The 60,000-nt window shown below is 45.4% G+C and overlaps 3 protein-coding genes across 3 annotated transcripts; all 3 read right to left on the bottom strand.

The window, feature by feature from the left end:
- Nucleotides 1-240: 240 nt before the first annotated feature.
- cUnh11orf96 (chromosome Un C11orf96 homolog) lies at nt 241-1,839 on the bottom strand. Its single transcript, XM_084451134.1, has one exon. The coding sequence runs from the start codon at nt 1,421-1,423 to the stop codon at nt 1,043-1,045; it is 381 nt and encodes a 126-aa protein (XP_084307260.1). The 5' UTR covers nt 1,424-1,839; the 3' UTR covers nt 241-1,042.
- Nucleotides 1,840-14,536: 12,697 nt separating this feature from the next.
- On the bottom strand, nt 14,537-24,279 carry alkbh3 (alkB homolog 3, alpha-ketoglutarate dependent dioxygenase). Its single transcript, XM_084450862.1, has 10 exons — nt 24,204-24,279; nt 23,573-23,741; nt 23,300-23,409; nt 23,111-23,145; nt 22,855-22,902; nt 22,477-22,580; nt 19,983-20,071; nt 19,336-19,545; nt 18,659-18,757; nt 14,537-15,787 (listed from the first exon to the last, which is right to left on the bottom strand). The coding sequence occupies exons 2-10, from the start codon at nt 23,646-23,648 to the stop codon at nt 15,701-15,703; spliced, it is 858 nt and encodes a 285-aa protein (XP_084306988.1). The 5' UTR covers nt 23,649-23,741; nt 24,204-24,279; the 3' UTR covers nt 14,537-15,700.
- A 1,500-nt stretch (nt 24,280-25,779) lies between these two features.
- hsd17b12a (hydroxysteroid (17-beta) dehydrogenase 12a) lies at nt 25,780-43,259 on the bottom strand (the record flags this gene model as incomplete). The annotated part of the gene is made up of 11 exons (XM_084451466.1): nt 25,780-25,917; nt 26,300-26,449; nt 26,598-26,663; nt 27,790-27,871; nt 28,563-28,597; nt 29,166-29,210; nt 29,311-29,375; nt 29,900-30,007; nt 32,148-32,223; nt 33,086-33,132; nt 43,082-43,259. The coding sequence occupies 11 exons, from the start codon at nt 43,257-43,259 to the stop codon at nt 25,780-25,782; spliced, it is 990 nt and encodes a 329-aa protein (XP_084307592.1).
- Nucleotides 43,260-60,000: the final 16,741 nt, after the last annotated feature.

Raw genomic sequence — 60,000 nt, 5'->3', positions numbered from 1 at the left:
AGTGCTTACACATGGGCCCAAACCAGAGGTCAGGGGTCAGAAAAACACTGATGGAAGCATGTGCAGGTAGATGATCTGATGATGCGTGAATATATCAGCGTGAATATATACCCCTCTGAGCTCCTTCACTCAGTTGGCAGCAATATGTCGCCTCATTAATATGTATGAGATATGAATTGATCGAAGAGAAACAGGTGAATATATTGTCAAATATTTATTAAAGTACATATGAAACAACAACAAAAATATGTAAAACAAAGGTATAAATGCTTGTTTTCTCTGAAATCAAGAAGGTGACTTTAGAAGTCAAAAGAATCAACAAAAGATGATGTATATATTATAAACAAAAGAAGAGAATACAATCTTGTAATATCTGGAAGGATATTTTGTTCCTATCCTCAAGATGAGGCTAGTGGAGTGGAGTTTTCACAAGCTGTAGAGTACAGACAGACGCAGAAGTGAGACTTCGGATTAAGCTTTGCTTGCGCTTTCTACTGTAGGCTACTTCAAGACCAGCTGGGTCACTTTCAATATAATACATTGTTCTGTCAGTGTATTCAGAGTTTTGTAAGTCACAATCATATCAACGCTTTTGTCAACATTGAGCAGCCACTTAACAAAATCACATAGAAGCGGAATACAGTTCTTTAACAAGCACAATGTGGAAAAAGTAACATCTATCATTTCCATCCCGTTGAAGGACACGTTCGTTTTTTCAAAACTACTTCAAGTTAACCCTCCAGTTCTAAAGTCCTCCACAGTAGAAAAGGAATATATGAAGATTCAAAGTGGTGTATTTAACACTGCGTCATGTGTTACATTTAGCCCCTCTACGTCTGCTTTAGCAACATAACCAGCCAGGGTTAACATTACTGGTAACATTTCTTACCAAAAATATATCAAATGCTTAATAGAGCAGCATAAATGTATATATTTTTAAAGACATTGGCAGCTACACACACTGGAGCATTTGGCCAACAGTCCAGTCCAGTTCATTAGGCCTCAGTGTGAAGTAGAGTGCTTCTCATTGGTCCTCCGTACCTCACTGGGTGGAGTCAGAGTCACTGGAGTCCAGGCTGGCCTGTGTGGGCGTGGTGGCGGCGCCGTGGCGTGCGGCGGCGGGGCAGTGGAGCGCCTGCGTGCTCCGTCTCAGGTTCTCCAGGGACTGCAGGAAGGACCGGCGCGCCCTCTCCTCCTCCATCGGGGACGCCCCCTCCTCCTCCACCTCGGCGATCTCGGCGAAGGTGACCGGCTGGGTCTTGAAGCGGGCCTCGCGGGGCCTCCGGGCCCGGCTCTTGCCCCGGGCGGGGCCCTTGGGGACGGGCAGCTGCTGGGGGAATTCTTCCATGGCGGAGGACAGCAGGTGGGCCGGCAGGACGTGGAAGGCGGACGTCTCCAGGGGCATCTGCCGCACGGCGGCCATGGGGGCGGAGGTGGCGCGGCGGCGGTGGTTTGAAAACGGGGCGCAAACGGCGGTTTGAAACCACGTGTGAAGTCTGGCCTCAGGCGTCAAACCAAAAGCAAAAAAACAGCTGAATTGTCCTTCTGGTACTTACTTCGCAGTTCTTTCTCTCACTGTCTTTCTCAAGTGCCTCCTCTTCAATCAGAGGCTCTGTCTCACTGACGAGAGCGAAAGAAAGTTTCAAGCGGTAAGACTCCAAACACTTTTAAATCCTCCACAGTCCAGACCAGGGATTTGCTCTGAAGAGCAGCGGCCAGGAATCCAGGTCTGTCCTTCAATCCTCAAATCCTCATGAATGTGAAAGAGCCTGAGAGTGAAGTTAGATCTTTCTCTCTTTCTCTCTCTCTCTCTCTCTCTCTCTCTGCTCCAAGCTGTTGTATCTGTTTCGGTCTGCGAGGGCTACTGCCACAGACAGCTCTGGCGCACGTTTATATAGCACCTCACTACCCACTCCACTCAACTTTACTCTCTCTCCCCCTCCCTCTCCCTCTTTTTCTCTCCCTCTCTCTCCTTTTCCCCCTCCCACTCTCTCCCCCTCCCACTCTCTCCCCCTCCCCCCCACCCCCCACCCACTCTCTCTCCCTTCTCTCCTTTTACCTTCCCTCGTTCCCTCCCTCTCAGTCATGGTTCCGATTTCCATAGCAGGCAGCCGGAGTCAGACTCTCAAAATAAACAGGAGAGAGAGAGAGAGAGAGAGAGAGAGAGAGAGAGGGTGGAGAGAGGAGGCATTTACTGTTGGAGGGGAGACAAACATTAAAGCCAAGGTTGGGAGGTCTTTCCTCACAGACAGTCCCCTAGCTTACACATGTCTACATTAGGGAGAGACACATGAAAGCAGGATTGAAGTCTATTTAGGCAACGGTACTTTGTGTCCAGGTAAATAGTGCCAGTAATTCATGCCAGTTCTCACACACACACACACACACACACACACACACACACACACACACACACACACACACACACACGTGTTTATACTATATACAAATCTACATTTGAACATATACACTGTAGGCACTCTTTGTATACACTCTATATTCTATACATAAACACGTGCCCACACACACACACACACACACACACACACACACACCCGTGTTTATACTATATACAAATCTACATTTGAACAGATACACTGTAAGCACTCTCTGTATACACTCTATATTCTATACATAAACATGTGCCCACACACACACACACACACACACACACACACACACACACACACACACACACACACACACACACACACACACACACACACACACACACACATTATTCATACATAGTGGCCCTTGCTCCTTATCCATTCCATCATCTTTATAGACATGTGACGTGAAGACAAACACACATGCTCATGCATGGATGAGGTGGTACTGGTGCAATGTGGGAGATGAGACCGGGCGGGGTCAGGGGCGGGGTCAGGGACTGGGAAAGGGACCTTAACACCGTAGATGTCATCGTTGACATGGCGACCCATAAACAAACACTGGAGACCCCCGGGCAACTCTGTGATGATGTAAATGACTTTTTTATATGTCGCCGTCATCATCGCTGTAACTCTGTTGTAATGACTAAATTTACCCCGTGTGGCCGTCGGCGTTGTCATCGCTGATGCACATTTGTCAGTCCTGCGGCGACGTCTCCGGGTTGACATCGGCTGTAGGGTCACGGCAATGACAGCAATCTCTAAAATGGTTTCCATTCGGTCACGCATTCCTAAAGATCACCCCTCAGGAGTCTTGTAAGTGGCACCCATGCACACACACACACACACACACATGCTGATGGTATATCACACACACACACACACAAACACACCAAGGGGGTTAATAGTAGTAGTAGTTGAAAATAGCCCTCTGCTTTATTTTTGGTGCGTCTGCCATAAGGTCAATTCCCCCCCCAGAGACACCAGTTGCCAGTCAAGTGACATCACATGACACACAGGCGTGGGTTCGACCCTGCGGTGACTTACTGCAGTGTAGTTGTGTTCAGTGCAGGTACAGGCTGTCACAATGTCACCACTGTATCGTCTAAAAGTAGCATAATGTTACTTGTAGGGCAGAGCCAAAGGCAATAGAGATCTGTTCTATTCTATTATGGTTTACTGTACCTTACTAACCAGAATCAAACTATATGTGCAGTGGGGCTAGGAGCCACTAGCTAGCAGCATTACTAATCCCGGAGGCTTCCTCAGGTCTCTGGAAATAAACTCCATTTTAGGTGACCTCATATCATCCCCTTCATCGAGCTCAACCTAAACCGCCTATACATTTAGGTTAAAGTTCAGCCGTACCGCAGAGCCGAACCAAGCAAATGACAAGAAGAATGGGTGAAAATAATGCACTTGGAGGAAAAATAACCCCTGACGGCAAATTACAACACAATGTTCTCCAGTCTTGGAGTACAAAGACTCTTAGTTCCAAGTCGACTTTGAACATCCCACATGTGTTGTTATGAAACGATTATGAAACGTAATTTAAAAACATGGCAGACAGAGGGATCGAAAGAGAATCAAATGTCCTGGCTTTTAAGACGGTGAGGGGGGGTGGGGTGGGGGCGGGCATAAGGGGTGTGTGAGGGTACGGTTTGTACAGTAGCTACACAGAAGAGTTCAGAGTTCGAAAGGATTGTTTTTCATTTGTCATGTCATGTCAGGGTTGGAGGGGGATCTGTGGGCCAATCTGTGCACCTTGGTAACATACAGTATACTGTACACACACAGTACTGAGTTTACTATACACAATGAAAGATCCTTGCTTGAATGTCAGACTAAACTTGAGGAAAAACAAGGCGAATTGGTGAATCTGTGTTCTTCTTAGATTAAACATTATACAGAGAAATAGGCCAAGAAATTAATTTCTTTTCACTGATACAGCAGAAAGTATCTTGGGAGTCAACACATTTGTAGTGTTTTCAGCCTTGACAAGAGCACCACACTGAAGCACGGAGTTTACAGTACACAAGATTCTGATTTAGTACACAAGATAAGTACACAATATTCTGATACAGTACACAAGATCAGTACACAAGATTCTAATACAGTACACAAGATCGGTACACAAGATTCTGATTTAGTACACAAGATAAGTAAACAAGATTCTGATACAGTACACAAGATAAGTACACAAGATTCCAATACAGTACACAAGATCGGTACACAAGATTCTGTCAGAAGGAAACAAAAGCAAACAGTGTGAAAGGCCAGAGACCAGTGTGACTCATGGTCCTGGTCAGTGCATCGCTGGACAATGCAGAGCACTGTGGGATTGATCAGATCGGAGAACAATACCTCATTAGTCCAGTAATTATCATGGTTCCGTGGTGCTTATGCTCTCTCTCACTCAGACACACACACACACACACACACACACACAGAGGTTAAGAGGGAGGGGTGACTTTTATCCAGTCTACCATGTGTGTGGAGGGAAAAGCCATTTAACTGGTCTATAAGGTCATGAGTTAAGGAACACGCCACAGGTCACATTCTGGACACAGCGTATCTCCTTGTACCTGCCATGAGGGTAGAACATTACCATGGCAACCTCCCAAATGTCAGGCCACCAAGGATAGGATGGTCCAATGACCGTCAGCCACATTATAACACCCAAGGCAGTTTGAGCCAGCGCTGAGGAAAGTGCTTATGTGTACGAATGTGTGTGTGTGTGTGTGTGTGTGTGTGTCTTTGTCTGTGTCCTCATGTACAGTATGTGCCAAATTGTGTATCCTCAAGCATGCATAATGTGTGCCAACAGTTGTTGATACCACCGTCTGGCTTCTCCAGATCACGTGTTCAAATATTTTACCGTCTCCGTGAAGAACTCTCCTCCAGGGGAGGGGGGGGGGGGATAGGGGTGAGTCAGGGGGTAAACAAATAGAGCCCCTCCAGGGGTTGCGATTCCCGTTAGAGACTTGCCCTGGAAAACACCAGGACAACAAGTCAGGACTATTTATAGACCAGGAACGATGGCCAGGAGGACATTCCCACGGCCGAGAAACAACCTTCATGCAATGTTGAAACAAGTTTATGAACTACTTCAACCATCAAAAGGTCTCACACTCAAGCCAAGGAGGTAAGACATCATATCAAATTACATGTTCTTCTGCCGTGTGTTATTGCAGAAGTGGACAATAAATCCAGAATTCCTCATAAATCTAATGCACCTACTGTACAAAGCACTCTCTTCCCAGATTCCTGATCAGAGTGTTATCATACTGCGTTCCAGTGAGATACCAAGTTATCAACAAGTCACTAATGAGCTCTCTATGAGACTATGGTAAGTGGGAGGGTGCCAAAGCTAACACAGGATATTGAATCACTCGCACACTGAGAAAAGAGGATATCTTTTTTAACAGCGAGAGGTAGATAGGCTACTGTGTCAGGTCAATTCCATCATCTGAAGAAAGAAGAAATCATTCATTCTCACACATAATTAATGGAAAAGTGAGGGAACATTTTCCCTATTGTCATTCAGTTGGATTGAGTTGGAGGACACCCCAGAACACATGGCAACTTTTACATTACATCTAACTGAGGCCATGTAGGTAAGAAGCTCATCAGACGGAACTATCTCCATCTTCTTATTACAGTTTTTCCCAGTTTTTCAGAATCTTTGGCTCATTTCCTCAAAACTCTAAACACAAAACCACAAACACATAATACAAAACGGTAACACTTATAACAGAATAATTATCCCTTCTAAATAGTTAATAGATCATTCACAAACTGTTAGTTAATGAGTTATTAATGATGTGTTAAAGGTTTGTTAATGGTTGGTTAGTGATTCACAATCATCCCTTATAAATAGTCAATAGATCATCCACAAACAGTTAGTTAATGAATTATTAATAACTTGTTAAATATTCTTCTGGTATGAAGGATCCAGCTGCCGAAAGCCCCCACATCAACTTCATCACATGCATCCTCCACTGCCTGGATAAGAGGCATGCGTTTGTGGGGATGGCCACACCTTCCATTGCAATGCTGAAAAACTGTTCAATTGGGTTTAGGAATGGGGAATATGGTGGGTGGTGTAGAACAATACGGTAAGTTCTGGGTGGTCAGTGAACCAGTTGTGGACCAGAGCAAGCCGGCGGAAACTCATGTTGTCCCAGAGACAACAGACTGTAACCTGAGCTGCTCTGGTCCATCCCTCTGCTCAGCGCGAATGAGGAGGTCATGGCTGTGGCTTTTTATTACAGTGTATAGTGCAAAAGCTCTGATTTGTAAGTGAACAATTATACCATTGATAAGTGGGTGTTGACAATTGGTAAATAAAGCTTGACATTTTGATTGGCATTGCTTTCCAAAGGAAAACAAGAGATTTTAAATTTGAAGCTTGTGCCTGGAATGTAGAGAACTGTGTTTTGCAAAAGTGTGATTTTGAATTGAAAACAGTTGACTCAACTGACTTGTTTTAGGGATTTGGTACTGTACATGAGTTTCAGGTTTCAGTGAATGTGTTTCAAGTTCCAATTTTACAGTAGTGTGTAAGCAATTTAGAAAAGCTAACTTAACTCTTCATTTCTTCAGTTGTTACTTCTGAAAAATAAAACCCTTTGAGAACCCTTTTTAGAGTCCTGGTATGACCTTTTATTTGTTCTACCTAGATCCAAAACGGTGTTAAAGGGGGTTTCAGAGGCTTGTTGTGCCACAGAGATGAACCTCCGCCATACTGTTAAAACCATCCAATGCTGAGGTGTGAAGTGCACTGGGCTATCAAGAACTTTTGAGGAGGAGGGCTCCACCCCAAGTTCTCCCATACAACCTCCCTTCTCTGTTCTCTACACTGGCTCCCTGTAGCAGCTTGCAACCAGTTTAAGATTCTAATCAGAGTCTCTAATTGTTGTAATGTTCTACAGGGCAATGAAAGGAACAGCTCCCTCCTGCCTCCAGGCCATGGCAAGCCCTACACCCCCGACCCACCACTACACTCTGCTGCCTTGAGGTGATTGGTTGCCCCGTTGCTCCAAGGCCCCTGTGGTCGATTGTCCCTCAAACCTTTCCTCCATGGCTTTGACTCCATCAGCCTCTTCAAAAACCGTCTGAAAACACATCTCTTCAGACTCGTCTTCCCACAACGCGGCCTGGGTTCAGAGTAGTGCTATCCTGCAGTTCCCACGGTTTTTAGTGCTTTTTATTTGTGTCTATGTTCTGTACAGTGTCCTTGAGTTTGAGAAAGGTGCTTTTTTTAAATCCACTCTATTATTGTTATTATTATTGTCCCAGTCACAGCTCTTTTCTGTCCTGGTCCCACAGTGGTGGAATGAACTGCCCACCGACGTCAGGACAGCAGAGTCGCTGCCCATCTTTCACCGCAGGCTCAAAACCGACCTCTTCAAGAAGTACTACCAGGATCCTCCCTCTTAAAGCACATTGTACAGTATTTGTATTTACTGTAGATGCTCTTGTACTAGATTTAAGGTCTTAGTCACTTGTTTAGAAAGGAGATTCACTTGTGGGTTCTGGCGAGTAGTACACTGACTACCTACATTAAATGCAATTATTGTAAGTCGCTTTGGAAGCACCTGCTAAATGACTGTAATGTAATGTAACGAGAGGCTTAAAGGGGTTGATTGACTGAACTTAAGATTGGATCATAAATTCAACTGGTGAGTTCTGGGAAGAAAAGACGGGTGAGAGAGGCCGGAAAAGGAGAGGAGGAGTTGGAAAGAGGGGGAGGCAGTAGACGAGTGTGGAGCCACGGGGCCCGTGAAGGGGGGAGTCCAGAAACTGAAGCGTATCGGTCACCACGTTCCCATACTGGCCTCCCAGCACAACACAGCATGAGCCACAGCAAGAGCATGGGCACACATTGTATTGCAAATGCGCTTGCAGGCTCACCCGTATTTTTGTTCAGGCAGCTGTGAAACAGATGTACTACTATGATCAGGAAAGCTAAATCTGCTTTTTATTTTTATTCCTACAGTACTTACATCAAATCAAAACTTTATTTGTATAGCGCATTTCATACACAGACGCAACACAATGCGCTTTACCATAGAGCAAAGGGGGTTGGGCATAGGTCCCACCCCTACATATTCCAGAGGGAAGCAAAAAAACAGTTTCACCCAGGGGCCAGAAAAATTTGCTGTAAAAATTCTTCCCTGACCTCTCTCAACGAGACAATTGAGCAAGCTCCTGGAAAAACACATATGTACCATGTATGGTGCTGCGGACCCAACTAAATTCTGGAAAACTATTACAGTACTTAGTCAGTGAAGGATAACTACACCCCAAAAGCTCCCCAGCCATTACTCTCTGACTCTGGTCCCATAAATGACAAAGTGGAAATCTGCTTTTAATGATTAATTTTATTAATGCAGGCCATATTCTTGATAAAATAAATCTGATAGATAACACCAGTTGGGTGGATCACCATAATTAAAATGAGACCTGCCAATCAGGACCACAGCCCCCAAAACCTTGTAGGTTCTACTTTAGGTTACTGAAGTGGAAGTGGGTGATGCTCTTTTGAGTATAGTCTCAAAAAAAGTGTACTCCTCTTAGTTTGGGGATTGTTCCAAAGGAAAACTGTTTATATGCTTCCAATTCACACGAGTGGTATCTATAAAGACCTTAACATTTAATGCCAAATCTACAAGCTATCTTGCTTTGCCAAGACCCTTGAATCTAACTGTCAGCTCCAGTAGAAGCTGTATTTTAAATATTTTCAGTCTGGTCACAGTAATGTATCAGCTGCATCTCTTGTTTTAAATTATATTGTCTGTACTCTTGGCAATGGACAGCACTGTGCTGCTCTGTTCATTGACCTGTCCACAGTCTTTGATACAGCTGATTCACTATACCTCTATATCTTTATATATATACTATATCTCTGTTGGCTTAGATCGGATGCCTGCCAGTGTTTTACAAGCTATATCACAAATAGAAGTCAATGTATTGTTGTTGACTCTATTCAATACACTTTTATGGAACTCACTGAAGGTGTACCGCAGGGATTCATTTGAGGTCCTTTACTTTTCACCATTAATAATATTGTCTCTTTTGCAAATGGCTGTAAGGCGCACTTTTATGCTGATGATATAGCAATTTATTCATCTGCTCCTACGTTGGGAGGAGCATTATAGCCTTTGACTCGATCCAGCGCCCACTTCTAGAGCTTAAACTTTTTTACTCTCTAGAAGCTTAATGTTGCAAAAACGAGATATATACAGTACAATTCTCTACATCACATTCTTTGAAGGAAACTGACTTCAGTATTTGGATGGTTCTGTAACTAAGAGAGTATCCTTGTACAAGTATATTGGGATTTTTGTAGAAAACAGAGGAGAGGAGCATGTCTGATTGAAAAAATGTTTTATTAAAATTTTATCAAAACAGACGTATCTGTTTTTGCAAATGAACTTGACAATTACCTGACATCCCTAACCTACATGCCATTTTAGTCATCACAACATCTCATGATTGGTTAGTTCTTGAGGTCCCTCGAGTCAGAACCGATAAGCCTTGTCATTTGTTTATTACTGCCCAATCAGTGGCACTGATTCATGTGGTCGGCCAATCAGTGGCGATAGGAGATTCTTCCAGATTACATGAAACAACAACAACCTAGCAACGTCTCCGCCAAAGATGATTGTGATTGGTTTAAAGAAATGCAACGTTTTTCCCCCCATCCCTGAATGGTAATGACTCCAGCCAGATATTTCTCCAGCACTGGCACAGTGTAAACAAAGTGTTGAGCTATGTTGAGATTGAGGTCTGTGCATGTTTTTGAATAATGTTGCCAAAATTGTATTGATGTACAGTACTGTTTGATGTTTGTATGAACATGTTATGTATATGCTTTGCTTTGTAACCAGGGCACCATTGAAAATGAGAATTTGGTCTCAATGGGCTCCCCTGGCGAAATAAAGATTAAATAGAAAAAAATGTACTCAAAATGGTTCTCAAGAACCCACAAACTGCGCAGCAGGTACCTTCATGAGTTAATGTCTTGTCAGCGTTTTATGACACACAGTCTCTAAATAGATGTTGACATCTGGCTATAGACTTTTAACATACAGTAGTAGGCCTACAGTAGAGGTCAACACTAGAGTTTGTCTCTTTAAAAACAACACCTCCCCATTGACAACCTTTTTTAATGCCGTCCATCTTCTGTACAGTGGGCTTAGGCCTACGGGCTTGCTTCTTCTCCCAAGGGGTTTCCTGTCATGGCTGACGTGTCCCACCCCCCTTAAACATGTTTCTGTGGCAGTAAGAAGGGCAACATGAGAGGATGTACTTCACACTTCACTGCGTCTACATGACAGTTTCACTGCATGACTTTCTGCGTTCCTAGTTAGGAAAAAAGTATGTAAAGCAGAGGAATCAACAAGAGTTACGAAACAAGTAAAGTCTAGCCTATTATGCAATCCTGGGATTTAGTGCTAAGGTTACAGCTTGATTTATGCTTCATGCCTCTCGACCATGGGCTTTCAACAGGCCAGGCCCATTGTGCAACCCAACCTCATGAAGTGAGTTATTTATTTCCAATGAAAAAAGTGGCCTTAACAAGATTAAATGTGGCGGCGGAGCTGCTGCTGGTATACCATCTAGTGACATTTTGCACCTTGCATGTCACAGACAGCCCTACAGCATTAGTTGTAAGGTCACTGCTGGTCTGTATCCAGATTTTGGGATCCAGTGGCTCCAGTCTGGAGTCCAGAGCCTAAATGGGGGTTAGAGCGGCATGTAGTGCGCCCCCCCCGTTCTAATTTAGCCCCCTCGAGAGGGCCGCCTGTAAAGACAGGTGTCAGGATTCAGGAAACAGCACGCAGGAACGTGAGGCATCAAGCTACCGAGCTTCTCGCCAAAGAGCTTTCCCGGTAGACAGGAAATGTCAACAATAACCGCCAGCTGGTTCGGGATGTACCCGGTGGATACGGGAAGACAGAATATGAACCTGTTTAGGAGTGAGAAAGTCCCCTGCTCTTCGCTGGAGGTTTACAGTTCTTGACCTTCAAGGTCAGTTTCATCATTTGCAGCAGCGTTAATCTCTTCAGAGTGCACTAAAGAAAAGAAAGTAGTCAAATAAAAGGCCTGGAACCTTGCAAAATGTCGAACTACAGTATTTCTTATTACTAACATAACGTTACCCCAGGTAAAAATGGTTCAAGTGCATTAGCAAACTAGGAATGGTGCTCGGAGAGCTCAGACCTCCGCCCATGAATGCAGTTTGAGGCTCTGTGCGTGCGTGCGAGCAGGACATGTCTGGTTCAGTACATTCCGGGCTATTCCCCCGCACACCCCAGTCCAAGCCCTGTGTCTCTATCACTCCTCACACAGGAAGCTGGCTTCGCTCAAAGTTTTGTGCAAGTAGGACATGTTTGGTATTGCTGCATTCGTTAAGTTGCGAGCTTTATGCCAGTCCAAACCCTGTCTCTGTGACATTCCCACATTCTCTAGCGCCCCCACACGGGGAGCTGGCTTCGCTCAAAGTTTTGTTTTTAATTCATGGATCCACCCTGTTATTAGTATCTGCTCCAAAATGTAATAGGTTCTAAGTTGGCCCATGCTACACCCCTTCACTGAGTTTCATGAAAATCGCAAACCAATAAACAAATAAATAAACGAACACACGCCACCAAAAACATTACCTCTTGCCCTGCGCTGACGCTGGGGGGGAGGTAAACGTGCACACAAACATTGATTAAGATCGCCAATCTAAAATAAGATGCATTTGCTACATTTGTTTTCCTCCTAATAGAATTATCACCTGAAGCTTTTAACATCAACCCCAAAAAGGCTCAAGTACTGTATCAGAGGAGCCAAAACATGAGTTTTCATTGGTTTATGTAGCCTGCAGTACAGTACTGTGCTGATGGCAGCCACCTTCAGCCCTTCCAAGTCTAAATCAGGGAACAGCAAGCAAATATGTAGGAGCTGCCTGGAGTTGGCTTCTTTCTTTCTTTCTCTCTCTCCCACACAGACCCACACACACACACACAGACCCACACACACACACACTCACCCACATAGACAGAGAGCCTTGTTCGACCAAGGGGTCATAATGTATTACACAACACCACATACACCTCCTCCGGGGCGGGACACTAATTGCAGAGTGAAGGAGGTGCAGGAGGTGCCCACTGAGCCCATAACACAGCTGGACTCTCTCTCCCCTCCATCCCCAGAACACACAGACCCATGCTTTACCTCCTCTGTTCAGGTCTGCCATGAAGGGGGGCAGGGCGGCAGGGGGGTGGCTGTCCTAGGAGGGCTGTGCTGGGCAGACCACTGCCAATTAAGTGTCTGGGAACACATTATTGCTTTCATTAACTGCCTCAACAAATCACTGTGGGATAATGAGAGGCTGGGGTGTAGTTTACCTCGGTATGGAGTTGGAGGAGGCAGCTGTAGGGGTACTGTTACTGTATGTTGCCAGGGTAGAACGGGGGAGTTTTAGTTTGGGGTGCGTGTAGCCTGTCTCTGTCGAGGTCCTAGTGGATCTGTTGGGTGTCCTTTTTCACACATACCCGTGGGGTGAGTCTTAACAGTGTAAGGTGGTTTTCTCATCTAGTGTCCTAGATTTTCGGACCTGAAATGATGGCTGGTTAAGAGTGACATTGTGAACTGGCTTTGTTTTTGTCTTGTTGTGTGTTTGAAATAATCTGAAAATGTATAAATAAAGTTAAAAAAAAAGAAAAAAAGAGTGACATTGTGGAGGAATAGACTTTCATCTGTCCAGTTGATTCAAATCAGAGTATATGAAGGAATGGAGGGAAGAAAGGAAAGAAGGTAGGAAGGAAGGAGATAAGGAGAGGACGGGAAGTCACTTGAGACCCTTTGAAGGGTAGAGAAGACCAAACACCTACTGGCAGTGCCAAAAACCTCCTGTTGCGGTGAGCCATCAAAATCGGGCCATCAATATTTTACAAACAGCTATTAATAACCAGGCTGCAGTGGCTATGCATGCACTGACACGTTGATGTGTCATAACCATTACATGGTTGACTTAGTGAGATGGCGTTTATATAACAGAGTTGTGAAATATGAATAGGCTACAGATGCATGTGTTTGGATGTGCACGATGGGTCTCCGAAGAGTATGATGTAACGTCATCAGATCAATACGCGTAGATCTAAAGATGTTTCTCTCTTCTTAATTACATATCTATTTAAACTTGCAATCACTCTATACGTGATTTCTGTCATCAACAATCTCCACATTCAACACTACTTACTACAAGTAGATCCCTAATTCCACAGCTCAGAAAGGTAGACACCAAGCAGGTTGACTGTGAGAAAGGCCGACATACAGTCGATACCATATAAAAGGGTCTTTCTGCTAAGATTAGGGGTAATGAGACCTAGTGTTATCAAAGGGAGACTTCATGGTAGTGAGCAGAGCTGCGTTCCCCTGGACCCACAAGGCTCACCTCAGTCTAGGTGCTGAGACTATCTCAGCATCAGGCCTCAGCTCTGACGTGGGTGCGGGGGGGTTATAGACAGACGGACAGTTTTGCGTTTATTAAATCCACACGGGTATGTAAACATGACTCCTGCAGTCCAGTGGAGTGAGAGGCGCTAGTGTTTGCGAGTCCGCTCTGGAGTTCCAACATTTATTGCGTGACCACAGCCTCTTAAATAAGATGTCCCCATTTGAAAATGAGTGTTGGCTTCTAGAGAGTACCTTGCAAAACAACATAATTGTAAGCAAGCTAAGGTGGTGAATTACGGTTTGGGAAAGCACACATTGAGATGAGAACTCTCACAAAGGTGAGAGAACTAACTGTAGGATGGTCTGGTGATGGTGGCCATTGATCCGAGTAAACAACGTTCACTTCAGTGGTATGTGGAACATAGGTCAGGTGAGCATTAATATTAAATTAAATCAAATCTAAGGAGCTCTGTGGAGCTGAGCGTGCATCTTGCAACGAGAAAACTAACCCCCACTGCTTTGATGTCAATGGGATGTTTGTGTGAAAATCAGAGATGCGTGTACTGTAACGTTATATCTCAAATCAGCATTTAACCGCACTTTGCCCTTGTGTGACAAAGTAATCCTCTTATGGTACTGAATCCACAGCCAAAACACAACCCTTTCAGTCACAATAAGTTGTGTTGTTTATTTATTAACCATTGAAAACAAGAACTACATGCAGTTCTCAGTTCTAGGAAATAATAATCGTTCCCAGTGGAGCTACATTTGGTCAAATTGGCCACTTTAATTGTTCCCTAACTTTTACAGGAGACATGTTCTCCCCAACGAGGAGCTGTAAACATTAAACAACTAATTAGCTAAAATATAGTTTGAAGCCAAAAACATTTGACTTTACCAGTGGTTTTCCAACAGTAGATTTTCTATAAATGATTATCAGCATACAACATATAATGTTGGCCTCTAAAGAACTTGACCCCTGTGATTTCAGTCAACTGAAATTTTCAAACATTTAGATGGTTTAGATGATTTAAGGCAAATCATCAGAGGGAAAAAAAACATGTCCATCCCTGGTCTCCACAGCTTCAGATTCATGCAAGTCTGTTTCATGTAAAACTAAACTATGACAACCGATCAATGATCCATAAACATGTCCTCTTAGTCGCTTTAAAGACTCAATACTCCTGCAGTTCTGCACTCAATTCCCCTTCATCCTTCCTCCTTCGTGAGTCTCCAGTCTCTTCCTCCCTCTCCCAGCCAGTCCTTCAATGCAAGTCCCTGGAGGTGTTGAGCGTCTGGTGTTGAGCGTCGGGTGTTGAGCATCAGGTGTTGAGTGTCTGGTGTTGAGCGTCAGGTGTTGAGCGTCAGGTGTTGAGCGTCTGGTGTTGAGCGTCTGGTGTTGAGCGTCTGGTGTTGAGCGTCAGGTGTTGAGCGTCTGTGTTGAGCGTCAGGTGTTGAGCGTCATGTGTTGAGCGTCGGGTGTTGAGCGTCGGGTGTTGAGCGTCTGGTGTTGAGCGTCAGGTGTTGAGTGTCAGGTGTTGAGCGTCAGGTGTTGAGCGTCAGGTGTTGAGCGTCTGGTGTTGAGCGTCTGGTGTTGAGCGTCTGGTGTTGAGCGTCTGGTGTTGAGCGTCTGGTGTTGAGCGTCTGGTGTTGAGCGTCAGGTGTTGAGCGTCAGGTGTTGAGCGTCAGGTGTTGAGCGTCAGGTGTTGAGCATCAGGTGTTGAGTGTCAGGTGTTGAGCGTCAGGTGTTGAGCGTCTGGTGTTGAGCGTCAGGTGTTGAGCGTCTGGTGTTGAGCGCCTGGTGTTGAGCATCAGGTGTTGAGTGCCTGGTGTTGTGGAGGTAGTTTTGCCCCTGGTCACCGTCCCGCTGGTTCTGGGTAGATGGTTCTGAAGGTCAGGTTGATCCGAGGTCCACGGCTGTGGTACTCCTTGGCCACTTGGTGCTGTTTGAGACAAGAACAAAACACAAAGCTATCCCATGATGCAACGAAGGAATGTCTGAGCTTCCTGGGAACTATACAAATGTCTTCGTCAGTAATCAAATGAAGTTAATATCGCCGATCATGTATGGCTACAGTAAGATGGCAGTAGGTATGCACATGCACATGATACTTCAATTTCACCTCGACAATGACTTCCTGACTGTGCTGCCTCGTAACGTGAGTCAACTAGACATTGAGGCAGATTGTCAGACACAGACACAGAGACAGAGACAGAGGCAGAGACACAGACACAGACACACACAGTCCTTTGGCCCACTGCTTTGTTTCAACACAATCTCTTGGCACTCTGCTTCGGAGACTGGGGTATGGTTCTGTCTGTCTGTCTTCCTCCCTCTCTCCCTCCCACAACTTCCATGTTTGCCTAGCGTGGCCACATTTCATCTCGAACAAAAAGGCGAGACGAAATATTGTTGATCTAAAAACTGCCACAGGGGGGAAAATGACCTCTCCTCTGACTGGAAGAACACTGCTACACAACAAGATCTACGTCCCCGTCTGTGCTTTGGGAGAGGGGCCAGAGTTTGCGGGAAACTCGGTTCGGTAGAACCATGTAAGTTACTGTTGTTGAGGTCATCTTCAGAGCTCTTCTCTGGTTTCTACTGCTTTGTTTGGACTAGACGGACATCCTCTCAGACACACCTCTTAGATGTCATTATAAAAGACTCCGGACCCGTGTGTGTGTGTGTGTGTGTGTGTGTGTGTGTGTGTGTGTGTGTGAGAGAGACTGGGTCTTTTCAGGGTATATTGTCTGCGTCCAGGAAAGCAGGGGAATGGCAGAGTGAAACATTCCAATTTAGCTGTATAACCCAGACACACCGTCAGACTCGCTCAAAAGAACAACATTCATCCACAGACGCACGCCCTCTCCCCCACACGGCCCCACACGCCCCCCCCCCCCACATGAAACCACACAGAAATTGGCATCATTACATGTGAAGCTGTAGCTCGGGTCGTACTGGATCTTCACACGGCTGCCGTCTATCAAGCTTACCTGAGATTACCTCCAGAAACGGCCTCTTACCTTACCTCAGAAACACCTCTCTGAGCTGACCTCAGAAACACAGCTCTCCAGCAGCCTCTCACCTTACCTGGACCCCAGGAAGACTAGCTGGTCATCTGGGCGTGAGCTAATGTGGATCCTTGTTATCATAAACAAATAAACTAAAACCTTACCTGACCTCAGCTCCAGAGACACAGTTCTCCATCAGTTTCTCTCTCTCTCTCTCTCTCTGTCTCTCTCTCTCTCTCTGGCTCTCTCTCTCTCTCTCTCTCTCTGTCTCATGGTGCAGATAGTAACACAGTACTGTTGTGCAGCTTGCTACTGTCCTCAGGCGACACTTAGTTATAGATGATCCAGGCTCTGGGCTTGGCAGTGGACCTGTGTGTGTGTGTGTGAGTTATGGGTGGGAATGTGGAGACCATGTAAGTACCTGTACATGGTGTGTGTGTGTGTGTGTGTGTGTGTGTGTGTGTGTGTGTGTGTGTGTGTGTGTGTGTGTGTGTTGGCGCACACATGCATGCATTTGTGTATACTCATGTGCAAATGGAGGTATAATCTGACATTCATAAGCACGTGCGACATTCATAAGCACTTTATTTCACACACTCACAAGCGCGCACACACACAGACACACACAGACACACACACAGCCTGGGAACCAATTACAGCCAGCAGTAAATCCTTCCAGCATGATAACAAAGTCACATTCTATCCCAGAGTCATAGCAATAGCAATGTGATATATTGGTACTGTTATTCAGCAGGTGCTTAGAGCAACTTGTAGTATTATATTAGCATTTTCTGAATGGTTTCACCAAGCAGTTTAACCCTAAGGGTGCGTGTCCAGCGGCAAGCTTTATTTCAGAGCTGGCGCTGTTTTCTCGTTGTTTATAATGGGTAATGAGCTCTAGGGCGCTATAGGGACGAGAGCTGTGTTCCAAGCGCTTTTTAGCGCCATGAGCTCTAGGCTTTTTTCTTTCAGTTGAAAAAACTTTTTGGGCTAGAGCGCAGGCTGTAAACTACGGAAGAGCATTAGGGAGGTTTTTTTTTTTAAGTCAGAATTTCTGACTTTAAAGTCAGAATTTCTGAGAAAAAAGTCAGATTTTCTGACTTTAAACTCAGAAGCTTAAAAAAAAAAAAAAAAAACTCAGTTTTTGGCCCTAATGCTCTTCCGTAGTAAACGGCTGTTCTGACAATGACAACAGTCAGTTTTTGGCAAAACCGCAGAGACAGCGAACGTTGGCACTAGCTAACATTAGCTAGCTATCTTAACTTGGCTAGTTAATCTGCAATCTGCAAAAACATGACACTCGTTGCTAACGTAGCTGTAAAACATCGGTAGCCTAGCCAGCTCTAAACTCCAGCTCTAGTGCTTCTCTACGCAGCTGTAAGCTTGGCGCTGTTCAGCTACATACAGCTTGTTGGTGGACACACAGCCTAATGCTGGGCTCACACTAGAGGGCCTGGTAATATCCTGTAGTGTGATGAACCGTTATTTTCAAATCTTGTAGTTTGTGCTTGTTTGTCTCTTAAGATTTTCCTTATGTGCGTGATGCAACCCGATTTCAAAATCGGTTAGGATTTAAAATATCCTGTAAAGTGAGAGGTGCATTAAGGTGAATTACCATTGTAAATACTGTGTGAGGTAGACCTAAACCATGATGTAGGTACTGAAACATATGGTGTCATTGGGGCTAGTTCCTTGTATTTGATTGGTCAGACCTACCTGCCAGTCATCCTGTGTGGTGTATTTGATTGGTCAGACCTACCTGCCAGTCATCCTGTGTGGTGTATTTGATTGGTCAGACCTACCTGCCAGTCATCCTGTGTGGCTCCCTCCATCATCAGCAGACTCCCGTGAGTCAGAGGCACCCGCAGTCTCTCCACGTACGTGTAGTCTCCATTCTCCTCCTGACACACACACACACAGACACACACACACACACACACACACACACACACACACACACACACACACACACACACACACACACACACACACACACACACACACACACACACACACACACACACACACACACAGGGGAGATGATAAAAAAAACAGATGAGCCTCAAAAGTACAAGCTGTAACACTACATATCACTAGAGCTGGCAACACAGCAGCTATTCATGATTCACTGGCCGCCTCCTACGTAGAGATGATCTAAAACTCCAATTCAATACTCTGGTATAAACAGTTTTGGAGCCAACTGCAGACACACAGGGCCGACTACCTCTACTAAATCTACTGAACACCACCACGGGGCCTACTACATCTACTGAACGCCAGTCCTGACAGTGCTGCTTAACTCATTCATCAAAATATCACCTAATAACACCGCTGTACGTCAAACTGTAGTCTCAGGTTATCGTTTTTAATATTCACACTCCCCCCCCCAGCACACACACACGCGCGCGCGCGCACAAACCCCTCTCCCTCTCCCCCTCCACACACACACACACACACCCACACACACCCCCGTCCTCACCGGCGGAGGCTTCTTGCGCAGGCTGAACACCCTGGCGTCGCCCAGGCTGAGGGAGGCGATGGCGGGCGCGGCGCCCAGGGAGGCCTCGTCGTCGCTGTGCCAGCCGATGCTGTCGCGCCCGTCCCGGTACAGGTTGCACAGCAGCGAGTTGAAGCGGCGCCCCGCGGCGCGCTCGATGGCCTGCCGTAGGGTGACGAGGACGTCCGGCCACTGAGGGAGCAGCGGGTGGAGAGGGAACACACATGTTTTTGTAAATAATAATAAAAAAAATAATCCTATAACATAACCTTTAACCCCTAACTCTAACCTTAACCCTAACCTTATAACCCCAGAAAACCCCTAAGCCTAAATCTAACCCTAAACATAACCTTTGACCCCTAACCCTAACCAAGTTTCAAGTTTATTGTCATATACTCAATAACAATGCAACATCATTATCAGTAATAAAAATCTTAGCCATAACCATAATTGTAACCCAAGCCCTAAACACTAACCTTTGACCCTAAAATGAACCCTAACCTTATGGGGCACATCTAAATGGCCTCACAAGGACAATTTTTTCTTGTTTCACTATCATTGTGTGGCCCCCACAAGGGTAGTTTTACAAGCAAACACGCACACACACACAAATGTGGTGTGAGGGGTACCTGTGTGTTGGCGTCCATGGTAGAGCGTGAGTAAGTGTAAGGTAGCTCTCCATACCAGCAGGTCAGCCTGGGTTCATCGTAGGCCTCACCTGCAACACATCCCACTACATGAACATGATCCACAAACACAACAACACATCCCACTTCCACTACATGAACATGACCCACAAACACAACAACACATCCCACTTCCACTACATGAACATGATCCACAAACACAACAACACATCCCACTTCCACTACATTAATACAGCCCTGGTTAGACGTCCTGGTTAGACGTCCTGGTTAGACGTCCTGGTTAGACGTCCTGGTTAGACGTCCTGGTTAGACTTCCTGGTTAGACTTCCTGGTTGGACGTCCTGGTTAGACGTCCTGGTTAGACGTCCTGGTTAGACGTCCTGGTTAGACGTCCTGGTTAGACGTCCTGGTTAGACTTCCTGGTTAGGCTTCCTGGTTAGACTTCCTGGTTAGACTTCCTGGTTAGACTTCCTGGTTAGACTTCCTGGTTAGACTTCCTGGTTAGACATCCTGGTTAGACTTCCTGGTTAGACATCCTGGTTAGACTTCCTGGTTAGACTTCCTGGTTAGACTTCCTGGTTAGACGTGCACTCAGTCAGTCAGTCCTCTTATTCTATTCTATCCTGAGAATGACTATTTTTACTTCATGTTGACTCTTCTGATCTGAGCATATTTTTGGATTCTTTCCCTTCTTTGAAGTACCTGATTGTAGAAACTGTTTTAATGCTTTTAATTTGTCCTGCCTTTTGTTTTAAATGTCTATAATGTCTTGCTTTTTGTTTTAATGCTTTTAATGTCTCATGTAAAGCACCTTGAATTGCCCTGTGGCTGAAATGTGCTATATAAATAAACTTGCCTTGCCTTGCCTTGCCTTGCCTTGCCTTGCCGTGTCCACATTCCACACACACACACACACACACACACACACACACACACGCACACGCACACGCACACACGCACACGCACACAATAGAGCTGTTGCCGGGTCAGAAGAACAGTGACAGAACATGTCTCTCCTGTAATTGGGTCAAGCCAATTTCACCTGACAAAGAGACAAACACCTGCTTCTACCTGAAATTGCTCCACTTTTGTCTCTTGACATGCTTCATATTTTATAGGCAACTTAACGCCAGCTGGACTGCTCCACAACATAAACAGCGCACGCAAGCTAGCAGCTAATATAGACATTTCATAAAAGTGTGTTGCAAAGTGTCTGTCCCCTTTCAACAACAAAATGTTAGTATGTAATATTTAGTATGTTTAAGTTTTGTATGTTTATTAAGTTTAATAAACATACAAGTTCAATACATCCATGGTATCCCCATGGTATCACGTTGTGATACAACGTATCGAAGTGGAGTGATACTTTTACAGGTGATTTACCCGTTGGTATATTGTGGTTATTGGCACGGCTCCGAATGCCTCTTGGCCAATCGCATTGCGCGTTGGAAGTAGCTGTGGTATAAGATTAAAATCGTACTTCTTTTCGCCCTCTATAAAATCACTTTTCTAAGGAGTAACATTTAGACATTTCATAAGAGGAAACCATAACTTTGTCCCTTGTGAGTTTGCAGCACAAAGCAGATATTTGTATAATATGATTTAATTTATCACAAATAAAACACGGGGGCTCTAGACTGGCCATAAAAAGATGCTCTCGGGGAAGGATAAATAAAGCTGAGTCGGAAAATGTGAGTCAGCGTGCTGAGAGGCCATTAAAGAAGGGGGGGTGGGGTGGTGGATGGAGGAACAAGGGAGGGATGGATGGAGGGAGGGAAGGAGGGATGATAAGCCCCCTCCGTTTCCTCTTGAATCTAGATGTCAGACTGACCCGTTTGTTGACACAGTCTGGAGAGTGATGATCTGCTGGGTGTGTTTTTCCACTTGTTTCAGGCCAAATCGTGTGTCTTTTTCCAAGTTGTTTGCCATGGTTGGATTGGAGCCGATGTTGTGTGTGTGTGTGTGTGGGGGGGGGGTTACAATCATTATCTAACTATAAAGGTGGGAATCTCTTTAACAGTCTCTTTCTCACAGTCTGTGTCAGTCTGCATTTTGATTTTCTTGAGAACTGGCCTCTATACAAAGTTGACATTCGGCATGCCAGGGAAGCCAGGAATAGGGCTAAACATGAAATTCAGTGTTCTTATCCTTTAACGTTAGCTACTCTAGGCTAACGTGTTATAATACTATAATGGAAGCAGTTTCTGTATGTCCGTCTATATTTCCATTTTCACAAGAACCGGGCACTTTATGAACTTGAAATTCAACAGGTGTATTGCTCAGGACCCAAGGAAGTGCAGTGTCGAGTGTGTTTGGATGAGCTGTCCTCGACAAAGCTGCCAACAGCTCTACCGGAGCCCAAGCCATCTGCCCGTTCCGAAACAGGCACGTTTTGATCAGGCACTGCACTAGCGCATTATTGAACATGAGCAGTCATAATGCATCATAAAAACTCGTTAGCACATCCTCCACCCACCCTGTCTGAAGTTGGTCTTCTGGGACCAGGGCAGCTCCGCCAGCAGCTTACTGAAGGCCCAGTCTGCCTCCTCCAGTGGCAGGAAGCTGGGGAGCAGACGCAGCCTGGAGACACAGAGGGCCGGGTGTGTGGGAGGTGGACAGGTGAGCAACGTGGACTTGCCCTGTTGATCCAAAGTGCTTCACTTTCCTGGTTTCCTTCCAATTGTGTCAGCAGCAGATACAAAAACACTTGTTGGAAGTCTAATGTCACTTGATACAACTCGATACAATGTTTCAAGTGCTGGTCACAATCGTTAAGGTGACTAGGAGAGGAAGCCACTTTCCACAATTGAAACTCAGCCAATATGAACCTTGATATGAATATGAATACACTCACCTGGAGACCCCTGACACGCCATGGCTGATCTCATAGTCACCTTCTTTCCTGATCAAGACAAGAGGATGAACGTGTAAAGGAATAGTAGTTACATATATACCTCCGCGAGCAATTGTTAAATGACTGTCAATAAATGCAACCTAACAAAACAATGGATGTCAATGGATTCACTTACATTACAGTGCTAGTAGTATGTTATTAGGGTGACTGTTGCTAGTATTGAAAGAGCAGAACAGAAGAAGGTGTTTCTACTCACTCTATCACTTTCTCTGTGGGTATAACTCTGACTGTCTGTATAAGCACAGCAGAGAGAAGTGTGCGGAAAGAGGAAGGAGACGACAGAGATTTAGACTTTTGACAGTGAGTGTGTAGGATTTTTTTCTCTCTCTCTTGAAAAAGCTTAATCCTGAATGAAGATTCGGGCCTAGTGATTTGATTCGATCACCTTGGTGGGCTGGTTGAATTCAAATGTCTGCTGCTGCTGCTGTCCCCCCAACCCCCAAGATGGTGGAAGGTTGGCACCACGGTTGGCGCTAGTATTGCTTGGACTTGCACCTGCCCAAAATTGTAATAAACACCTGACCAACTGAAAGTTAAACACACATAACAACATAACACACACACACACACACACACACACACACACACACAAATAAACATGTCTGATTCTGATTCTTAAATAGACTTTGTGGGCTTGACAACAAAGTTGCCAAATTACCTGGTGGACACTGATGTTTGGGCAGTTGTTTGGCCCACGAGCCCTGGACCCTGGCACGCTGACGTTTGTCCGACATCACATCAGGCTGAAGACCTGAAGACGGGTCTGGGTGGAGCTGAGGCTTTATGGATGAGACGACCTGAAGACGGGTCTGGAAAGAGCTGAGGCTCTATGGATGAGACGGGTCTGGAAAGAGCTGAGGCTCTATGGATGAGAGGCTTTATGGATGAGAGGCTCTATGGATGAGACAAGCACCATTTGTTTGCTTACATCGCCACCCTGTGGCAGCTTTTGGGTAAGTCGTAGAGACACTCAACATGAATGCTTGTCAAAACGTCTTTCTTTTCTTTTTACAGAGAAACAGAGCGAGCACTAATGTGTATTCGATTATTTCCCTCAATTACTAACATGCAAACACGCCGAACTGTGAGAAATGTAACAGTAGAAGCTGGAAAGAAACAGTTCTGGGAATACTAAACATATTCGCTAACGTTTCTAGCTAGCTAGATAGTAGCTAACGTTAGCTAGCAACCCACCACGCCTTGAGTTGCCCTATTCAGTAAAAATAAAAAACTAGTTCGCATGTTCTCACATAGTATTTTGAGAAAATATTAAATTATGACCTGCTTACCCAATAGAATAGATAATTAGCTGCCTGATTACTAGCAAGCTGCTGGCTGCTGACATGACAGCAGTGGCACGTGTTACTAAAAATATTTCCGTATGGGAAAATGAACCACAAATAGGTTCCAGTTTCCAGTTGTCATCCAACGTTGTGGAAGTTCATCATCTGCTCATCTCTTGTCCTGCATATTCACGTGACCGTATCTTTTTTTTTTATACAATATGGACTGAAACAAATGTATTTAATCACTTAGCAGTCGGATAACATATAGTGAACTGATAAAGATCTGATTCCAACAGTCTTGGTACCATTTAGTATTTCATGGTGACTGCATACATTCTGCATTCAATCCGAATGCAACCATGCAGTGTGTATGAATCTACTGTAGGATACACAGCATTTAGTGAAAGGACAAACACAGAAAGCGTTCTTTCTTTTTTTTATTAACAAATGATAGAAACATCAAACAGGTACCAGCAGCAGGAGCCATGGAGCACATTGCATTCCACACTCAGAATTCCTGATTGAATAAAATCAGTACAATGTCACATCTTAGAACTCTTCTTCTTAAGGCACCACAGGTAGTCTACCTCGGCATGTCATTCTGATACACAGTCAGAGTCAAGGTCAGAACAAGTCATACAGAGATCTTTGGCGTAGACCAACACACACACAAAGTCAAAACTGTCCTATGTGCAAGATATACATGTAAAGGGATGTCCCTTGACAATTGGCTATCATAGATTATTGCATCATACATTGTTTGGCTGATAAAGTGTTGTCTACTTCTGAAAGGAGCGGCCAACTTGTTTTTGGTGTGTTCACAGTTTCGTAGTCCCCTTCATTAAATGTGACCAATAACATGAGCTGTGAGGTACAAGGGCCTGAATGCAATGATCAAGAAGAGAACAATAAATGAGCAACATTTTGTGCGGTTTCAGAAACATGGAAAAAAAGCAAGAAATACATCTGTGCAACAAATCCCACCACTTTTTTACCTTTAATAAAAAAAACGAGTCTCTTTGTTCCTCAGAGTGCAGCACTCAGTATATAAAGTTGCAGCAGGTAGCGTGTGACCGACGTGGCTTCTGCATACAAAACTGAAATAAATAAGTTAACCCCCTCCACCATTTGCCTCTGCTTACAACAGCAGTGTCAACACATCACCCTGGTTTAAGAATTTGCACCACTATTGTATCATACAAGAAAATATTGATCCCCCTGTGCTAAGAGCACAGTTTGGTTTGATTCTTCGGCCACCTCAAGTGGCGGCCATTGTGGTTACTACTATTCCTGGAACCACTTCATTTAGACATGTGCCATTTACATCCTGTATGGTTCATAGCCACACACAGGCAACCAGTCATGCAGGCATTAAGGAAGGGACAGCCTAGCATACAAGAGATTACAACACACGTACGCACGCGCGCACACACACACACACACACACACTTCAGTAGATAGACACACACACACTTCAGTAGATAGACACACACACACACACACACACTTCAGTAGATAGACATCAGAAGTCAGGGCCATGGAATGCTCGGAATGGAACGTCCAGTGTTCCGGATGATTCCTAATCGCTCTTCAGGCCCCCGTTGTTCTGCTCCCTCAGCTTCCTCCTTCTCAGGTAGCCGGTGCGCTGCAGGCGGTTCATCCTGGCACCGAAGAAGATGACCAAGTGCATGGGCACCAGCACGGTGGTCAGCCAGCCCTGAGGAGAACACACACACACACACAGGGGGATATGGCTTCAATATTACATATGCGTGTGAATTTTTAGCAATCGTTCGCTGTAGTCTATTTGAGTGAAACTTGGGGAGGGAGAGCGCAGCAGCAAACACGAGCAGAGTATTGATGGAAAGTTAAAATGGACATCCTGGTCAGAAAGGCAGACCAGGACGGCTGGACGTCGTCAAAGCCGGAACATAAACCCGCTGGAGAATCATCAATCCCATCGTTCCCAGTACCAGAGCCCAGTTAAGACCTGGTGGGAAGGAGCTCCTCTGCAGAGAGGGGACCGTCACCGACCACAGAGACATGACCTCAGGGGGGGCGGGGCAAAGGAAGAACAGGAAGCTAGGCTAGCTCCTCACCATCACGGCGTGGGGGAAGTAGCCGTTGGTCTGGCTCTGTAGCCCCACGGTGGTCAGCTCAGCCGCCACGTAGCGCTCGGGGGTGGGCTTGTCCAGGGTGGGGTTCCTGATGCGGGTCATCTTGGTGGCCACGAAGAAAGGCAGCACACTCTGGGGGGGGACAGAGGATTAGCTCACAAACTTTTAAAAAAGGAACAAGATGCTGAATATAAAAAATAAAGGGTTGACTAAACTGCTAATTAGCGATTGACTTCGCAGCGCTACACCATCTTGCAGGAAACGGGAAGTGCAGTCTCACCTGGATGATGAGTCCCTGTCTCCTGTACTCCTCCTGCAGGCCGCGAGAGAAGAAGTCCACAAACGCCTGGAGGGGAAGAGAGGACAGCAGGGTTACCCAACACAGCCTCACCTTACCGCTGGGGAGAGACCAGACGTCTGGAGAGAGACCAGACGTCTGGAGAGAGACCGGACGTCTGGAGAGAGACCGGACGTCTGGAGAGAGACCGGACGTCTGGAGAGAGACCGGGACGTCTGGAGAGAGACCGGGACGTCTGGAGAGAGACCGGACGTCTGGAGAGAGACCGGACGTCTGGAGAGAGACCGGACGTCTGGAGAGAGACCGGGACGTCTGGAGAGAGACCGGGACGTCTGGAGAGAGACCGGACGTCTGGAGAGAGAGACCGGACGTCTGGAGAGAGACCGGACGTCTGGAGAGTCTGGAGAGAGAGACCGGACGTCTGGAGAGAGAGACCGGACGTCTGGAGAGAGAGACCGGACGTCTGGAGAGAGAGACCGGACGTCTGGAGAGAGAGACCGGACGTCTGGAGAGAGAGACCGGACGTCTGGAGAGAGACCGGACGTCTGGAGAGAGAGACCGGACGTCTGGAGAGAGACCGGACGTCTGGAGAGAGAGACCGGACGTCTGGAGAGAGAGACCGGACGTCTGGAGAGAGAGACCGGACGTCTGGAGAGAGACCGGACGTCTGGAGAGAGACCGGATGTCTGGAGAGAGACCGGATGTCTGGAGAGAGACCGGACGTCTGGAGAGAGACCGGACGTCTGGAGAGAGACCGGACGTCTGGAGAGAGACCGGATGTCTGGAGAGAGACCGGACGTCTGGAGAGAGACCGGACCTCTGGAGAGAGACCGGACATCTGGAGAGAGACCGGACGTCTGGAGAGAGACCGGATGTCTGGAGAGAGACCGGACGTCTGGAGAGAGACCGGACGTCTTGAGAGAGACCGGACGTCTTGAGAGAGACCGGACGTCTGGAGAGGGACCGGATGTCTGGATTCTAGGGGCAGAGAGAGCTGAGAGTGCGACGGTCAGCCTCACTTGAAAGGATGGAGGGATGGATGGATGGATGATGGTAAATATAGTGAGCGAGTGAGCGAATGAGTGAGTGAGTGAATGAGCGGGTGAGCGGGTGATGGAGCGAGTGAGTGAGTGAGTGAGCGAGTGAGCGAGTGAGCGAGCGATGGAGCGCTCACCTTAGAGGAGGAGTAGACGGTGAGCAGGGGGACGGGGTACATGCCGCTGGCGGAGGAGATGTTGAGGACCACGCCTCTGGACCTGAAACACAGACGGGCACCGTGGATGAGAACGGCTGAAGGACTGCGGCGACGCCCCAACGGGGTCCACCTTTGACGGCAGGACAGACGGTAACGTGACGAGTTAAGTGTACTTGCAGGCCACACACAGTGAGATACACATACATGTACACACACAACACACACACACACAGGCATGAGACACACAGACACACGAACGCTAACGTAATTGCGGTCGCCATGCACGTTGCCATGGCAGCCGCTTGCTCGCTCAGTGATGTAGCGGAGCGAGGCGCGTGGGGGGGGGTGGGGTGGGGGGGGCAAATGAGGGGTGCTTCAGCCTCACACGGCACTAAATGTGCCTGCACTCTCATTGGCTCCCATCTCCCCATGTGACCCCCTCTGAGCCAATCGGGAGGGAGTGCACTTTGTGTGAATTGAAAGCTCGTCAGAATTGTGAACAAAGAGAGGAGAGGGGGGTGGGGGGGGGGGGTGGAGTACCTAATATGGGGAAGACTCTTTTTGTGAAACATATCGGCCCTTCATTGTCACATCAGAGTTCCAAAGAAGGAGGCGCGTTGAGGTTTTGCGTCTCAGCGGTCAGACAGCGCGGGCGCGGACCGAGCCAACCGGCCCGCCAGCCGGCGTTGTCACATGACAGCGCGCCGTTCAACCAAACACGAGGAAGGGAAGGTAAAACGGCTTCAACTCACCTCTCGGCCATCCTGGGCAGCACCAGGCGGGTCATCTAAAAGAGACAAACGCCAACGTTAACCAATGAGCAGCGAGCGGGAGTATGACGGAGTGGCCAACGCGGAGCGGTAGAGGGAAGCTGGGAGATCGGTGGAATACCGCCGTTCGCGTTCCACCCAATCACGGCGGAGAGCAGGGCGTTATTCAGATCAACGGCAACCCTGCGATACCGGGCCGGAGTGCAGAAGTTTAGACCCTTAGATACCGCTTAAAAATAAACCACACGGGCATCATGGGAGAATTTTTTTTTTTTTTCCCCCTCCATACATCAGCCGCGTGGGAGGAGGGGGCGGGCGGAGAGGGAGAGAGAGAGAGAGAGAGAGAGAGAGAGAGAGAGAGAGAGAGAGAGAGAGAGAGAGAGAGAGAGAGAGTGCGTGGGTGGGTGGTGAGTACAGACAGCATTGGTGTGGTTCACTGTTGCTTTGAGAACCACTGGGATACTGCAGGTACCATGGCAGTAGCAACAGTGAGGAGGAGGAGGAGGAGGAGGAGGGGGAGGGAGAGATGGACGCATTTCAACTCAACTTTGTTCTAGTTCGAGAACGAGAAAAATCTAATCTTACCTGGCACACCGAGGTTATGTTGACGTGGATCATGTTGCTGATGAACTGAAACAGAAATCAGAAAGAGAGACATTATCAAGCAAGGAAGGATCCGCATGACTTCCTTAAAAAGACACTTAGGAAAGAGAGACAATGAGAAACTCACGTTGTCCAGATCAGGAATGTTCAGGAAGTACTCAGGATAGGAGTAGGAGATGCCCACATTGTTCACTGTTCAAGAAGAAGAAGCATGAAAAGAGTTAAAACCATTCTTCTAAAATAGCACCGTTTTACTGATGAATCGAGAGTGAAGTGACTAATCTGCACCAGTAGGTGGCAGCAGAAATTCACAATTGAAAGCGGAGTCGTTCATAAAGAGACCCACACAACCACACCTTAAACTAGAGAAGCACATTCGCTTATCACTGGCTTTCTCACAAAAGAACAATGAGTTCCCCCAAATGTTTCACTGTCACACCGGCCCCAAATGTGTGCCGTTGTGCAAGTTGTGGCTATGGCATAGCACACACATGAGCACACACTTTTGCCAAGTTTCTAGTTCAGTGAGCGAGGACAAGGAAGGTGCGAACCAGACACCTGTGAGTAATGTTGTAGGTTTTCCTCTTCACATAATCTTTGACAGAAACTATGCAGAGGGCAATGTGTGTGTGCGTGCATGTGTGTGTGTGTGTGTGTTTGTGGAAGAGATATTTATGAACTATGCAGCGAACAGGGCAGGCCAAAGCCATTCTTACCCAGCACTCCAATCTCCAGTCCTGCGAGCCCAGCCTCAATCTTGGGGTAGATGTCGTCTTTGCCGAAGTCCACAGCGATGGTCTTGGTCTCCACCTTGAACTGCTCCCCTGTGGAGGAGGAAAGAGGAGCATGTTAATGATGTTTAAGGAAACTTGCAACAAAGAACAGGTTAGCATTATGTGCAAATGCAGGCTGAGAGAGGATATATCGGACATTAAAAGGGTAGGAATCCTAATTGCGGTTCAAGAGTTGAGAATGCACACATCTCTCATCTCCTAGGAAACGCAAGCACCTGCGCACGACACACACCACACTTAGTGTTCTATTCCAGCAGGTTAGCACACAAAGAATGTTTTTTTATATGGCCCAACTCATTCGGCCAATTTCCCAACTCAGACAGAAGGGGGTGCTATGTACCCACAAATAAATCAGAGAACCCCTTTCTTTCTAAGTACACCCCCCCATCCCCCCCCCACCCCAATTACAATTTATTGTCCGAAGACTCGTTTGTCTAACGAGTGGCAGAGTTACCTCTGAGGAATATTTGCCACCAAGCGTGCACAGACAGGAGCTGCTGAGAAATATGAATGACATTTTACAGCAAGGAGAAGAGGACGAACGGGGGGGGGGGAGAACCTCCCTGAAGTCGACACCTTATTCATGAATCTATATTTAGCCGGTGCTGCCATTGAGAATCAAACTGAAAGAGAGGATCTCCAGAGAGGGTTACAAAGGTGATGTAGGACTTGGGGTTGCCAGATTTGATTGGGTAGATGAGGTTGGGTTGCTAGGTGGAAAATTGAGTACTGTAGAATTCAATTGAGAATCAACTCAATAAAGGTTAAAAAAAAAATAGAGCGAGAGTTGTGAATTTGAAGTGGTGACAAAGATTGTATATGCTTGGTTGCCTGGTTGAGGCTGGTTGCCAGGTTACACGAGAGAGGGGTTTTTTTTTTTTGGGGGGGGGGAGGGGTTATCAGGCTAAATCGTGAGGGAGGAGTGCCAGGCTTTGGCATGCTGCACCCCCTGCTCGTGACTACCCATCACCCCCCTCTATGGAGGAGAAGCACCACAGGGGGAATTGGACCTTGGGTGATCGCCAAGAGACTGGCCAGCGCCCAGCGACTGGGGCGGTGGACGTCATCACTGAAAGAGGGAGGGTGTCACCGTTCCCAAACGCTACAAACTTCATATGAAATACTGAGAGGATAAACTCCTAGAAGCCCTTCATTCTCGGAACAAGTGGCATTTCAATTCACGTTTCAATAGATAAGACCTTACAAATCTTTCCTGTTGAGGTAGGTGAATGGATGTTTTTTTTGGGCACCAAGGGTTGTCTACCCACATCTAGGAAGTTAGGGACTTGGGCACCAGCAGCTCAGAATGGTAGAGTCTTGCGTTCAACTAGTGTTTTGTTAAAAGGCAACACCCGGAAACTGACAGGGTTTTGTTCCAAGGAATTCTTCTTAATTAAAGAAAGCTACACACACAGGCAATTAGTGACTAAAGCACCAGGGCCCACATAGTACTCTTTACGGAGTTGCAAGGGGAGCCTGCGAGTCCACACACACACAGACGCACACACACACACAGACACACACGCACACACACACAGACGCACACACACCCCACTGGATGTGCTAGTTCACTTCCTCTCTCCCGCATTGGAGAAAGGTGGAGACATGAGTGTGTGTGTGTGTGTGTGTGTGTGTGTGTGCGTACGCTCCCATTCACCACAGAGACAGTAAGGGAGGGAGTGTGTGTGTGTGTATGTGTGTGTGTGTGTGTAGAAGTGAATGAAAGCCCCAGACATACCATGTGACTCAGAGGACGGAAGTCACAGGCTGACCGGCTGACCAGACGGACTTCCTCATCAGCCCTCTTACTGTGCTCACCGCCCTCACAGCTTTCCATGATGACAGACACATGCAAAAGGGCCTTCAGAGTGTGTGTGTGTGTGTGTGTGTGTGTGTGTGTGTGTGTGTGTCTGCAGGCGGGGGGTGTGTGTGTAAACAAACACACCCAGCATCCCACGCTGGCGCCGTGACGGCGATGACGTAACCTAGGAGCCAGCCAGCTACACCCCTCTGTGCACAACAGATGGCTAGTCACACCCAAGGCTTCCCTAGATTGCAGGACAAGTCGCATGCGCGCACACACCACACACACACCCCCCACACACACACACCACACACCCCCCACACACACACACACCCCCCCCACACACACCACACCCCACACACTTACCGAGCGACGTGGCAACATCGTCCAGCTTGTCCTGCGAGCGACTGATGAGCACGATGGCGAAACCTCGACGAGCGAGCTGAGAGAGAGACAGACAGTGAGAGAGTGAGTAAGAGAGACAGTGAGAGAAAGAGAGAGAGAAAGACAGAGCGAGAGAGAGAGAGACAGAGACAGAGACAGAGACAGAGAGAGAGAGAGAGAGAGACAGAGACAGATAGACCGACAGAGACAAGAGAGAGAGACAGACAGAGACAAGAGAGAGAGAGGGAGACCGACAGAGACGAGAGAAAGACAGACAGTGAGAGAGAGACGGACAGGCAGACCGACAGAGACAAGATGGAGAGAGAGAGGAAGAGAGAGAGAGAGAGAGAGAGAGAGACAGACAGACAGACAAGACAGACAGACAAGACAGACCGACAGAGACAAGAGAGAAAGAGACAGACAGACAGTGAGAGAGACAGGAAGACAGACCGACGGAGACGAGAGAGAGAGAGAAAGAACGAACGAACATATACTTCAGAGTTAGCACACAGACATTTTGTGCCTCCAAGCTCGTCTACATCTACTGCGTCTACTTGGATATTGGACATCATGTGAGGTTACATGGTGTTATGTGGACAGGGGGAATCAGCACAGGCCTGTAGGCCTCTGATGTCCTGAGCTCAAGCTTTTATGAATGAGCCACATGCATACTCCATCGGAAGGGGTGATCCTATTCAACTTGTGTGTTTGTGTAGTAGTGGTGGTTCTTGTAACCTTGGTACTACAGCTCTTTTAAATGAGCCTCTGTTTAAATGTGTGTGTGTGTGTGTACCCTTTTCCACATTAATAGACCTATAAGAGCCCACCCTATCGTTGCCTATGAGCGAACGCTGTGTGTACGAATCACAGAGCTTTTACGTGAAGGAAATGAACAAAGTGAGGAGGTCCAGGACTCTCACCTCCTCAGAGTAGGATTTCCCGATTCCGTCCGTAGCTCCCGTCACAACTGGAGAGAGAAGAGAAAAGAGAGAGGAGAGAGGAGAGAGAGAGAGAGAGAGAGAGAGAGAGAGAGAGAGAGAGAGGAGTGAGAGAGAGAGAGAGAGAGAAAGAGGTCAATTCACATTCAAACACCTCCCATTCACTGACCGGCAAAGTCCCTGTCCGCTATACGCGAAACATCTGCCTTGCGTTTGAGACGTTATATCTAAAAGCCCAAAAATACGACTGCATCGTGAGGCGCCTTCGCGTCCTCATCAAACTGCTTCGCAAAAGGTCATCCCAACAACACGCAGGGTCGACCCAGCAGCCGTTATTGAGCGGCTTCAACTCAAAGAGAAGGAGGGACAGCGGCGGGTCACCGAGGGACACGCCCAGAGCTCCCAGTAGATGCTGAAGGGGACCTGGTGGGACTCTGGCTTCAGTGAATGGTTGGGGGTGGAGACCAGGACGTGAGGCTGTGAGGGGGGGGAGGTTTAGAGAGCGGGGTCAGGGGTCGGCTCCGGACCGATCCTTACGGTGCGGGTGAGGGGGACGCCGTCGGTTTCCCGAGCTCGGCCGTCCGGACCGGCGGTGGTACGGAGGAGAGAGCGGCGCCGGCGGAGGGGACGCCGGGCGGAGATATGGCGCCACAGGAGGGAGGGGGGGCCGGCGTTCTTCCCCTGTTCTCCGCTCCTCCTCACCTTGTCAAGAGAGCACGGCTATTTATAGATCCTCACTGCCCGTCACCCTGATTCCCTGACTGACTGCAAGAGGGGGGGGGCGAGAGAGAGAGAGAGAGCGAGAGAGAGAGCGAGAGAGCGAGAGAGAGAAAGAGAGAGAAAGAAAGAGAAAGAGAAAAAAAGAAAGAGAGAAAAAGAAAGAGAAAGAAAGAGAGAAAGAAAGAAAGAAAGGTGTGGCAAATAATAGATATAGGAGATTTTTGGGGTGTGCTCTCACACACACCATTGTGTTATCATGAGTGGCACAGGGCTGATGAAAGATTAATACAAGCAGAGACCATTCTCTAGCAGCGAGCTGGAGAGGAGAAAAGAAGAGAGGAGGGAGGGAGGGAGCGAGGGAGGGGAGTGGGGGGGGGCTGATGACGAACATGGAGCACGAGAAAGAGGGGAGGGGTTGAGGAGGGATCCTGGGGGCGGCTAAAAATAGAAATGGAGAGACAGAGCGCGCAAGAAGAGGGACAGAAAACAGGGGGAAAGGGGTGAGCGCACGAAGGAGAAAGTGATGGAGAGAGAGAGAGGGAGAGGGAGAGAGAGAGAGAGAGAGGGAGAGAGACGAAGAAAGAAAGCAGCACAAAGTCAAAAATGAAGAGAGCAGAATCCCTGGTTCTGGTTTTTAACTCCCTCTTCCAGTGTTAACAATGACATGATGCTCCTTGGCAGAGAAGCCTCAGTGGCGACCGGCAGCATCATCACAGCGGGCCGTCGCCCTAAAATCCCCACGCCGAACGCCGTCCCAACCGAGACAACGGCCGAGAGTTGACCAATACCGTTCACGCGTTGCGTTCACCCCGCCCGAGCGCGCCGAGTACCGAGACGGCGCGCTGCAGGCTGGGTGGCGGCTCGGTGTCGGACCCGTGGCTGGACGGGCCCTGCTGATCAGTGGGCCATGCGCTCGCTGTTGAGTTATATGGCCGACTGGTCAGTGCAAGGTGGTGATCAGGTGAGCCAAGTGGAAATATAGGCATCCTGGGACCATAGTGGGTGTTTGTATCGTTACAGTAGGACACACTGTACTGACTGTGGAAGATGGCGGGACAGGGGTTGGGTTCATGTCTGCTGTTTTTTATATTATTGTCTTTGGAGTTTTGGTGCTGATTCTGTGGATGTGCCCAACAGTCTGTCCTGTTTTTATGACATCATCGACCATGTTGGAAATAAGTGGTTACACTTTTACATGTTATCGCTTGGATTCAATGTGTGCTACAGCCGTAAATAAAATCAATCAATCCTCTCGTTTCCTTTGGACTGGGTCATCATTCAAAAGGTTCTGTGTTGTTCCAAGCACTGGTGAACCTAGGGATTATCTCTGATCTAGGGATTATGTTTAAAAAGGTTTGTGTGAATCATTTGGGCGTTGCGAGAGCCGTGAGAGCATTAAGTCCTGAAAAACAAACTGCCTGTCATTCACACCGCCGCCTCCCAAACAGCCTGAAATTGACCGCCCCGGAACCTTCTATGAAACCACATGTAAGGAATGTTCTCTCAATACCGTCGGCACGTTGCGTTTCGAGGTGACGATAACACACTCCGCTTGGCGGGACGGGGACGGGGGGGGGGGGTCGAGTGTTCTGACCCGACCACATTCCCACAGCCCCCTCGCCGGCGCGGGGAATTCAAGTCACGCTGTAGGTCTGTGGGGTTTGCGCACGTACGCACACACTCACTCACGTACAGTATGTGATCCGACAGCAGGTGTTCAGGAGCGCGGAAGCAGACGTTTGTCTGCTTGGGATAAAATATTTCTCATTTCGTCACGTTATTCGATTCTGATCCTATTCTGTTGTTTGTGTAACGGCAGTAGTGACCGTCTCTCCATCACCTTTACCTCCGTGTTGAACTCACTGTTTAAGACAGGGGTGAGGGGGGGGAAAGAGACAGGGAGAGAAAGAGAAAGAGAAAGAGAGAGAAAGAAAGAAAGAAAGAAAGAAAGAAAGAAAGAAAGAAAGAAAGAAAGAAAGAAAGAAAGAAAGAAAGAAAGAAAGAAAGAAAGAAAGAAAGAAAGAAAGAAAGCTCTAGTTGCAAGTTATTTCATGTACCAACATATGGCACTTTGCTTGATGAAAGAGTGTTTTGGATATAACCTATTAGAATATATACTTTAGCCACACTGGAAAGAGTCTTTAGAAACATACCGTAGGGCTCAACTATAAAACAATGTCTATGAAGTTTCCAAACTGAAATATGAACATTATATTGGATATAAACAAACAAATATCGGTATGTGTCTGCTCTGAGCTGTTGGTGAGAAACTGGGGAGGAAGAAGAAAGCTCTGTCATCCATTCAACTTTTCCATCACGCATTCTTAAAAGGAACATTGCGTCCTACCATTCCATTGTTGAAAATCCCCTACACACACAGTGGGATGTTATTCCCCTCACGTGAGCGGTGCATTACGTCTCTGGCGCTCTACAGATAGGGGCTACGCAAGCAAGTACGTTAGTGATACCACCACATCTGACGCTCCGCAGAGAACACACGCACATGCTAACGAAAAGAGGTGTGTGTGTGTGTGTGTGTGTGGATGGATGAGGAGTGGGTAGTATGTGTATGTACAAGTGTACAAGAAATAAATGGATAGGTAGGTGTGTAAGTAGTGTGTGTGTGTGTATGTCTGCCATACAACATCAACCGTTTTCAGAATCACATCTCATTCGCAGCATCCCCCCCGTTTCCTCTCCACCAACGCCTCCGAGAGAAACAAAACCCACCATTCTGTCTCCGAGATGCCCTGACGGGGGCGTACGTGCGCCGATCTCCTCTCAGCGTTGCGCATCACGTTCAGAGGTACTGACACCCCCCCCCCCCCCCCCCCACACACACGCACACACACACACACACACACACACACACACACACACACCCTCCCCAGCCGCGCAGCGGAGCTGCCCCTGCCGCTGCCTGCTCAATATTCCGCGGGCTAAAAAAAGCAGCCGTATGAGTAAAAATAGCAGCGGCGCTGCACTGCCTCGTCTGGTAGCTGCCGCAGCACCTGAATACCAACAAGAACCCCCCCCCCCTCCAGGCTATATGCTGCATCCCTCCCCTCCCCAATGTTAGCCTACCGACAGCGCTAACGAGACGCAGCATCTCTGCAGCTGCAACACCCCCAACGGAACACGTAGGCTACAGCCTGCGACTGTGTGCTCAGGAATTAGGCTGCAACGACGCATGTGTTCACCAAAAGATCCTCAAAGCAAAAGAGATGGAAAGGAAACATATCTGCCACACCTAAACTCGAATCTGCCCCCCAAAAGAAATTCACTACCGGGTAGGAAGATGGTGAGTGAGCAGCCGTTGAGTCTATAGCATAAGCTGCACATGGGCCTATGACGTGTCAATGCCAAACTACTGGAAAAATCCTCTCCAATTAAGAATCGGTGAGGGGAGGCTGCGGTCCTCGGATGCCCCGCTCTTCTTACGTGTCGTTATGCAATTTGTCGCACCCCTTGCTGCTGCAGTAGAAGATCAACCCCCCAACCCACCTCCCACATTCAAACACACGGCGCTTTAAATAGCCTAGCTGTGGGGAAAAAGTCACATGGGCCAAATAAAACTGGACTTGATGGGGGGGGGGGGGGTCTATATTGAGGTACCAGCAAAAAAAAAAGAAGCTCACCCAGAGTCTCATGCTTGTTAAAGAATCAATAGTCTCCTTCACATCTCAACTAGTCAGGGGGACATAAAGGTGGGAATTTAACGGCTTCACTGGTGCTTTGTGTGTGAAATGTAAGATCTGAAAGGTAGGCTACATCTGACATATCTAGGAACGTGCCTCACAATGAGTAGCCTAGACTACACCTTGTGACAATGTGCCCAAAACTGTTATTCAAAAACACAGACATGGAATCTTTACAGTAGGCCTAATGTATTTTGCACGGCAATGGCTTTGTGGCTGCTAGCCTACTGCACCTGAAGTTCAACACCCAAGATAAAAATGTCACCACAAATGGCTCTGAACAAATTAAAGACTCTTTTGGCTTAAAAGTTCAACTGGAAAGGACCTCACATTCTGTTCACTCTACCAAACAAAGACACTACAGAAACGCAAAAATGTGATATTAGGGACACATACACTACCTGAGAACAGGTTGCCAGGTGAAGCCTAATTGAATGACCTATCTATCTTTAAACATTAGGTCAACAACAGAAACAGAGCAAGAAAACCCTGTCAGACCACATTATGAAGACTCTGGCATCAGTCTTGAACTAATGAATACCTAACATGCCAGACAAAGGAGCATTAACACCTAATGCTAGCCACATAGCCCCGAGGGTGTCTTACTGAGATTGACAGGTGAATCCAAACCCAATTCCAAAGCTACATTAGAGGTCTTAAAAATTCTTGAATGTGGAAGAATGCTGGGGCCATATTTGCATGATGCTGAGTATCAGTTGAACAGGAGACATGCCTTGGTACCAGATGCTACATAAGCTAGGTCACAGAAATACAGTAGGTAGGTAAGCAACACCTGAGATTATCTGCCAACAGAAACTCTTAAACAACGTTCCTGTAGGCTAATTAATGGTTTGGTCCTGAGCAATAAGGAAGTGATGAGAATGCAATAATATAATAGGAATAGGTTGCTACGCTTTGTGCATGTACATAAGACCATTCGCTTTTAAACAAATTGGACAACTGTGAACGTAGCAACCATCTTGCCAACTAGTGACGTTGTACAATGTAAAAGTAGTACAATGTAAAAGCATTTTTAGGAATGGTGGTGCCACAAGCACATTTGCCAAAAATCTAAAATGCCTCCGCCTGCATGAAACAGCCATAAAATGGGTGGGCCCTAGAATATGGTTTCTGCACATGGATATAACAAAGTGCAAATATGATCTTAAAAAATGAAATTAAATAAGGAAACGACAAATGGAAGACTTCCTTTCTTTAGAAATAAAGGGAGGGAGGGAGGGAGGGAGGGAGGGAGGGAGGGAAGCGTCGTGACAGTGGAGAGAGGGGGGGGGCTGGGGGGGATGAACAAACAAATGCAGGGAAGAGAGAGAGAGAAATAGAAGACAGGGTAGAGTGGGAGATCGTAGAGGGATGCTGGAGATACTGTGGAGAGAGAGAAAAAAAGAGTTGGGCGAGAAGGGGAGGGGGGATTGGGTGGGGGGGGGAGGTGGAGATGGCTGCTGGCTGGATAAGGAGTTGGGAGGGGTGGCTTGAAATGAGGAGCTGCAGTTTTTTTACCCAGCAGCCCCGGCTGCAGCACGTGTCACAGAGCGTGTTCGTCACATGAACGGCAGCGCTCTCTCCCTGACAGCCACCCCCCCCCCGCTCTTCCAAAGCCCCCAGCCTCACAAATCCACACCATTCACAGCACTAGGAGGGAAGCACACAACAGGGCTTCATTCACACATGCATGTTCTTCACCATCAATGAAGCCCGGTACCCCACTAAATATTATCAGCACATTACCAGTTCACACAAAATATTATTAGGATGGTCTGTACATCCGCTAATGATCAAGCGGTCCCCCCAAAAAATATCCCCAAAAAAGCGCACATGCAGTATATGGTTATTCGTCTATACCCCTCAATTGTTCAAAATACACCCACTTTTAATTACTATGAAAAGGACCAATGGCTAAGTAATAAAAACAGCCTTGTTTAGAGACGGTGCGACCCCAAACAGACCGCTACCATCAAATACACCCAAGGTGAGTCTGAGAGGTCCCCCTTGCGTACAGTCACCCAAGTTTTCTGTCACCCTCCTACTTTAGGCCTAGTCATGAATGGCTGCACCCCCCCCCCCCCCCCCAAAAAAAAAAGTACCACTTTCTCAGTGAACTGGAAAGAGAGAGAGAGAGAGAGAGAGGGAGAGAGAGAGCTGTTTGTATCGTGTGCAAAGGTGCATGCATGTTGAATGTGTTGTGAAACAGTCCTAATCATCTTTCAAATCAATGGTGCTCTAAAATCTCAGATATGTATGCAACAACCAAAACAAAACGTTACCTCAAAAACAACCCCCATCCAGCAAACACTACTACTTGGCCCAAACCACATCCCCTAGAATGGAATTAGAAGCTTCAGTACACTACCCCTTTCCCCAGTCTCTCTCTCTCTCTCTCCCCCTCCCTCCCTCCCTCTCTCTCTCTGCATGATGTTTATCAACTGCAACAGACACTGGCATCCTTATGTAATGCTGGGCTAGGAGAGGAGGGTGAGGGAAGAGTTCACCGTCTCCTGTAATGCACTCAGACTAAGCAGGCTTTAGTTCAAACATACAGTACCGTTTCCTTTATGAAAAGGCATGACTTCCTGTAAATCCACTTCCTTTATGAAAAGGCATGACTTCCTGTAAATCAATGTGGCATGAGAGAGTACTGGGAGAGTAAAATCTCAACTGGGTTTTATTGAATGGGGAACAGGGGTTTTGTATAGAATGGGACGTCTAATATTTTGGTTTTTGAAGCATATACACAAATACACACTGAATACGCTTAGGTAGGGCTATTGCAAGTCAATGCCAAATGGCCTAGCAGATGAAATGCATAGTACTAGCAAGAACTGGGGGATGCCTCCTTGACTCACTGGTGCAGTACTCCCTGTTACCACCAGGGGTCTCTTCCACTATGGGAACACACCACACCACTCAGTGTCAGAGGAACTCCACACAGAAACCCTTCCTGAGCTCTGTGGAAGAGGCAGGTGGCACACAGACTGCAGTACTGTTCTACACCACTAGGAGAAGAAAGGAAAGCGGGAGCTCCTACTGAAAAGATGAGTACACTTTTACTAATATTCTCAACTGAAAATGATTGATAGGATTTCATTTGCATTGCCTTGAACACCCAATTCAGGGTCCAATTTTACGCTCTCTGGGTCTTACTTTTAACCCCTGAGGACATTTAAGATATCTAATCCCACATTAGGGGTTTGGAGCAAATTCCTCTCTCTCATGGAGGCATGTCAAGTCGCACGCTCTGTTCTTACTGTTGACTTTAGGGAATCTGGTTAGGTGAGAAATGTCCCTGGTTGCAATGGCAACCACGTGTACTGGAACATGCACATGGCTGAACAATAAGCAAAGTTAGCTAGCTTGGCATCTTCTGCAAGCAAAGAAGGATCTAGTATGCCATATGTTATTTTGTTGTTGGTGGTGGGTCTGAAATAAAAACAATACAAAATGATGGAAGGCTGATTGATTTTGCTCAATGTAGGAAGGCAACAATGTTCTTCTCAGGGCCTTGTGCCAAAACAGATTTGAGAGACCTCCAAACACACCCAGATTAAGCCTACCACTGGAGTGTCCAGTGGACTAGGCCTATGCTTATCAATTTCAAGTCAAGTCCAAGTTCTGCGGGTTCAATCTATTCTTCAAGGCACAAAGCCTGAAGCTATAGACAACTATATCACTGTCTCTTGACATGAGCCCCCCCCCCCACTATATCACTTTGTCTCTTGACATGAGTGCCCCCCCCCCCCCCCCCCCCCAACACTCACACCATCTGATGTAACACAATGGATGGAGAGGGTTGGGACTGATGACTTCCCTAAGATATGGTGTTTGTGTGCATCTATGTGTGGCGTTTGTGTATGTGTGTGTATGTGTGTGTGTATGTGAAAGAAAGGGAAGCGTTGTGACAGTGCACATGTGTATTAAGGGAGTCACAGAATTGCACAAGCTAGCAGGACCTGTACATCTAAAGAAGAACAAGTTAATCAACTCACTGGCACCTGTCTACCCTGTACCTCACCTCGGTCACTAACACCCTGGAAAGCAACCCTGTCATTGGAAACGAATGTGAGGGACAAGTTGAACTGGTACTGTCTGTAACGTTTGGTTTCAGGGAGTGGCATCTCACCACCAACACCATCCCTAGAAAACTCTAAATGACCTATTCGACTGTGGCGACACCAGTCTCCCCTACCCTCCTCAGAATGCAACGAGCAATATGGAGTTCGGTGAGGTTACACAAGGGTTAGACGGGTTAGAATTGCTATTGATTGTGACATCTCCAGATTCATATGAAAAAAATGCATGCCAGAGCTATGACTAATCGGATGTGTGACTAATCTGACGCACAGGTACGCTACCCAGAAGCAGATACCATCAGAGGCATTGAACGTCATTAAGTATCTAAAGGGCCTACAGCATTCTAGTATTTGTTCATTTTGCTCATTCAATTCCATTATGGTACGCATGCGTAGCATCGATTTAGTTCCGAAACAAACCCTTATGATTTTCAACATAAGTGCGTCATGATGCAGACATAAACATCTACGGTATTTCAAACAGTCGTCTGTAGATCATAGGGATTGACGTTCTGGATAAGAGAAGGATGCTAGCAAACCTATCCTGGTGCTATCAGGAGCGCTTGGCAAATTGCGCAGCGAGACGTTAACGCGCCTCAGCTCCAGACGCAGTAGTATTCTCCAAAGAGGAGACTGGATATCTGGGTCAAGCTAGGCCATTGCGATTCCTACGAGTCTTGTCTCCGCATAACGCAAAGAAACTACTTCAAACGCATTAACATCCAATATAAACTTCTATTTGACCAAACACTAATCAACTTAAAACCGTCTGACAACAAACTAAACTTACCAAATGTGTAATATCTATACAAATGTAACTTTTGCGCACGATTCAATCAGTAGGGTATACAGATGCGTGATGGTCCTATATAAATTCCCTAAAATACTTGTCAACCATTGCTACATCACCAAAGTGTTTGTTGTTTACAAAATGTTGGATGAAACATCTAATTTAGACATTACAAACCGGTTAAAAGGAAAATGAGCAAAAAAATAGTCACGTTTTAATTGGGCATGCCCTATATCATGTGGATGGGCTAATGTCATCAAGTAGCCTAGTGTGCTAACTGAATTGTCACCTACACTCGAAATCTTTCAAAGTGCGCATAACATGCGCAATTCGGTCTATGCTTCATCGACACTGGACATCTTTGTCCGATTTAAAAGGTGGGTGGACGCTGATATAAGAGTCTGTCATCATAGATGCGTGTTTCACAAGATAAATCAAATTGGTCTAACAAGGGTGAGCTTCCTAATCAGTTAATTTAGCCCAAAGTCTGGTACACAACCGCACGTTTTACGTAGCACGTTGAATATCCATCAAAATGTGTGATAACGCAGCTTTCCTTGTATTATGATAAAGTTTGGGTTGCAAAATATAAATCTGGAATTTCAAGTCGAGTCATGGGCTCCTCGAGCAGCCTACTTCGTGACTTCGCATGTCTGGTGGTGAGGAACGGATGCGACCAACTCACCTGCCCATTTGCCCAGCTTCGGAGAGAGCAACTGTCCGTTTCCCAAGACCCAAATCCGAAAACCTGAAAGCAGTCGGTAGAGGACCCACAGTGATAGTGAGACCACAACGAACGCACCGACCCAGAAGAAGGGCTCCTCGGTAGCACGAAGCATGTCCTCCACGTTAAACGAATCCATGACAGCGGCTTTCAGTAACTGTGTGGAGACCTCAATTTTAGGCAATGTGCTCTAATTTCCAAGAAACAACGTGAGAGTCCCTTTATAAAGAGGTTGTATCATCACACTCCCACAACTCCCTCAACACTAGTCTATCCTGATTTAAGCACCCGCCCACCACCTACTCTATAGCTTCCCAGCAAACCCACCTCCGTTCTTCATTGGCTGCAGCCGCTGTCGAACAAAAGAAACCCCACACCCTTTGGTGAATTTACATGTCAATCAGAAAGACCGATTTCCCATTCATTCAATTTACTGTATGAAAGAGGGTGGGTCAAACGCGGGTCTTCGCCGGTGAGTAGCGATTGGGCAAACATACCAGCAGCTTCTACTTGGAGCCTGCCATTGGTTCTTGTTGGAACAGGTTTTTCAGTTTCAGTCAGGGTTATGAAACCCCCCAAACCCACGCGTTCGAAAAAACTACCCACACCACTTTATGAATGGAAGGATGCTCCGATTGGACCAGGACATATCCATCCACCCGCCTTCTCCAGAGCTTTTGGAACGAGTCCATTCGTTTTAGGCGACGCCAGTCAGCGCCATCAGTGCGCAATCATGACTCATTCGTTCTATTCACTTTCTGCATCAAATTAATAATTATAACAAATGATTGACAAACGAGATAATAGAATCTAAACTCCGTTTAAAACAAGCCACCTATATGTGCCACCAATTGTCATTTGCTTCTAGTTTACTCCTATGTTGAGAGCAATAGGCTCGCATAAGAGCATCCTATCCAAAAACTACAAATCCCTCCAACCCTGTATATTTCGTTGTATTGTGATAGGCTGGCGAGACTGGTCCGTTCCCCAAACACCGGAAGCGAAGTGAGATGCACGTGTGGTTACATAAACACCGAGACTGTCAGTGAATGTCTGTCACTTTATTCAATCGAATTTCACATTTTGGAGACACGAATTACTCAGACATGCCTACAGAGAGAATACGTAAGACAAAAGCAAGGACTCCTGAATAAAATGGAGGCTATTAACGTTCGAAGCCTAGTCTAGTCAGCAGTGAGTGTGCAGCTCTTTTACCATCCAGACAGGCATTCTCAAAAGGATATTTTGGACAGCCCTCTGTCGCCATAACTATTTGTGTGCTCACATAGCCTACACCTGAAACTAAACATGAAATTCACAAGAACCAGGGCTCCTTGTGAGAAATGAAATGCAGTAATATACTCAGCAACATTTCCTTAGTAGTCAAATTGATTTACATTCTCCAAATTATCATGTGATCATTCAAATTATTTGACAGAAGTCGGTCTCCGGAGTAGCCTATACGTGACATACAGTGAGTGACTGATGCAGCCTAATATTTACTAGTTGAAAAGTGGTCTTGATTTTTGACAGCAAACCAATAGTGTTTTGGTTTATACTCACAAATCAAATAATCTATAGGCTAGGCGCCCTAAAACAGGACATAATTTGTCTCTTATATATTAGCCTACCTTAGGCTAGTGTAACTTTATTTGACAAATACGTTTATTCTTATTACTTCCACCTGTTAGCTGTCTCTAAATGACTGACGGCAGTAAAACGAAATAGTTCAAATCAACAAGGGTTTGCTTAGGCGTGAACAGCATTACGCTACACTCAGGTTGCTACACTAACCACTGGCTAAAGGTGCAAGTAGCCAATTAGGCCTGCATATGTACATTTTACTGAAATAAACAGAGAAATACATTCTTGTTCTCAGCACATCACAGTCACGTCCATCTGTATGTTTAGTGAGTTCCCTCGCTGGTGGTGGTGGTTCACACTCCTATCACCCACCGAGCAGCTGGAAAATAGAGTTCAGTCATTCGTCATCCCATACATCATTAAGACAAAAATATAGGCGACATCAACAGATTATTATCATTTATAGCCTATGCATTTCCTGAAATATTCCTTTTGGAGAGAGAATATAGGCTACAATTCACAGCATCATGTTCACTTGGAATATTACAAAATGCACGCAGAACTGCAGAGACTACAGGGACTCGCAGCTTTGCTGTATGACCCTCAGTGAAACCACCTGGTGATTCCGATGTTTTCAGTGTCACACGCACGCACACACACACACACACACACACACACGCACGCACACACACACAACCTCTCCCCGTATCCTTGGACGTGCTGCTTTCCCCTGACCCCTCCACAAAACCAAAAAGCTAAAACATCCCCTCCCTTCTATCTTATATTAATGTATTCCTCAGTTTGTGTTATACTGTTTTTGCTACTTCCTTGACAGTTGCATATTTGCAATTGCAAGATGTCATCAATCATTTCCATAGTTTTCTTATGAAGTAGGTCTGTTATGTGGGTAGGCTAGAGAGCCTATAGACGCAGCATGTCGGCACCACCGAGGAGGAGAGTAGGCCTACAGCGCAAAGCGCACCGTCAGGCCAGCAGAGGTTCTCTATATCTCTCCAAAATCACAATACAATTGCTCCAAATAATTCCCCTCATCTTATTTCCAACAGATTAGTTTACTTATAAATTGCACAGTTTTTTCTCTTCACGTCATTGTTCAAATCCCTACAGCATGTAACGGCAGCATTTCAAGTAGTTTCAATACGTCATGACTACACACACACTCATTGTCACTGAAATGTAGCCTAATTGTCCTTTCTTTTCTTGTTTGGTAACATTTTACCATTATAATAACTATGTAAGAATTAATCGTTTCATAAAATGTAGCCTAACAAGTGTAACCACAAGCAGCGTCTTCAAACAAAGCCATACAGACTATGTTAAACGCGTCTGTATTTATTTAAAAGACTAGTCTCTGCATGCCATTACACATAGGCTACACACGTGAAAATCTACGCTTAAGATTCCAGCCATAAAGTGTCTTTACCACTCCAACCCCCACTTTATCAAAGCCTCACATAAACACACACTCTGACAAACAACTAGGCTAGTGTTCTCTTTTTCCTTCAATCAATACTGTCACATACACAGTTGTCAACGTCCTTTGAGCATGCTACGATCTGTGTTAAAACCAACACATGGAAATATCTGGAAACACACGTTTTCATAAAGCAAGAATACAGTGTCGAACACATAGTGAAGGCCTACCGTAGGCCTACCTGGTTTCTGTTTTGATTTCGAGTTAACACCAAAGAGCCTTCAATGCTTGTAATTATTGTTTACAGGAATTATTACAAAGAAAAAAACAGACATGGATATCCAGCCATCAGACAACGTAGATGTCATGTGCTTGATCATTATCAGTATGATATACCTTAACCTTTAAACCCACTACTAAGACACACAGCCCTCATTCAGAAACCCTACAGATCTCTAATAGCATAGGTCAGATCATATAAAATCCTCTTCTAATATATATTTTACAGTAACAGCTAACAACCACACAATATGTATTTTTTTGTCTCTGCTCTGCTACTACAACACAACTTAGCCATACATAGAACAGCTAATACATTCTATACTACTGCATAGGCCACTGTCTATGGATTTATCACAGTTAAAAAGCCTATAATGTATATTCTCTCAAATGTTGCATTTAACAGATTCATTACTGTATGTCTTTGAGACTTTTGCTTTTTCAGAGTAGGCTTCTTTTTAAGAAGGCATATATGTACATGTCTATATACAGTATACTGACTTTGTGAATGGTCTATATTTACAAGGAGAATAAAATGTTACCACATGCCTTGTTTTCCACTGTCATTGTATAGTGCTTATGACCTGTCTATGTACTGAGCTGTGGTCGTGTGTGAGGCACTACTGTATGTAGTCGGGAGTAATAACATATTTTTCGGTCACTTTCCGTCTCTTGTCTGAACGCACACAGATACATACATTGGCAGGTTAACGCAACCATGCATGTACTGTACACACACACACACACACACACAAGCAAGCAAATACATGTATGTATGCACACACATACAAACACACACACACTTATTTGTATGCTGTTAAAATATTCATTATATTATTACACAAAGATAAATGAACACACACACTCCCATTATCCTTATCTTTTTTAGACACACCCTGTATTTTGTAATCAGAACAAAATATTTTCTTATTTTCTTTTTTTACATACACAAAACACACACATACACACAAACATATACACACACACACACACACACACACATTCTCTTCCTATTGCCTTCTCACTTTCTTTTACTCCCACTTTCTCTCTCTCTCTCTCTCTCTCTCTCTCTCTCACACACACACACACACGCATAGAAACACACACATACAAATATGCATGCACAAACATGTGCATATACATAAGCACACAAACAAACACACACAAGCACACACACATACACATACAGTACATATATGGGTATGTTTTACCTCAAATACTACATACATTTACTTGACAATTCAAATGTGTGCTGGGCGGACCATGGTAAATGATAAATGGACCATGTTTAGAAATGTATCATAGTTTACATTAAAGTAATATAGAAACATTGTGGGTAGGACTATCAAACAATCATATATGTATAATATGTACGTATAGCTACATCATGAAAACTCTCAGGTGTTTAATCAAACTTCTGCTTATCTCCATACCGTATAAGCCGCCTCTATAGGTGTGTGAGTGCGTGCGTGTGTGTGCGCACGTGTGTGTGTGTTCACGCACACCACAAGCATGAGCAAACCAAAATATACATTTCCTTCACCCCAAAGACGACCGCTCAACACACAAGCACACACGCACACTGAAAACATACTGCCCCTCAACACACACACACACACACACACTGAAACCATACTGCCCCTCAACACACACAAACACACACACACACTGAAACCATACTGCCCCTCAACACACACACACACACACACACTGAAACCATACTGCCCCTCAACACACAAGCACACACGCACACTGAAACCATACTGCCCCTCAACACACAAGCACACACTGAAACCATACTGCCCCTCAACACACAAGCACACACTGAAACCGTACTGCCGCTCAACACACACACACACACACGCAAGCACACTGAAAACATACTGCCCCTCAACACACAAGCACACACTGTAACCATACTGCCCCTCAACACACAAGCACACACTGAAACCATACTGCCGCTAAACACACACACACACACACACACACGCACGCACACTGAAAACAAACTGACCCTCAACACACAAGCACACACGCACACTGAAAACATCATGCCCCTCAACACACAAACACACACACTGAAACCATACTGCCCCTCAACACACACACACACACACACACACACACACACACACACACACACACCCACACACTGAAACCATACTGCCCCTCAACACACACACACACACACAGAAACCATACTGCCCCTCAACACACAAGCACACACTGAAACCGTACTGCCGCTCAACACACACACACACACACACACATAGAAACCATACTGCCCCTCAACACACAAGCACACACTGAAACCGTACTGCCGCTCAACACACACACACACACACACACAGAAACCATACTGCCCCTCAACACACACACACACACACACACATGCACACTGAAACCATACTGCCCCCAACACACACACACACAAACACACACACACTGAAACCATACCGCTGCTCAACACACACACACACACACACACACACACACTGAAACCATACTTCCACTCAACACACTTATTCATTTTTTCTACTTTTCCCTCGCTCTCTCTCTCTCTCTCTCTCTCTCTCTCACACACAGACACACACACACACTCTCGCTCTCCTTTTCTCTTTCTCTCCCTCTCTCTCTCATACACACACACACACACACACACACATTCCCCTCCCCAGCAGTGCAAAGTCTGAATTCATAAGGTGATCATCAGCACTTTATATAAAACCACGATCCTCCAGTTAAACATTAAGACCCCAAACCACTGTTCTACTACTGTGAGTAAACGGGGACCTTTAATAGTGACGCACCTGCCTGACTACGACACCTGCCGTGGCTGCCACCACACCTTCGTAGGACTCCACCTACTGCCAGGACACAAACAGACATACACACACACACACACACACACAATGACTAACACACGGTGGCATGACGTCACCCCCAGACTCGTTAGTGCTTCTCGTGACCGCTGGTTAATCATGTCATGGAAGCTTTGTCTGTTTCTCCTAATATGCCATATACTGTACACTTATTATTTCACCTGATCCCAAATTCAGAGCACAACTTTCAGCTTTGAGGACAAATCCATTTTTAATGTATGTTTTGCCACTAATTAAAAAAATATAAAACTTTAGTGTGATTTACTCCTGATTCAGATATGCATGCTATCATGTTTCTCAAGTGTTGGGGTGGAAATAAAGGTTTGGCATAGTTACAGCCTGGACAGGCCCTGGTTCCTAGTCAGGTGAAACCATTCACCCAAGCTAAAACCAACACTGGCACGTGGGTAATATAGGTGCAATCAAGCATATGTGAAGACTGAAAAATGTAGCCCTTCCAAATTTAAAACAGAAGAAATGCTTTTGTTGTTTCCACTCCATTTTCTTTCTATCTCTCTTTACCCACATCCAATCCTCTCTCTCTCTGGTCATTTTCACAGTTCACAGTACACAGTTCATCCTATGCAAAATGGCCGACTTTATAGTTGTCAGAGGAGGGACAACAGAGAAGGTTTTGGTTGGTACCTGCTGACTGGAGGTTTCTGGGCCCTCCCTCTCCTTCCTCCCCAACAATATTCCTGGTCCTCTTCTCCCAGAACTCGCACCCCTCTGTTTCACTTCCCACAGCCCTGGGTTCCAGACACCATGTTGTTTTTAAAGCTCCTAAACAGACAGGTGAGAGAAAGACTCATATTAAACGTATGGGCAGAATGCACTTACACACCATAATGCACACACGTACACACCTACACACACAAACACATTAACACACACATATCTTCACTGTGTGTATGTGGGGACATACAGGCACCCACATACACAGAGCAAACGTCAGAAATGTAAGCATTTGATGAAGCATTTGTCCTTTTGTTGATTATTTAAGGCATTCTAAATTGTCTCCAGTATCCTCAATCACGCTCACAAGCAATTCTACCAAACTAGTCTGGGAAAATATTCAAAGAACGTATTTTTATATGGGTCTATATATGCTGTTTGGCCTTTAAAAACTTTTTTTTTAAGGAAGCTGTCTCAAAGCCCCAAGCATATCACATACACACGGGGATACAGTAATTAACAGAGCACCAGTCTGTTTTTGTGCAGGTGGGAGGAGCAGCATAACTCTTTTGGGTGAGACACTGACTGTGGGTGTCCCACTATTACCAGCCCCCGGGCCCTCTGGCCAGTCTGTTCACAGTTCCTGTGCTGGCAAGACTGCTTCCTCTTTTGCTAGTACACTGGGAGAGAGGCACAAACACACATTGGCTGAAAAGAACACATCCAGACATTTTCACACACACACACACACACACACACACACACACACACGCACACACACACACACACACACACACACACACACACACACACACACATATATACACAAGTGTATGCATTGTACACCTTCTCTCTCTTTCTCTCTCTCTCTCTCTCTCTCTCTCTCTCTCTCTCTCACACACACACATGCGCACACACATGCACACACACGCACATGCTCACACACAATTATGCACGCGTGCAAACACACACACACACACACACACACACACACACACACACACCAACTCCCCCACAAGTAGTCCTACAACGACAAAATTTGCCCTTTACATACTGAAAAGTCATTTTGGATAAGAATATCTGTCTATATAAAACGTCAAACACCACAAACCAGCACATCTCATACTATAACGTAGATATACAATATTGGTAGGCTCATGCACATTGCCTCTCTGTAACTCTTTTGACTTTGGCTGTGGTCAGCCATTTTCCAGCCTAATGCTGGATTCCAGTGAGGATTCGAACTAAAATGACTGCCATGGAGATACATTTCCAGGGGAAGTAATGTGGTCAAACTCATTGCTCGAGCATTATTAATATGAAATAGAATAGAATGAATAGATGGCATCTAGCATAGGAGCAGCCCACAACCCCCCCCCCCCCCCAATGACATTCCCCATTTCGCCTCTGCAACCACTAATACATGGTAGACACAAAATGGCCTCCCTGCAAAAAACCCGCCTAGAGATAGAGTGATATAACCAAAATGCAAAAGATTAAAATTAGTTTAGCAATATAAATGGATGAAAAAGAGTTTTATTACAAATCAATTCCTTCACTTTGAATAAGGTATACCCCACATTTTGGACATAGTATACCTCAAATCCATGTCCAAATATGTCAATACATCTATGAGCAACAATTACTTATGGATTTTTCATGGACATTTAAGTAAACAAGTTGGAATCAAATTTAAGCAATAAAAGGTTTGTCTAACCAATATTGAATGGTCTTACATAAGCACTCAGGAAGTCAAAAAATAACCTGACCTGACCAAACAAATATTCGCTGGCATCTGTCTGTCTGGTATCTGTCTGATGAACACTGAAAGCTTCAGGCTCGCCGACCACGTCCACACACACACACACACACACACACACACACACACACAGTTAGTCAGACAGACCCAGACAGGCACACACACCCACACACTGTTCATTAAAATTGTTTACAGCCCAATTTACCTTTGGTCACCTAAAATTCATTCGCCTCCTTTAGTTTTGGAATGGCCCTGTTTTTAGACACATGCCAGTCAAGACAGCTCTGTAAAAGAGAACAAGGAGCAAAAAATAAGCAACATGTTAAATCTGTTTAGTCTGGGTCCTGAATAGTATGTGAATTGTTTATAAAGAATATTTCCTTTAGTTGGGTTTTTGGAAATGAATAATCGTTAAAAGTGGTTTAACTAACATATAACACTTAGTCCTGTAGGCTGCCCCATCTCATATGCAAAATACTTGAGTTTCTGATGGCCAATTGGTCATTGTTTTCCTTGCAATGACATCATACAGATTAGAGGGTGTGGTCTGATTGATCATCCTCACAGCAACTCTTCTAACAGTTGATTGTTGGGTTTAAAAGGGACCATTGTTCTCGCTCTGCACTTCTCTCCTCTCCTCTCCTCTTCTCCTTTGCCCTTTCTTCCTTGGTCTCTCTCCTCATAGGCCTTGGCCTGTTCTCTCTCTCTCTCTCTCTCTCTCTCTCTCTCTCTCTCTCTCTCTCTCTCTCTCTCTCTAATCTCACATGATGGTAGACTAGGATCTAAACCTTTAATTTGTAACATGTGTGCCTTATAATTGATTTAACTTATTTGCAATGTAATAAATAGGCATTTGATTTAACATCTCTTTGACAATTCTTGCTCAAGTTTAATCCACAATCAATTAGCCTTTGCCCACATTATTACGTAATGTAAAATTAAGTCAGATCAGGATTTTAACATATTCTGGTAATATTCATTGACTGTCCAGTTTACCCTTCCTCCGTCAGTACGGTTGGGCTAAGGGGACCTAGTTTTGAGCTTTTTCCCAATTTAAAACACCCTACAGTCCTACAGTTTAAGGTTCTGAAGTAGCAGCATGCTCAAATAGAAAATGTGAATGCTGGAATGCACTTCTGCAGACTTTTAACAAGCCTATATCTACTCAGTAGCTAAAGAGAAACCTGTGGATTTGTGTGGAAGAGTTGTTCAGTTGTTAATGTCAAAGATCTTATCAAAAGACCAAAAAACAGGTCATGATTAAGCTCTAAGTTATAATGGTGTTGTAATGGCCCAAATAACAATATAATAATTGTAAAAATATACAGTCAGTTGTCAATCAGATGTTATTTGTGTATTTGTGTGAACTCGTCAGCACTGTAAATGAGGTAAATGCTAAACCTCAGTGCTTTACGAGTATAAATAAAGGGTTGAAATGAAATGAAATGTAATCAGAATGATTGATGAGATCTGAAACTTGATTTCAATCTGTTGAATCTAAAAAACACAGTGGTTGAAATTGTGATAATAGTTGAAAGCACTGTATAAATCTTTAAGTAGAGAATAGAGGAACACTCATTTATCTTTTATTTTCTATCTACTGTTCGGTAGTTTATCACACTTATATGTAATGTTTAGCAAAAATTAAGTATCAAACTTTTCGTCTTTCCATATTTCATACTGTACACACAATCATAGCAAACCAGCCACACACACACACACACACACACACACACACACACACAAGGAGTTTGGATTCTAATAGTTGATTGTTGGGTTTAAAAGGGAATGTAGACCATTGTTCTCGCTCTGCACTTCTCTCCTCTCCTCTACTCTTCTCCTTTGCACTTTCTTCCTTGGTCTCTCTCCTCATAGGCCTTGGCCTGTTCTCTCTCTCTCTCTCTCTCTCTCTCTCTCTCTCTCTCTCTCTCTCTCTTTCTCTCTCTCTCTCTCTAATCTCACATGATGGTAGACTATAATCTAAACCTTTAATTTGTAACATGTGTGCCTTATAATCGATTTAACTAATTTGCAATGTAATGAATACACATTTGATTTAACATCACTTTGACCATTCTTGCTCTATAACCCACAATCAATTAGCCTTTGCACAGATTGTTATGTAATGTAGAATGGAGTCAGATTATCAAGATTTTAACATGTTCTGGTAATATTAATAGACTGTCCAGTTTACCCTTCCTCCGTCAGGCTAAGGGGGCCTATTCTAATTAAGCTCTTAGTTGTAATGGTGTGGTAATGCCACCATAACTGAAAACATGAAGCTGTCAATCAGAATGATCTGAAGGTCTGAAACTTGATTTCTATCTGTTGAATCTAAAGAACACAATGGTTGAAATAGTGAGAATATTTGAAAGAACTGTGGAAATCTAGAGAATAGAGGAATACTCATTCATCTTTTGTGTCCTTTCTACTGTGCAGTAGTTTATCACATCTATATGTAATGTTTCGCAAAAATTAAGTATCAAACTTTTCATCTTTCATACTGTACACACAATCACAACAAACCAGCCACACACACACACACACACACACACACACACACACACACACACACACACACACACACTGTTACGGCCGTAGTGTGTTTGTGTGTTGTTGTCCCCTGTGCCCCTCCCCAGGTTACCACCCTTCCCCCTTCAATGGGAGTGTTTGAGTGAGGGAGCGCGCACCTGTGCTCAATTACTCCTTAATGAGGGCCTGGCCTGGAGAATTACAGTCAGGAGGACCATACAGACATTTCCAGTGGGCCACCTCACTACCATAGTGTGTGCGTGTGTAACAACTAAAAGGAAACAACTAAAAGTAACAAAGTCAAATGAAATAATTATAGATCAAACCAAACCTATGTGTGTGTGTGTGGAGGGAAGGCTACCTCAACCTTATGTGCTGTGTGATTTCTTAAAACCTTAGTGCTGTGTTTTTGTGACTAAGCTAGTAAGTACTAGTGTGTTATGCCAGGGTCCTTGTGGTCATGGGGTGATCGTTGTGTGGTTTTTGTTTGGTTTGTTGACTAGTTTGACTTTAGTTGTTTCCTTTTAGTTGTTAGTACAAAATTCTTGTTTACTCATGTATTCTGTTCTCCCTGTTCTTCCTTTGTCACTGTATTTTTTACTGTATTTGGGGGCTTATATATACATATTTGGGGACTTTACAGGGTTTGGTTAATGTGTTTGTTGGCTATAGTGTGTTTTGGTGTCTGTTTGCTTTAGTTTGTTAGCTGTTTGTCTGGTCGTCACTGTTGACGTCAGTCAGGGTCAGTCCAGCTGGGCTGTTATTCAGCCTTCTATCGGGCACTCATTTTATTCTTTTGTTTTTCTTCTGTTTGGGGTGAATCCTGGGCGGGGAGTTGGATGGTTTACGGGCTGTGGCTACTAGGGCCACGGCTCACCACTCTGAAGTCCAGGTGAGTGAGCCACAGCATGACCTGGCCCCCCGATAGAGAGAGGGAGGATGAAGACGAGCCGGATACGTTGTCACGATTTGAGCCACTGATCGTCTGCAGAGACGTAGCCTCCTGGCTCTAGGCTAGATGCTCAGCTGAGGGCGCGTTTTGCTCCATTACAGCTGGAAGCACGTTAAAAAGAGCGAGAAAACAGACAGCCATCGAAATATGTAAGCTAGAGATACAGAAAACCGAAGCAGGTTCTAGAATCTTCTGGCTCTGACAGACGGTCGTCTTCAAGTTCTGACGGCTCATTCTGTGTGAGTGAGAAGGTCTCTAGTTCCCATCTGTCACGACGCAGAGGTCAAAAGATGTATGTATCATTTTGCAGTGCAAGTTCACCGGTAAGGCACCAGAAGTCTGTGCTGCCCTTCCCAAGGAAGACAGTCTAGACTATGAGAAGGTTAAGAACGCCATTTACCATGATAAGGTAAAGAATGCCATTTACCAAGTGTTTGAGCTGGTGCTGCCCGACAGCTCTTTAGCAGTCTTTAACAGCAAGACCAAACTCATGGTGTCTTTACCAGAGAAAAGGGCATCCAATTTGACAGATGGTGTTCAGCTTGTAAGGTTGATAACCGTTGCGTGAACTGATGTTATTGGAGGAGTTTAAAAACTGTATGAGCGTACGGTAGTTTACTTAAATGAGCAGAAAGTAACTACTTTGCAGCGAGGAGCTGAGAAGCCAAGGTTCAAGGTTCAAGGAAACTCTGCCGGCCTGGAGCGGCTGAAGCTCAAGTGTCCAGGAGAGAGAGGTCCAGGGGGGAGAGACCGGTGTGACCGGAGAGACCGGTGTGACCGGAGAGACCGGTGTTCAGCAGAGCCAAACACCGTCTGAGGGGCTGAGAGCTGCTCAGGTGACGGCCTCTTCTGAGGCCTCAGTTAGCCCTTTTCCACCAAGAAGGAACCGGTTCGGTGCCGGTTCGCGAACCTAATTTTGAATGGTTCCAAGCATTTCGACCAAAAATAAATGAGTTCGGGAACCCCAAAGTTGGTTCCGAACCAGCACCAAAAAATAGGTTTTTCAGCGCAAACCGTGATGATATAATGACGTACAACGGTTCCACTCAAAACTAGTCGAAACATGGTCCCGTTCCCTATATAGAACCAAGGTTCCAAGAATTCTGAACCGAACCGGTTCACGAACCAGAGTTACTTTGGTGGAAAAGGGCAAAGTGAGACGTGCCCCAGAGCCCAAGGTTCTGCAGCCCGGGGCGGACTGGGCTGTTCCGCTGAGCTGGGCCCTTCCAAGCAGGAGGCTGAACCATTCTCCAAGAACTTGTGGGAAATGTGCAAGTTGAGAAATGCTTGTGTTGCATTTATTGCAAACTGCACGTTCGCTCTCATGGGGGGAGGGGGGGGGGGTTACGGCCGTAGTGTGTTCGTGTGCTGTTGTCCCCTGTGCCCCTCCCCAGGTTCCCCCTTCAATGGGAGTGTTTGAGTGAGGTCCACCTCACCGCACCTGTGCTCAATTACTCCTTAAAGCAATACATCGCGATATTTGGACCATTACAAACATGTCTGATGCTATTTCTCCAATTAGATTTACTAAAAGTAAGCTGAATCGTCCAGTCTACTCAGAAAGATAATAAATTGACATTTATTACCTTTTAAAACTTGTGTCCCCAGGACGCAGCATTCAGTCGAAGTGCGCATGTGCAACGTTGTGCTTAAACAACACAGTAGTAGTTAACTATTCCGGCGTCTATGGATATCATGCGTTTTTTAGCTCAATGATATCATGGCGGAGGTGAGAAAACCGAAGCGAAACATCACGGAGGAAGCCAGAAAGAGAAAAAGACAATCTGATAACGTTACGACAGTACGACAGTGCACTTACTCGCAGAGCTGGGGGCGCAGTTCCGAGATAACCCGAGAAAACGCTATGTATTGCTTTAAGTAGGGCCTGGCCTGTAAAATAAAAGTTAGGAGGACCATACAGACATTTCCAGTGGGCCATCTGACTGCCATAGTGTTGTGTGTGTGTGTGTGTGTGTGTGTGTGTATGTGTGTGTGTGTGTGTGTGTGTGGTGTGTATGTGTGTGTGTGTGTGCGTGCGTGTGTGTGTGTGTGTGTGTGTGTGTGTGTATGTGTGTGTGTGACTAAAAGGAAACAACTAAAAGTAACAAAGTCAAATGAAATAATTATAGAACAAACCAAACCTATGTGTGTGTGTGTGGGGGGGGGGGGCTACCTCAACGTGTGATTTCTTACAACCTTAGTGCTGTGTTTTTGTGACTACGCTAGTAAGTACTAGTGTGTGTCATGGCCCCTTTGTGGAGGTGTGTGCCAGGGTCCTTGTGGGGTGATCGTTGTGCGGTTTTTGTTTTGTTTGTTTTAAAGTTATCTAGTTTGACTTTGCTATTTCTAGTTAGCTTCCTTTTAGTTGCTAGTGATACATTTTTGTTTATTCATATATTCTGTTCTCCCTGTTCTTTCTTTGTCACCCGGTTTACTGGTTTTCCAATGTTACTCCCTTTCACTCCCCTGGGCTGAGCTTGGGCATGTAACACACACACACACACACACACACCTACATGCTCAAACAGACAGACATGCTGTACTGTACAAGTACATGCTGACTCTCTATCAGTCACTCACATTCGCACACACACACACACACACACACACACACACACACACACACACACACACACACATACCATAGTTTAAATGAAAAGTTTAGCTAAATTAAGCATCACATTTATATGTAATGTTCAGCAAAAATCAAATATCAGACCTTTCTTTCTATTTATACTGTAGAGAATGGTAATTATATAATAATACTGACACTACCACAGGCGCGCGCACACACACACACACAATGCTCAAACAGACAGACTGTACTGTACACACACACACACACCATCATTTATCTCCTCTACGCAATCATCTATGCAATGTTTAGCAAAAATTAAGTATCAAACTTTTTTTCTATTTATACTGTACAGAATGGTAATAATACAATAATACTGACAAGACCATAGGCACACACACACACACACACTCACTCCCACACACACACACACACACACTGAGTGATGAGGGCTACAGAATCTGCTTTTTCTTATTTCTCATCCATTCAACAAAATAAAACATGATTTTCACTGGCTTCTGAGGTTAACACATCAAGGAACCACATGTGTGTTTTCTACCTTCATCCTCTCGCACCTGAGCTGTTCAAATATGTCCTGATGGTACACTGAGTAATGGTGTGTCTGTCATATGCTGCTGCAACTCAACCTTCAGTTTTAAATATTACAAAATAAGAAGTTATGCAAAGGAAGCCTATGTTATTGTTGGAACATGAATGTGAGTCATTATGTCTTTCCAAACATGGTTCAGATTGAGATAGAGCCTTAACTCTAATTTGGCCCCAACAGACCTGTATGGTAAATGATCCATGATATTTTAATTTGAACCATGGAATAATTATGTTAATGTGCACTAGAAAATTATTTCAAACAAAATGCCAATAAACTCAATAGTAACAAACTCTGAAGTCTTCATTTGATGTTAGAATATATGTACATTTCTGTGGGAGAAAAGAGTGATTAAAAATAAATTGTTTAAAGTTTATGTTGTACTACCTTATATTTACAAATGTTGTAGCTATTGATCTGCTGTACTGAATATTGAAAATACATATTAAATATTTTTCTGATTTGAAGGTGAAATGTATGATTATTTTCTCGATTAAATGTATAAACAAATCAACTTTCATGTGATGATTGCATGTACAGGAAATCTTGCACATCTGTGTTTCAAACATCTGTTTGAGCATGTACTGTAAGTGTGTGTGTGTGTGTGTGTGTTTGCATTTGAGTATGTACAGTATGTTGTTGTGTCGCTATCACAGTATCGTCTGTACAGTATGAAAGAGTGTGTGTTATGAATCTATCATCTTTTTCTTTTCTTTGACCTCTATCATTAAATGTACTGACAGTAAACCAAAAAAATATTTCAGTAAAGTGGTACCATAAGGATTGTTGAAAAGTGGACAATATGAAATGGATATTCTTAGGTTCTCCTTTGAGTACAAATTGTAGTGAGATACTTTCTGAAAAATGAGTAAGAGTTATCAAGTTAGAATCAGTGAGTAATTTATTTTATGAAAATTCACAAGAAAATGATATATGATGATAAATACTTGCAAATATTTCTCAATCTTGTCACTTATTTGATGAGCCTCAACAGTACGGTGGGGAGGGACTGACAAGTGTGCTTTTGTGTGTCTTTGGCCGAGTAAGTGTTTTATTTGTGTGTGTGTCTGTGTGTGCGCATGCGTGTGTGTGTGTGTGTGTGCGCGCATGCGTGTGTGTGTGTGTGACAGAAAGAGCGAGAGAGGAGAAAATGTGCAAAAATTAGTGAGCGAACGTATATGAAAGTGAGCCACCATGCGAGAGACAATCTGCTAGCAGACTTCTGTTTTTATGACAGATTGTATGTATGAGTGTGTGTTTCTGACAGATTGTATGTGTGAGTGTGTGTTTCTGACAGATTGTATGTGTGAGTGTGTGCTTCTGACAGATTGTATGTGTGAGTGTGTGTTTCTGACAGATTGTATGTGTGAGTGTGTGCTTCTGACAGATTGTATGTGTGAATGTGTTTCTGACAGACCGCATGTGTGTGAGTGTGTGTTTCTGACAGACCGCATGTGTGTGAGTGTGTGTTTCTGACAGACCGCATGTGTGTGAGTGTGTGTTTCTGACAGACCGCATGTGTGTGAGTGTGTGTTTCTGACAGACCGTATGTGTGTGAGTGTGTGTTTCTGACAGACCGTATGTGTGTGAGTGTGTGTTT

The sequence above is a fragment of the Borostomias antarcticus genome (genome assembly GCF_949987555.1).
Source record: "Borostomias antarcticus genome assembly, chromosome: 16".
In the NCBI taxonomy this organism is placed as follows: Eukaryota; Metazoa; Chordata; class Actinopteri; order Stomiiformes; family Stomiidae; genus Borostomias; species Borostomias antarcticus.
This window is presented reverse-complemented; position numbering and strand designations above follow the sequence as displayed.

Coding starts and splice junctions, on each gene's coding strand:
- cUnh11orf96 (XM_084451134.1), bottom strand. CDS start 1,423: ATGGCCGCCGTGCGGCAGATGCCCCTGGAGACGTCCGCCTTCCACGTC.
- alkbh3 (XM_084450862.1), bottom strand. CDS start 23,648: ATGTCGGACAAACGTCAGCGTGCCAGGGTCCAGGGCTCGTGGGCCAAA. Junction 23,410..23,572: donor CAAACATCAGTGTCCACCAG/GTAATTTGGCAA, acceptor AATTTTGGGCAG/GTGCAAGTCCAAGCAATACT. Junction 20,072..22,476: donor GAAGACCAACTTCAGACAGG/GTGGGTGGAGGA, acceptor GATGTGTTGCAG/GTGAGGCCTACGATGAACCC.